A 71,750-nucleotide genomic window follows, 5' to 3' on the forward strand; every position below is an offset into this window, starting at 1 on the left:
GGTAGCTAGGAGGGCAGTTACTGCTGCTGCTGATACTGCTAAGTCGCTTCAGTCGTGTCCGACTCTGTGCGACCCCAGAGATGGCAGCCCACCAGGCTCCCCCATCCCTGGGATTCTCCAGGCAAGAACACTGGAGTGGGTTGCCATTTCCTTCTCCAATGCATGAAAGTGAAAAGTGAAAGTGAAGTCACTCAGTCGTGTCTGACTCCTAGCGACCTCATGGACTGCAGCCTACCAGGCTCCTCCATCCATGGGATTTTCCAGGCAAGAGTACTGGGGTGGGGTGCCATTTCCTTCCAGGGAAGATACTGGTCAATGACAAAAATTCTAAGAACTTTGAGTTGTATCCAACTGGGAAAGGGTCTACCTCAAGCACATTCTATGTTACATCCTGTGGTGTGACTGCTACATGATTGTCCTTGCTAGGCAACATTTAAATTCACTGTGATTTTTCTTTGTCTTGGAGTTTGGTTAATGTGCTGGAGTTCAGGAGGCTAGTGAAACAGCATGTGAAAAAATTGACCAGCTTAAACTGCTTTTGCCTCCTCAAAAAGATTGTTGATTAATCACACCTTGAGTCATTTTACAAGAAAGGACTGCATGTGTCCAGGAAGGAACGCATGACCTCAGCATGACCCCGGAGCCAAGATCCTCAATCTGGGGAACTCAGAGAATACAAATGTTGCCCCAAGGGCCATTGCAAAATGAGAAGTCCTTCAATAAGGAAAGCCTGGCTTCCTGTAACCTGAGTAGCTGAAATGGACTAATTGAAGACTAGCCAATTAGCTTCCAAGTTAGAAATTTCCGTGATCCCTTAGATTTCACCCAAGCTGCTGGATTGAAGAGAGATTTGATACCTTGCCTCCTGCCTTGGTCGGCCTTGCAGTAAAGCTCTTTTCTCAAAAGCTCTTGCCATAAGTATTGGCTTCTGTGCGCATCTGTCAGTGAGCCCATGTTCAGTGAGTTTGGGCAGCCTAGTTGAAATTTAGGACTTGTGACCATCTGGTTGATGCACTGTAGCCCCTGGTGGTTCTCAACACCAACTCTGAGTGGCCACCTCGACTGAGTTTGTCTAGAAAGTCGGCTCTCAGGTTCCTGTTTCCTAGCCATGGCACTCTGGGCTCCTTGGGCTTCTTTGGCTCCTTTCACTTTTAAGAAAAGGAATAGCTCCTGGATCATATATCTTTGGGGTGAGTAACCTCATTATAATGTTCCTATAGCTAAATGTGCTATATGTAGTTAGAATGTGCCTGTAGTCTAATAATCGCATCAGCACTGTGGGTTAGAGAGGACTGGACTGTTGGATGGCATCGCCGACTCAATGGAAACGAGTTTGAGCAAAGCTCAGGAGATAGTGAAGGACAGGGAAGCCTGGCATGTTATAATCTATGGGGTGGCAAAGAGTCAGACACACCTGAGCAACTGAACAATGACAACAACACTGTGGGTTAGGGTCCCACCTAGTGGAGTTTCTTCCATCTGGATAAAATCCGGAGGCTAAGATGAGAGGTTGGTTAGGGACCCTCCTAAAGGGACAGTGCAAGATGAAAGCTGCTGAGGTATTCAATGATTGGGTTAGAGCCCCAAACACTACGTTAAGGTCCCAGGTCTTTGGATTTATTTGCCTATGTTTAACTATGTCTGACTGTTATATGTGTTGAGATTGGCAAATAGGAATGTGGCTATTGGATGACTGTGACAAAATTTTATTACACCTGATATTAATGAGGGTCCTCTGAATCGGGAGATAAACACCTTGCTCCTGGACTGGAAACCTTGCTTTATGGAGGTGATGGAGTTTTTTACTCATGCCTTTAAAATGATGCTAAAGCTGAAACTCCAGTACTTTGGCCACCTCATGCAAAGAGTTGACTCATTGGAAAAGACTTTGATGTTGGGAGGGATTGGGGGCAGGAGGAGAAGGGGACGACAGAGGATGAGATGGCTGGATGGCATCACTGACTCAATGGACGTGAATCTGAGTGAACTCCGGGAGCTGGTGATGGACAGGGAGGCCTGGCGTGCTGGGATTCATGGGGTCGCTGTTAGGGACCAAACAACGGGCTCTAGGACCTGAGTCATGTTTACCAAAAAGAGACAGGATATGTGCTCATCCTGCCTGGCCAACCATGGGTTCAAAGATACCCTCAGGCCTGGGCTGAAACAGCAGGAATGAGACTGGCCAAACAGAGGCCCCCTATCATTGTCGAACTGAAAGCCAGTGCTTCCCCGGTGAGGGTATGGCAGTATCCCATGAGTCAAGAGGCTCGACAAGGAATTACTCCTCATATACAACGCCTCATAGATGCTGGGGTCCTGAAAAGGTGACGGTCCCCATGAAACACTCCCCTGTTGCCTGTGAAAAAGCCTGGGGGAACTGATTTTAGACCAGTTCAAGATCTACAAAAAGTCAACAAACAGGTGAGTGATATTCATCCTATGCTTCCTAACCCTTATACATTGCTAAGCAACTTGCCTCCAAACTACATTTGGTACACTGTTTTAAATTTAAAAGATGCCTTTTTCAGTTTGCCTCTTGCCCCCGCAAGCCAAGAGATCTTTGCCTTCAAATGGCAGGAAGACGGTGGTCAGACCTCTGTGCAGCTGACATGGACTCGCTTACCACAGGTTTTCAAAAACTCGCCCATGTTATTTAATGAGGCCCTGGACGAAGACCTCCGTGAGTATCGGGTTGAACACCCTACCATTGTTTTATTACAATATGTTGATGACCTCATGCTGGCAGCGGCTACAGAAAAAGAGTGCCAAGAGGCAACAGGTGACCTTCTCCAAACCTTGGGGACTTTAGGATACAGGGCCAGTGCCAAAAAGGCCCAGATTGCCAAGCAAGAGGTTACATACCTCGGTTATAAGATAAAACAGGGCCAGAGGTGGCTAACACAGGCTATGAAAGAAACCATCCTCCAGATCCCTGAGCCGGCTAACCCTAGACAAGTAAAAAAATTTCTGGAAACTGTGAGATATTGCCAGTTATAGATCTTGGGGTTTGCAAAAAAAGGCCAGGCCCCTATATGAAGGGACCAAAAGAAACAAGGACTGGAAATGGACTGAGCCAATAAAAGAGGCCTTCCAAGAGCTCAGGTGAGCCTTGCTAGAAGCTCCTGCCCTTGCCCTCCCTGATCCATCTAAGCCTTTCCAATTATTTGTGGATAAAAAGCGGGAGATAAAAAAAAAAGGGTACTAACACAGAGATGGGGACCATGGAAGCGACCTGTAGCTTACCTTTCCAAGAGACTGGACCCAGTGGCAGCCGGATGGCCACCTTGCCTCCGTATCATCGTGGCCACCGCGCTCTTAGTCCATGATGCTGATAAACTGACTTATGGACAGAGACTCTCGGTCTACACTCCTCATGCCATAGAGAGAGTTTTAAAGCAACCCCCAGGTAAATGGATTTCTAATGCCCGCTTGACGCACTACCAGGCCTTGCTACTTGACACCCCACGGATTCATTTCCAAACGCCCTGCACTCTAAATCCGGCCACTCTTTTGCCCAATCCGGAGAAAAATAGCCCCCTCCATGATTGTGATGAGATACTGGCCGGAGTCACAGCAATGCGAAAGGACTTAACCGATACTCCACTGGATAACAGTGAGCTAAAATGGTTCACAGATGGCAGCAGTTATGTAAAAGATGGACAGAGATGGGCGGGAGCCGCAGTAGTAGATGACTCTGGACAGACGATATGGGCAGAGGCCCTTCCCCCGGATACCTCAGCACAAAAGGCAGAGTTAATTGCCCTGATTCAAGTATTAGAGAGAGGAAAAAAAAAAAAAAAACTATTTTCACTGACAGTCGCTATGCTTTTGGCACGGTACACATCCAGGGCCCGATATATCGGGAATGGGAGTTTTTGACAGCTAAAGAAAAAAAAATTAAAAATTTGCCTGAAATCCATAGACTTTTAGAGGCTGTACAGATGCCTTGGGCTGTGTCAATAGTACATGTACCTGGACATCAGAAGGGTGACAGCCCCACGGCACGAGGGAATCGTGCCGCAGACCTGGCAGCTCGAAAAGTAGCTGATGAAGATTTCATCACCCCTGTGTTGGCGATCGGACTTCCACCTCCAGGTATGGGAACTCTGCCCCCAACCCCTGAGTATTCATCCACAGACCTTGCTTGGATCCAAGAACACACCAACCTTCAAAAAGGTAAAAATAGATGGCACCGAGACTCAGACGGCTACTTGATACTCCCTGCTCAGTTGGGACGGCAACTATGTGAGCATTTACACTTGTCTACTCATCTGGAAAAAAAGAAGACTCTGATGCTCTTTCAAACTGTGTGCCTGCGATTTCCCCGGCACCAGACAACTGTAAAGAACATAGTGCATGCTTGTAAGGCATGTCAACAGATGAGGCCAGAAAAAGGACAACATGCAGGACTGAGGTATCGGAGAAAAGGACCAGGGCAACACTGGGAAATAGATTTCACCGAGGTAAGGCCAGGTCGACGGTATCGGGCCTTGGGTGCATTGCAACCACAAATGCCCAGCTACTTCAGCAGAGCAAAAAGACACTAAAATAAATAAATAAATAAAAAGCATCTCTGCACCCGTCCAACCCCCTGAGGCTGAAGCTCCGGCATCGTCGACAAGACCAAGACAAGTCGTCTGGACCATCTTATGGATGACCATGTTACTCTGCTCCGAAGCTGCCAGCGTGAACCCACACCAACACGTAAAAATCACCTAAAAACTGCAAAATGGACTAACACGTGAGATGCTTAACTCCACCACCACAATACATCCACCAAATACTTGGTGGCCAGACTTATACTTTGACCTTAAGCCGGTGGTAAATGTACCCTGGAAGAGGGGCAAGCTCCGAAATCATGCATTCTGGGCATGTCCAAGTGCGCCCAGACATAACTGAAAGATCTGTGGGGGGATACAGGGGGGACTCTGTGCTGCCCTAAAAAAGAGTGTTGTTTTTATGCTGATCACACAAAAATAGTTAAAAAAATCTATGGCCAAAGTAAGAGAGAGACTAGCCCAACGTAAACAAAAACGTGAGGCTCAACAAAGATGGTTTGAGTCTTGGTTTCAACAATCCCCTTGGTTGACCACCCTAATCTCCACCTTGCTGGGACCCCTGCTAATACTTCTACTGATGCTTACCTTTGGCCCATGTATTATCAATAGACTTGTAGCCTTTGTAAAGGAACACATAAATACAGTGCAGCTGTTTGTGCTTTGGCAACAATATCAAACTGTGTCTCAGGACCGAGAGGAAGATTCCTCTATATGATCTAAGGACGGGGAGGGAATGTTAGGGACCAAACGACGGGCTCTAGGACCTGAGTCGTGTTTACCAAAAAGAGACAGGATATGCGCTCATCCTGCCTGGCCAATCATGTAACGCCAGCTACTCCTCTAACTGAGACAAAGAACTGCCTGTATATAAGCCGCCATACTCCTTTGTTCGGGGCTCTTGTCGGATTCTGCTGTGCCGGATGAGACTTGGGCCCTAGCATGCTAGAGATAAACTCCCTTCTTGCCCTTGCATTACCGTGGTGGACTTGCTCTCTCTCTTGGTCGGTTCGGAGATACGGGCTCAGAGCATAACAGTCACAAAGAGTCAGACATGACTGAGCGACTGAACTGAACTTGCCCCCCTGATGCGAAGAGCTGACTCATTTGAAAAGACCCTGATGCTGGGAAAGATTGAGGGCAGGAGGAGAAGGGGACAACAGAGGATGAGATGGTTGGATGGCATCACCGACTCAACGGACATGGGTTTGGGTGGACTCTGGGAGTTGGTGATGGACAGAGAGGCCTGGCATGCTTCGGTTTACGGGGTCGCAAAGAGTTGGACACAACTGAGTGACTGAACTGAACTGAAGGTGATTGCCTGTAGGTATTGTTACAGATGGATATCCTTTTTCTTAAAAAAAAAAAAAAAACTTTTATTGAGAATTATTGATTTACAATCTTGTATTTCAGGTGCACAGCAAAGTGACTCAGTTACATATATATTCAATCTTTTCCAGATTCTTTCCCATATAGGTTATTACAGAATGTTGAGTAGAGTTGCCTATGCTATATAGGAGGTCCTTTTCGGCTATCTATTTTATATATTGCTGGTTTCTCTATGTTCATCCCAATTTCTAATGTATCCATCCCCCCATGTTTCCCCTTTAGTAATCATAAGTCTGTTTTCAGAATGTGAGAGTCTGTTTCTGTATTTTAAATAAGTACATTTGTGTCATTTTTTAAAATTGATAGTACCTATGAGTGATATAATATGGTATTTGTCTTTGTCTGACTTACTTCATTCATTATGAAAATCTCTTAAGTCCATCCAGTGCTGCAAATGACATTATTTCATTCTTTTCTATGCCTGAGTAGGATTCCATGGTATTTATGTATCACATTTTTATTCATGGACCTGTAGGTGGTTTCCATGTCTTGGCTATTGTAAACAGTGCTGCAGTGACCATGGTTGTGCTTGTACCTAGTCAAATTATGGTTTTCTTCAGATATATGCCCAGATATATGGTTTTCTTCAGATATATGCCAGTCTATTTTTTAAATGTTATTGGAGTACAGTTGATTTACAATGTTGTGTTAATTTCAGGTATATAGCAAAGTGATTCAGTTATATGTACATTCATTAATTTTCAGTTTCTTTTTTCATATAGGTTATCACAGAATATTGATTAGAGTTTCCTGCACTATGTAGGAAGTCCTTGTCGGTCATCAATTTCACATATATAATGGTGTGTGTGTGTTCATCCCAAGCTCCTGATTTCTCCCTCCCTCACTACGTTTCCCCTTTAGTAACCATAAGTTTGTTTTCATCATCTGTCTTTCTGTTTTGTAAATAAGTTCATTTTATCATTTTTAAAAATTAGATTCCACATATGAGAGATATATTTTTATCATTTTTTAAAAATAGATTTCACATATGAGGGATATATTTGTCTTTGTCTGACTTAATTCGCTTAGTGTTACAATCCCTAGGTACACCCATGTTGCTGCAAATGGCATTCTTCCATTCCTTGTTATGGCTGAGTAATACTCCTTTGTGTTTACAGACCACATCTTTATCTACTCCTCTGTTGATGGACATTTAGGTTGCTTCCATGTCACAGGTATTGTAAATAATGCTGCAATGAACATTGGGTGCTGTACCTTTCTCGAATTATGATTTTCTCTGGATATATTCCCAGGAGTGGGATTGCTGGATATTATGGTGGTATTATATTTTTGTCTTATTTTCTTGGAGTATAAGTGATTTACAGTGTTGTGTTAGTTTCAGGTGTATAACAAAGTGACTTAGCTATACATACACATGTATTCCTTCATTTTCAGATTCTTTTCTCATACAGTTTATTACAGAATATTGAGTAGAGTTCTCTCTGCTATATGGTAGGTCCTTTTTGGTTATCTCTATTATATATAGTTGTGTATGTGGACTTCCCAGGTGGTGCAGTGGTAAAGAATCCACCTGCCAATGGAGGAGACACATGAGAAGCAGGTTCAGTCCCTTGATCGGGAAAATCCCCTAGAGTAGGAAATGGAAACGCACTCCAGTGTTCTGGCCTGGAAATTCAATATACAGAGGAGCCTGTTGGACTACAGTCTATGGAGTCACAAAGAGTCCAGCATGACAGTTGTATATGTTTATCTCAAGCTCATCCTCCCTCAACATTTCTCCAGTGCTAACCATAAGCTTGTTTTTGGTATTCAAAAGTTCCTTTCTATGTTCTCAATAGGTTCATTTGAGTCATTTAAAAAAAACTAGATTCCACATATGAGTGTTGTCATAAGATATTTGTGTTTCTGTGTCTTACTTAGTATGATGTTCCCTAGGTCCATCCATGTTGCTGCACATGGCATTATTTCTTTTTTATGGCTGAGTAATATTCCATTGTACCACATCTGCATTATTCATTTCTCTGTAGATGGATATTTAAGTTACTTCCATGTCTTGGCTAATGTAAATAGTGTTATAATGAAGATTGGGTGCATGTGTATTTATGAATCATAGGTTTCTCTGGATATGTGCCAGGAGTGGGATTGCTGGATCATATGGTAACTCTACTTTTAGTTTTTCATGGAACTGCCATAACGTTCTCCATAGTGACTGTGTCAATTTGCATTCCCACCGAGAGTGCCAGAGTGTTCCCTTTTTTCAACACTCCATCATTTATTGTTTGCAGATTTGGGGATGATGGCCATTCTGGCTGGTGTGAGGTGATACCTCATTGTACTTTTCATTTGCATTTCTCTGATAATTAGTGATGTTGAGCATCTTTCCATGTGCTTTTTGGTCATCTGTATGTCTTCTTTGAAGGAATGTTTGTTTATACACTCTGCCAACTTTTTTATGGGATTGTTTATTTGACACAGAGGTGCAAGAGCTATTTTTATATTTTGGAGATTATTCTGCTGTTGTTTGCTTTGTTTGCAAATATTTCCTCTCATTCTGTGAGTTGTCTTGTTTATGGTTTCTTTTGCTGTGTGGAAGCTTTTGACTTCAATTAAATGTCACCTGTTTATTTTTGTTTTAATTTTCATTACTCCAGGAGGTGGGTCAAAAACCATTTTACTAAAAGAAAAAAATACTGCTGCAACTTATGTCAAACAGTGTTCTGCCTAGGTTTTCCTCTGAGGGTTTTATAGAGTCTGGCTTTACATTTCAGTCTTTGATCCATTTTGAGTTTATTTTTGTGTGTGGTGTTAGAGAATGTCTAGTCGAGGTTCAATACATGATACAGGATGCTCGGGGCTGGTGGACTGGGATGACCAGAGGGATGGTATGGAGAGGGAGGTGGGAAGGGTTTCAGGATGGGGAACATGTGTATACCCATGGCAGATTCATCTTGATGTATGGCAAAACCAATACAATAAAGTAATTAGCCTCCAATTAAAATTAATAAATTTATGTTAAAAATAATAAATTCATTATTTTACATGTAACTGTCCAGTTTTCAAGGCACCACTTATTGAAGAGACTGTCTTTTTTGGTTTGCTAGTATTTTGTTCAGGATTTTTCCATCTGTGTTCTTCAGTGATATTGGCCTGTCACTTTCTTTTCTCTTCTTTTTTGTGTGTGCTTCTCTATCTAGTTTTGCTCTCAGGGTGATGGTGGCCTCATAGAATGAGCTTGGGAGTATTCCTTTCTCTGTAATTTTTTTTGGAAGAGGGTGACAGAATCTCTAAGTGTTTGATAGAATTACATGAGAAGCCATCTGGTCCTGGACATTTATTGGAAAAGTTTAAAATCACTGTTTCAGTTTCAGTACTTGTGATCCATCTATTCACATTCTCTATTTCTTCCTTGTTCAGTTTTGGAAGGTTGTACCTCGCTGAGAATCTGTGCATTTCTTCTAGATTGTCCATTTTATTTGCATATAGTTGTTTGTCATAGTTTCTTATGATACTTGGAGTTCCACACGAGTGTATTCTTAATGAAACCAGCCCTGATTACCTTGTTGTGGTGCAAGCATAAATGTAAAATGAGGGAGTATAAAGCAGGAAAAGTCTCCCCCCTCCCCACAGAAGAACGCACCCTAATCTGGGTGAGGAATTTTGTACAATTGGACACATTCTGGCATTTCCTCACTAAAATGTCTAGTCCTATTCTGTGTCACCCAGAATAGCAGGGAGGTAGTACTGAACTACTTTTATATATTTGTGCATGTGTGGTTGGTGTTGGACAGGGAGGCCTGGTGTGCTGAGATTCATGGGGTCACAAAGAGTCGGACACGACTGAGGGACTGAACTGAACTGATGTTAAAAATGAAATTTTACCAGGACAAATAACCATTGGTTCTGGTCTTAAAGGTAATGGGCTACATAGAGGCCTTGGGTTGAATGTGTTTCCCCTGGAAATTGCCCAGACATCTAGATTTGCTTGTCTGTGTGTGATCTCTGCTGGAGTGGTAAAATGTTTCAGTCATCTACCAGAAAGATTAAACCCCAGCATGCTCAGAAAGGAAGTGAGGAAATCAGTGTTTAAACATGTGTGCTCCTGAATTCTTCTCTCAAACTCAGCTCTGGCTGAGTTTAAGACAGCTTCCTCTTTCACTTTCTTCAACATGATGCAATCACTCTTTCACCCTCTGCCTCACTAGGTAAATTTTCAAGGTAGAGGGTGAGACAGAGTCTAAGTGTGCATATGCCCGTCTTCAGTAGACAAGCATGCCCTCAGCACATGGCAGGGTGGAAATATTAGGAGCCTCTGACCAAATGGGCTCCAGTCTTGGAAATAGTGGGACAGATTCCTTGGAAGCTGGGTAGCACACGTGCCTCTCAAGCTACAGTTTGACAGCCACATATAATGGAAAACTTTTCAGGGTTGTTTTAAGTGAACCCTCAGATCCAAGCTGGTCACCTTGAGACTGTCCATTCTTCTCAGTGGTTTCTGCAAGGAACTGATACAGGCAATGCTTTCCAGCAACCAAATGAGGAGATGGAATTGGGTCCTAAATTAAGGGGCAATGCCTCAAGTTTGCCCATTTTCTTCCTAGAAATGAACAAAGCACTCTGAGCCACAGATAGACAAGTCCTGAAGGCTTTCCTACAGCTCCCATGGATGCAAGGGCTTTCCAGGGGAAGCCAACATTTCTACCTCATCCAGAGACCTCAAGTTCCTGATAAGAGTGCTGGTTGAGGTCGACTACAATCCGTGAAGGCTGGGAAGAGGCATCAAGCATTGGTTAAAGACAGTTGGTCCAGGCTCTGTTTGCTGGCCAAAATGTAAACTATTTTGAGCACTACAGTGGAAGAAATTGGTCATTCAACTGCACAGCTCAGTTTGGGCTGATGAGTGGCCAGGAAGAGCCAAGACAGCTGACCCAATAGTAATAAATTCCATCCAGGCACCAAAATGCCAACTTTAAAGCAATAGCCTGTAAAGAGACATGTGAAGGAAACCAAGCCTCTGATGATCACCTTTCTTAAATACCAATTAATCCAAGCTTGCCAATGCTTATATAACACTCCAGTCCTGGTGGTACAGAAATTTGGGACCTGGGATTATCATTTTCTACAGAATCTGAGAATCATTAACCAAATTGAAGAGGATTTCCAACAAGCTTGAAGAATGTACAAAGAGAAATGGGGGGATTGAAACATAAAGCATTGACCAGTTTAAAGTGGTTTTGCCTCCTTAAAACAGGTTGTTGATTAATCAAACCTTGAGTTATTTTTAGAGGCAGCACTATGCATGTGCCAAAAGGAGCCTATGTTTCCAGGATGACTGCAGAACCAAGAGGCTTCCGTCTGTGGAACTCTCAGAGTAGGAATGTTGCCATGGGAGAACTGTATGAAGTCCTTCAATATGGAAAATCTGCCTTCTAGCAGCATGAATAGCTTACATGAACTAATTCAAGACTAGCCAATTAGCTTCCAAATCTGCAGTTCCCCTAAACCCTTTAATTTTACCTCAAACTCTGGATTGAGGAGACAGATTTGAGAGCCCTACTTCCTGTCTTGCCACTCCACCTTGGATTAAAGTTTTTCTCTCAAAAGCCTGTTCCATAGTATTGGCTTCTATGTGCATCAGGCAGCGAGCCCTTGCTGGGGAACACTAGTGACTGATAGGCCTGGAATTAGATTCCTCTCTTAATTCCTCTAGATCCAATGCTGTTATACTCCTCTTGCCCTAAAGCAGAGCTTGTGTTCCTGAACACTCAAAGGTATCTTGGGATAAAAGTGAGGACTCTGGATATATTCCAAGACACTTCTTTAGGCACAAAGCCTTGAAGGCTACATCAATACATGACAGGAATAAAGAAGAGAAACAGATGATAGGGACAGTAAGATCGTCTCTCTGTGCAGTGTCAGATAACCTCAATCAGAATAGCACAAAACCATCTTGGATGGCTTTTTTCCTTTAGAATTGTACTCGTATCTCAGATATGGTGACTTGGGTTCTAGATCACTGCAATAAAGTGAAAATTGCCATAGAGTAAATCATTAGGTATTTGTGGGATTCCCAGTGCTTATAAAAGTTGTTAATCCTATTGTACACTTACCAGAAGATGTCCAAAAATGCACATAGCTTATTTACAAATGTAAGACAGTTATAATAGTAACAAAGACAACTGATCAGAGCACCATAAGAAATAAAATAAGGAAAGAGTTTAAAATATTTAAAGAATTAACAATATGTGGAACAGGGACCCTAAGTGAATACATGATGTTGGGAAAACGTTGCCATAGACATGTTCAGTGCGTGGTTACCGTAAAGTTTCACTTTGTAACGAAACACAGTATTTGTGAAGCCTGATTACTTGCAGTACAATGTTTTAAAAGTATGCCTGTCAGTCAGTTAAAACAAGTCATGAAAAGAGACTGATTCTGGCTTTTGAAAAGGATGGAGCAGCATTTTTCTCTGGGAGTGCACCCCATTCTGCCCCCTGCCTTCTGTGTTATTTCCCCATCTCAGGTTAAGTCTGGGACATGAAACTATAAGGTTTGCATTAGGGACACTGCTCAAGAGTTTGCCAGGATTTGGTTTTCCCCAGGAATCTTTTAATCCAAGAGATAGACAAAATTTGGGCCCCCATAAGTGAGGACTGGAGAGACAACCACCATAAAATCCAGGTCAGTCAGAGACCTGCCCAAACTTGCTCTAAGGTGTAGAATGCCCAGACAAGACATTCCCTCTTAATAGCCTTGTAGTTCTCTGTGAGGTCAAAGTCTCAGTCTAAGAAGAATGGCGTCAGTTCAGCAGAGGGAGAATCTCAAGTTGGCGGGTCAGGTCCCAGGACTGGCCAGGACCATGGTGAGGTCCCTGAGTGAAGAAAGAAGTATCACTAGACCCACAAATGAGGAGGCTTTACACACCCCTGCCCCTATTCTTAACCCCAGAGGCTCCAGGCAGAGTGATAGGGATGAAGCCTCTTCATTTCTGTCTGGTCTCAGCGAGGGAATGGATGGAACCCCAGTTCTTAGGGGGTGACATCTTGGCCATCACCACTGGGAAGATGAGGACCATCAGTGCTGAGAGGGTCTCTCCCACCAAGGAGGAAGGCTCACAGAGTGATGCTCCCCCTCTCAAGGAGAAGTGCTCAGAGAAGCGCCCTGTCTCCCCACTAGGGACTTGGAGGGATGACGCTTGGTTTGGGGGCAGGAGGACTCAAGTCCGTAGTGCGAAGTGTCCAGCCTCTGACAGCCGGCATGGTGAGGACCGAAGGGATGACCAATGGGACCACTGAACACTGAACGACGGGTCCCCACGGAGCCCCGCCCTTTCCATCATCCCTCAGAGATCACGCACAGGGCAGCCGTAGCCGGAAGTGTCTCTGCAAATCTTCCGTGCTGGTGGCGAAGAGCTCGCACTGATGTTCAGCGCATTCATGTGGCTAAGAGTGGATTCCCAGGACTGATCTGCAGGCAAGGTGAGGACCTGAATATGGACTCAAGGGGCCGTTTCCCTGTCCTGCAACAAAGATAACACCAAGTGTCTCATCTCTGTGATCGGCAGGGGTCGGTTCCTACAACTCTCTTAGGCCGATTTCTTCGGTATATCTTGATCTAAGACATTCTGTAAGATACACGATTACTTGATTCTGTAAATGAAGGAAACCTAGGCCCTAACTCCAGTCACCAGGAGAGCGCCGAGTGCTAACGAGGCATGGTAAAGATGGCGAGACAAAGCGGCACCCATGCGCTCAATTCCCGGACTTCTCCCCTGCCGAACTCTAAGAGGTGAAACTTTGTTTGGAGGCTTGTGGGCACAGTTCCGTAAAGGGAGGAGTGTCAGACTCTGATAGATATGAAGATGGGGACTCTGATGAGGACTGTAGAACACCCCGCTAGGCTTCTTCCCCCCCAACCCCACCCCTTCTGTCAGCTATTGGAGATCCTGGGTATCTCAGCTTTGAGAGGTGAGCAAGAGAGGGCCCGAGCCAGCAGATGTCCCAGTGTTCCTCCAGCAGTTCTTCCCACACCCAATGAAGCTGAGCCAAATTCTGTACTTGTGGCTGAAGATAGCATTCAGTGTTCTCTAAGTGGTATAGAACTGGGCATCCCAGAGGGTGCACAGTGTATAATTCCTTGGGGTTTGTGTTCTGTATGAGCCATTTAGAGATAAATCTATTTTTTTTTAAGTTTTCTTGTTACTTTTCAAAGGTTGCTCCTCAATGAAAGCATATAATCTAAGTTTACAAATGACATCAGTCACACTTACTGTTGTTTATCAGTCTTAAGGATAAGAGTGTTTCTGTTGTGTAAAACAAATGGGAAAACTTCCATCTTATTTAGAAAGATAACATGGCATTACAATATGTTATTTCCTTGAATAATGAAAAAATTAAGCAGTGAAATATGTGGGATCAAGAAATAGAAAGTAAGATGGACGGTATTTGGTTTCCTCCTCTTTTGTAGGCTGTGTTTAACAAAATTATAAATGACAGTGTATGCTTTGTTAATTCAAAAATATAAAATTAATTTCTAAGAAATTCATCCTCATGCTCACAGGCTCATTTATTCCCTAAACATTAATTGAGCCTGGGCTCATAGAAGACTCTGTGCTAGTACTTGGAGAGCTGAGAAATAATCTAGCCACTGACCATAAAATTATAGAGTCGAGAGGCAGCTGTCATGTAAAGGAAATGGTGACATGACAGCAGTCAAATGTGAATTCCCTGATGCAAGGTAGCGGTGGGCCTTGGGAAAATGTAAGTCCTTCAGTGGGAAGGAATTATAAGTTGCGTGCATGGCGAGCTAGATGAGGCTGTGGTAATTGAGACAAGGGACCAGGTACTCACGTGGTGGGCCGCATAGTTGAAAGCAAACCTGGGATGGGGAACTGCCCTTAACAGTTAGAGGCACACTTCACTCGGTTGCACTTTGCTTTATTGTATTTCACAGATACTGCTTTTCTTTTCTTTGTTCTTTTTCTTGACCAAATTGAAAGTTTGTGTTAGTCAGCCTTGCTTCCAGCAAGTGTTTCGGCTCCATCTTTCCAACACCGTTTGCTCACTTCATGTCTGTGTCACGTATTGATAGCTTTTGTAATGTTCACACCCTCAGCAGCAAAAATGATGGACTCAGTGAAGGCTCAGATAATGGTTAGCATCTTTTTCCTTTAGCAAAGAGGTGTTTTTATTTAAGATATCTATATTGTCCTTAGGCATAATACTATTGCCCACTTATTAGCCTGTAGTATAGTGTAAACATAAATTTTATGAAAGCACTGGGAAACCAAAAAATTCCTATGACTCAGTTGCGATATGGACTTTCATTTGGGGGTTGAGACCCAAACCTGCAGTGTTTCTGAGTCTGCCTGTGCTTTGGGATTGTGAGTAAATCAGAGAGAAATCATGTGAAGCTGGCATGGAATGTGTCCTGTGCCCATGTTCCAGTATGGGTAAACACTGTGCAGATTAGATGTTTTTTAATGTTGTCTTCTGTCTATGGAGTTTCCCAGAAATCAGGGTGGCACTCCCCTGCGGTGGGATGAAGCCTTGAAGCCACTGGACTGGTGCACTCTGCCCTCGGTGGGGGAGTCAGAGCCCAAGCCACTAAAAAAAAAAAAATAAATAAACAATAATAATAATTCAAATCAAGATATCTTTACTGTATTTTAACAAACAATAAGGAAGGAATAGACACTTGTGGGTGGTTAAATGAATGAACGTGGGAATGGTTTATAAAAAAGGGCAAGTGAGAGATAGGTAAGTTTGGGGTCCTTGAAACATTTTGGAGCTTTGTGTTACATCCACTGAGGATGTCTACCTCATGGTGACCTTCAGTGACATACTGTTAACTGGGATATGCTAGTTTTCGTTGCTAACCAGGAATTTTCTCATAGAGTGTTCTTTGCCCTAAACCCCTGCTTATTCTTTGACATCTCCTGGGTTGAAAATTGAATCACAGTGTAGTGGGATGAATACCCGGGGACAGATTGATCACAGTAAGGACTGGCATCCTTGAGAATCTCAGGACAGGTCAGGCAACGGGCCAGGCATTATTCTCAGTCCCAAGATAGACCTTCTCAAACCCATTTCACACATGAAGAAATTGAGGCTCGCAGAGTTTGGTAAGGTATTCAGTTTCACACATTTCTTAAATGATGGGGTTGGAAGTAGACTCCTGGCCTAAATAAGTCTGATGCCCACACTGTGCCATTCCTCCTAGCCTGAGGCCAACTTTCTGTTCCTTCATTTGCCTTATGTCTGATCGACTGGTCCAACATGTATGTCAGGTGATAAAAAGGAGAACTCTGTGCCCAAAACACTGGATGGAAATATGTAACCACAGCAATAAGTATATCAAAATAATTGAGAAGTCTGAATAAAGCAGAGAAAGGTAATATTTAGTGACAATATAATCATCTACATATCCAAAGTCAGAGAACCCAAATGATCAGGGGCCCAGAAAATCATGCTGGACAGCCCCTTACATTTGGAAGTTAAAACTTTTCAAAGAGAAGTCACATAAAATTTGAAGTGTGGCTAGTAAAGAGAAGGGGTAGATGAAGGTGTTTTATCCTTTGTCAAGACATCCATCCTGCCTTGCCTTACAACTTCCCTGTTTCACATCACTCCTGGGACAGGAACCCAGTCTCTGAAGGGTTTTCAATAGGCTAATGGGTCAAGAGGTTGCCAGGATGTGGCCTTGCCCAGGAAGACTTTTAATAAAGAAACAGGAGCCAGGAGGAAGAGACCCTTACAGGAGAGCTGGGGAGGGCAACATGCCCCAGGCCAAGTTCTCAGCCTGAGCAATTGCTCACTTAACGTTCAGGGTTCTCGGGGACTTGTGACTCCCACCTAGGAGGGTGCCCAGGTCAACAGACCTTTATCTGAGGTTGGCCGGCTCAGGTCAGTAGAGAGAAATATTTCTAAGGTGTGCCCAGAGGAAGGAGAGCAGCCCTGCCAAGCCCATATCAGCAGAGACCTCACCGAATCCTCCCTGTTGCCATGGAGATCCTTGTAAATGTCAGAAAGAGATGGCCTCATGTCCTTCTCAGGGGTAACAGAAAAGTGATGAGCTTGATTTGAGGCGGAGGTCTCAGGTCAGCAGAGGGGGAACTCTTAGGCCTTCACCCGAGTCAGATTTAGGGTATGGAGTCAGCACCCCCAGTGGGATCACCATCATATGCTTTCTCAACCTGCCTGATGCAGTTGTCACTCATGGCATGGCAGGTGTGGTCAAGGGATGCCACCCTCACATCCTTTTGGATCTCAGGAAATGTTCTCAGACCCTAAAAGAGGGAAGCCTCAGGCCCTGCCAGCATCCAAATCAAGCAAACTGAATGAGGGTTGAGGGGCCCACCCCCTTTTGGATAGAGGGGTAAGAGGGCCTGGCCCTGCACTCACGACTGCAATCCCCAGGGAAGGGTATGGGGCTGAGCCACCACCCCAGCCCCATTAGTTTTTTTAAGTTTACTTTTTTAAGCTGTCTTAGAGTGACAGCAAAATGGAGCAGAAAGTATGGAGAGTTCCCATATATCTTCCTCCTGGACACAAGCACAGCCTCCCCTACTGTCAATGTCCCCAGCAGAGTAGGCCGTTTGGTACAGTCTAGGAAGCTACATTGATATATCATTAGCACACTTACTTACATTAGCTTCTTTATTTGGTATTGTACCCTCTGTGAGTATAGACAAATGGATGGTGACTTGCATCCAGCCTTATGGGCTTCCTTGGTGGATCTGTGGTAAAGAATCCACCTGCCCATGCAAGAGACATGGGTTCAATCCCTGGATGGGAAGATCCCCTGGAGAAGACAAAGGCATCTCACCGAGTATTCTTGCCTGAGAAATCCCATAAACAGAGGAGTCTGGTGGGGTACAGTCCACGAGGTCGCAAAGAGTCGGGCACAACTGAGTGACTAACAACAGCACCCACCCCTGTAGGGTCACACAGAGCAGTTTCACGACAGTGAAAAGCTCTCTATCCTCTGTTCATCCCTCCTTCCCTGCCCCCGAACCCCTGGAAACCACTGGTCTTTCTACTGTTTCTATAATTCTGCTTTTTTCCAAGAGTCAAGTAGTTGGAATCATGCAGTGTGTAGCTTTTTGAGATTATTATTTTTTTTTTTAGTAATACACATCTAAGATTCCTCCATGTCTTTTCATGGTTTGAAAACTTATTCATTTTTAGCATTGAACAGTATTCTGTTACTTATCCCATTACCTGCTGAAGGACACTGATGTTGCTTTTTAAGTTTTGGAAAATATGAGATAAGCTGCTATAAACAACTGCATGCAGGTTTTTGTGTTGATGTAAGTCTCCAGCTCATCTGGCTAAACACCAAGGAACGTAACCACTAGATCATAGGGTAAGAGTATATTTACTGTTTAGTCACTCAGTTGGGTCCAACTCTTTGCCACCTCATGGAATATGGCCCATCAGGCTCCTCTGTCCATGGGATTTCCCAGACAAAATACTGCAGTGGGTTACCATTTCCTCTTCTAGAGAGTCTTCCCAACTCAAGGATCAAACCCATGAGTCTCCTGCATTGTAGTTGGATTCTTTACCACTAGCCCAAGAGTATATTTCAGTTTAGTTCAGTCACTCAGTCGTGTGCAACTCTTTGCAACCCCATAGACTGCAGCATGCCAGGCCTCCCTGTCCATCACCAACTCCTGAAGTTTACTCAAACTCATGTCCATTGAGTCGGTGATGCCATCCAACCATCTCATCCTCTGTCGTCCCCTTCTCCTCCTGCCCCCAGTCCCTCCCAGCATCAGGGACTTTTCAAATGAGTCAGTTCTTCGCATCAGGTGGCCAAAGTATTGGAGTTTCTGCTTCAGCATCAGTCCTTCCAATGAATATTCAAGACTGATTTCCTTGAGGATGGACTGGTTGGATCTCCTTGCAGTCCATGGGAGTCTCAAGAGTCTTCTCTGACATGACAGTTGAAAAGCATCAAATCTTTGATGCTCAGCTTTCTTTATAGTCCAACTCTCACATCCATACATGACTACTGGAAAAAGCATAGCCTTGACTAGCGGATCTTTATTGGCAAAGTAATGTCTCTGCTTTTTTATATGCTGTCTAGGTTAGTCATAACTTTTCTTCCAAAGAGCATGCATCTTTTATTTGTGTGACTGCAGTCACCATCTGCAGTGATTTTGGAGCCCCCAAAATGAAGTCTGTCACTATTTCCATTGCTTCCTCATCTATTTAGTTGGTTTAAAAAAATGACAGTTTATTAAGGTATGATTGACATACAAAAACCTATACATATTTAATTTATTGATGAGTTTGGAGATAAGTCTACTCCTGTGAAATGACCACCACAGTTTGTGCCATAAGCATATCCATTACCTCCAAAATGTCTCTCTCTTCCTTTTCAAAGTTTATTTTTAATCGGAGTATATTTGCTTTACAATATTGTGTTGGTTTCTGCCATACATCAACATGAATCCGCCATAGGTATACATATGTCCCCTCCCCCTCGAACATCCCCCCACTTGTCACTCCTTCCCACCCCTCTAGGTTATCACAGAGCACCAGTTTGAGCTCCCTGCATCACACAGCAAATCCCCATTGGCTGTTGATGTTCCATATGGTAATGTGTATGTTTCAGGATTACTCTCAGTTTGTCCCTCCCTCTCCTCAACCCCTGTGTCACCAAGTCTGTCCTCTATGCCTGCATCTCCATCCTGGCCTGCAAATACATTCATCAGTGCTGTCTCCTAGATTTCATGTGTATGTGTCAGTATATGATGTTTATATTTTTCTTTCTGACTTTCTTCACTCTGTATAATAGGCCCTAGGTTCACCCACTACATTGGAACTCACTCAAATATGGTCTTTGTTATGGCTGAGTAGTATTTCATTGTATACATGTACCAAAGCTTCTTCATCCATTCATCGATGGACATCTAGGTTGCTTCTGTGGCCTATCTGTTGTAAATAGTACTGCAATGAACATTGGAGTATATGTGTCTTATTCAGTTATGGTTTCCTAATGGTTTATGCCCAGTAGTGGGATGGTTGGGTCATATGGTGGTTTTATTCCTAATTTTTAAGGAAACTTCATACTCTTCTCCATAGAAAGAAGGAAAGTGAAGTCGCTCAGTCATATCTGATTCTTGCGATCCCATGGACTGTAGTCTGCCAGGCTTCTCTGCGCATGGGATTTTCCAGGCAAGAGTACTGGAATGGGTTGCCATTTCCTTCTCCAGGGGATCTTCCAGACCGAGGGATTGAACCCAGGTCTCCTGAATTGCAGGCAGATGCTTTACTCTCTGAGCCAGCCATAGAGGCTCTATCAATTTACATTCGCATCAACAATGTAAGAGAGTTCCCTTTTCTCCATACCCTCTCCAGCGTTTATTGTTTATAGATTTTTTGATGATGGCCATTTTGAAAGATGCCTTCTCACCCTTTATGTTCTGTATCTGTGATAAGGACACTTACCTTAAGATTTGACCTCTTAGAGAGTGTACAATATAGTATTCCTAACTATAAGCTCTATATTATATAGTAGATCCTGAGAACTTACTCATTTTGTATAATTAAACTTTGTAACTTTTGATTAATACTGAGAATTGGAATACTGCCTGCTGTATCAGTGAATAAACATTGTCAGTTATCAACAGTTGCAGCCACCATGGATGGTGAACCCTGAGGGAACACAGGATGTAAAAATACAGGATACAGGCCCCAGATTTCTAAAGTTCATATCAAAGGAATGATTTCAGTGAGCTCTGATTCTTGCATCTTTCCATATATGGAAAAGTGCTAAATTCCTTAACCTGGATTATCTGGTTTTCCTTCATTTATCACAATCTTTTGATATTCAGACTACCTGCCCTTTGCTGCAAAACTTCTATGTAACCTGGCTCCTCCCCTCCCTTCCTTGGAGCAGTTCTCTCAGGGTTACTTGAGATGCTGCCTCCTGGGTTGAAGTCCTAAAGGTTTGTACCAAAGTGAACGTACCTGTCAACTTTTAGGTTGTGAATGTTTTTTTCGTTTATATATTTTAATTGGAGGCTAATTACCTTACAATATTGTAGTGGCTTTTGCCATACATTGACATAAATCAGCCATGGGTGTACATTGTTCCCTTTCATGAAGCCCCCTGCCACCTCCCTCCTGATCCCATCTCTCAGGGTCATCCCAGTGCACCAGCCCTGAGCACCCTGTCTCATACATAGGTTGTGAATGTTTTTTAAGTCTACAATTCCTTCTCATTCATCCTCCCATAGACCATGACAACCACCACTCTACTCTCTTTTTTTTTGACTTTGACCATTATAAATTCTTCATATAAATGACACGCAGTATTTGTCCTTCTGTGTCTGGCTTATTTCACTGTAGCAGAAGGTCCTCTAGGTTTATCCACACTTTCATAACTGGAGAGGTTAGCTTCTTTTTAAGGCTGAATGATATTCCATTGTGTGTTTATTTTGCATCTTCTTTATCCATTCATCTGTCACTGGACACCTAGGCTGCTTCCCTTTCTTGGCTATTGTGAGTAGTGCTGCAGTGAACATGGGAGTGCAGAGCTCTCTTTGCGGTCCTGATTTCAATTCCTTTGGATAGTAGTGGAATTGCAGAAAGTATTATGTGTTATTTTTGATTTTTTGAGGAACTGCTACACTGTTTTCCCTGTAAATTGGCTGTACCAATTTACATTCCTACCAGCAATGTTGAATATGCATAGTTTACTAAGAAACCTGCAACTGTCTTCCAAAGTGGCTCTACAATTTTCCATCACCACCACCAAGGAATGAGAGTTCTTGTTGATTCACATCCTTACCAGCATTTGGTGTTGTCAGTCCTTTGAATGCTGGCCATTCTGAAAGGCATGTCATGGTATCTGCTTTTTTTTTTTTTTTAATTTGCAGTTCCCTAATGGTATATGATGTGGAGCATCTTTTCATATGCTTGTTTGCCATCTGTGTATCTTCCTTGGTGAGGTATCTATTCATATTTTTTGTCCATTTTTTATTAGAAGTTAGTTTTCTTCTTGTTAATATTAAGAGTTCTTTGTATATTTTAGATTAGAACCTTCATCAGATATGTCTTTTGCAAATATTTTCTCCCAGACTATGGCTCATCTTCTTGTTCTCTTGGTGTATTTTCATACAGCAGAAGTTTAAAGGGAATGAAATCTAGATTGTCAATTATTTCTTTAATGGAGCCCCATCACTTTTTTCTGTGATGATATTTTGTTGATTGGTTTGCTATGTGCCACATGGGATCTTAATTCCCCAACCAGGGTTTGAACTCACACCCCTTGCACTGGAGGCATGGTTTTTGTAAAATTTTAGCTTTTTTATTTTGTTTTGGGATATAGCAAATTAACAATATTGTGACAGTTTTCAGGTGAACAGTGAAGGGGCTCAGCCATACATATACACGTATCCACTCTCCCCCAAACCTCCATCAATACTGCCACATAATACTAAGCAGAGTTCCCTGTGTGATACAGTACATCCTTGTTGCTTAACCATTTTAAATATAGCAGTGTGTACATGTCCATCCCAAATCCCCTAACTATCCCTGTCCCACATCCTTCCCCAGCGGCAACCATAAACTTCTTCTCTGAGACTGAAAGTCTTTCTATTTTGTAGTTAAATTCATTTGTATCATCTCTTTTTAAATTATACATATAAGATATGTCATATAATATTTCTCCTTCTCTGTCTGAATCACCTCAATCAGTATGATAATCTCTAGGTCATTCATGTTGCAGATTGGCGGTTGCCACAAGAAGGGGTTGCAGGATGGATGAAACGGGTGTAAGTGACCAAATGGCATAAAGATTCACAACTTTCACTTACAAAATAAAGAAGCCCTAGGGATATAATATACAGCATGGTGACTGCAGTTAATCATTGTTGTTAAGTCGCCAAGTCGTTTCCTGCTCTCTGCAACCCCCTGGATTGTAGCTTGCCAGCCTCCTCTGTCTTTGGAATTTTCCATGCAAGGATACTGGATTGAGTTGCCATGTCCTCCTCCAGGGGATCTTCCCAACCCAGGAATTGAACCTGTATCTCCCACATCAACAGGCAGATTCTTTACCACTGAGCCACCAGGGAAGCCCATAGTTAATAATACTGTATTGGACATAGACTGGCGATTCGTTTCTTACATGATAGTACAATGTATGGCAAAACCAATACAGTATTGTAAACTAAAATAAAGTAAAAATTAAAATTAAAAAAAATACTGTATTCTATATGTGAAAGTTCCTGAGAGAATATTATTTCCTCCTGAGAGAATATATTCTCCTGAGAGAACATATTTTTATTTTTTTGTTTTAATTTAAATTTATTTATTTTAATTGGAGGCTAATTACTTTAAAATATTGTATCGGTTTTGCCATACATCAGCATGATCCACCATGGGTGTACATCTGTTCCCCATCCTGAACACCCCTCCTACCTCCCTCCCCGTACAATCCCTCTGGGTCATCCCAGTGCACCAGCCCCAAGAATCCTGTATCATGCATTAAACCTGGACTGGCGATTAATTTCATATATGATATTATACATGTTTCAATGCCATTCTCCCAAATCATCCAACCCTCTCCCTCTCCCACAGAGTCCAAAAGACTGTTCTATACATCTGTGTCATTTTGCTGTCTCGCATACAGGGTTATCATTACCATCTTTCTAAATTCCATATATATGCGTTAGTAAACTGTATTGGTGTTTTTCTTTCTGGCTTACTTCACTCTGTATAATAGGCTCCAGTTTCATCCACCTCATTAGAACCAATTCAAATGTATTTTTTTTACTGGCTGAGGAATACTCCATTGTGTATATATACCACAGCTTTCTTATCCATTTATCTGCTGATGGACATCTAGGTAGCCTCCATGTCCTGGCTATTATAAACAGTGCTGCGATGAACATTGGGGTACATGTGTCTCTTTCAATTCTGGTTTCCTCGGTGTGTATGCCCATCAGTAGGATTGCTGGGTCAGGAAGAGGAACCAGAGATCAAATTGCCAACATCTGCTGGATCATGGAAAAAGCAAGAGAGTTCCAGAAAAACATCTATTTCTGCTTTATTGGCTATGCCAAAGCCTTTGACTGTGTGGATCACAATAAACTGTGGGAAATTCTGAAAGAGATGGGAATGCCAGACCACCTGACCTGTCTCTTGAGAAATCTGTATGCATGTCAGGAAGCAACAGTTAGAACTGGACATGGAACAACAGACTGGTTCCAAATAAGAAAAGGAGTACGTCAGGGCTGTATATTGTCACCCTGCTTATTTCACTTATATGCAGAGTACATCATGAGAAACGCTGGACTGGAAGAAACACAAGCTGGAATCAAGATTGCCGGGAGAAATCTCAATAACCTCAGATATGCAGATGACACCACCCTTATGGCAGAAAGTGAACAGGAGCTAAAAAGCCTTTTGATGAAAGTGAACTTGGAGAGTGGAAAAGTTGGCTTAAAGCTCAACACTCAGAAAACAAAGATCATGGCATCCAGCCCCATCACTTCATGGGAAATAGATGGGGAAACAGTGGAAACAGTGTCAGACTTTATTTTGGGGGGCTCCAGAATCACTGCAGATGGTGATTTCAGCCATGAAATTAAAAGACGCTTACTCCTTGGAAGAAAAGTTATGAGCAACCTAGATAGCATATTCAAAAGCAGAGACATTACTTTGCCGACTAAGGTCCATCTCGTCAAGGCTATGGTTTTTCCTGTGGTCATATATGGATGTGAGAGTTGGACTGTGAAGAAGGCTGAGCGCCAAAGAATTGATGGTTTTGAACTGTGGTGTTGGAGAAGACTCTTGAGAGTCCCTTGGACTGCAAGGAGATCCAACCAGTCCATTCTGAAGGAGATGAGCCCTGGGATTTCTTTGGAAGGAATGATGCTGGAGCTGAAACTCCAGTACTTTGGCCACCTCATGTGAAGAGTTGACTCACTGGAAAAGACTTTGATTCTGGGAGGGATTGGGGGCAGGAGGAGAAGGGGATGACCGAGGATGAGATGGCTGGATGGCATCACTGACTCAATGGACGTGAGTCTGAGTGAACTCCGGGAGTTGGTGATGGACAGGGAGGCCTGGCGTGTTGCGATTCATGGGGTCACAAAGAGTCGGACATGGCTGAGCAACTGAACTGAACTGAAGGCAGTTCTATTTCCAGTTTTTTAAGGAATTGACACACTGTTCTCCATAGTGTCTGTACTAGTTTGTATTCCCACCAACAGTGTAAGGGGGTTTCCTTTCTCTACCCCCTCTCCAGCATTTATTGCTTGTAGACTTTTGGATTGCAGCCATTCTGACTGGTGAAATGGTACCTCATTGTGGTCTTGATTTGCATTTCTCTGATAACGAGTGATGTTGAGCATCTTTGCATGTGTTTGTTAGCCATCTGTATGTCTTCTTTGGAGAAATGTCTATTTAGTTCTTTGGCCTATTTTTTTACTGGGTCATTTATTTTTCTGGAATTGAGCTGCATAAGTTGCTTGTATATTTTTGAGATAAGTTGTTTGTCAGTTGCTTTATTTGCTATTATTTTCTCCCATTCTGAAGGCTGTCTTTTCACCTTGCTTATAGTTTCCTTCATTGTGCAGAAGCTTTTAAGTTTATTTAGTTACCATTCATTTATTTTTGCTTTTATTTCCAATACTCTAGGAGGTGGGTCATAGAGGATCCTGCTGTGATTTATGTCAGAGAGTCTTTTGCCTATGTTCTCCTCTAGGAGTTTCATAGTTTCTGGTCTTACATTTAGATCTTTAATCCATTTTGAGTTTATTTTTGTGTGCGGTGTTAGAAAGTGACCTAGTTTCATTCTTTTACAAGTGGTTGACCAGTTTTCCCAGCACCACTTGTTAAAGAGATTGTCTTTTCTCCATTGTATATTCTTGCCTCCTTTGTCAAAGATAAGGTGTCCATAGGTGCATGGATTTACTTCTGGGCTTTCTGTTTTGTTCCATTGATCTACATTTCTGTCTTTGTGCCAGTACCATACTGCCTTCATGATTGTGGCTTTGTAGTAGAGTTTGAAGTCAGGCCGGTTGAATCCTCCAGTTCCATTCTTCTTTCTCAAGATTGCTTTGGTTATTCAAGGTTTTTTGTATTTCCATACAAATTGTGAAATTATTTGTTCTAATTCTGTGAAAAATACAGTTGGTAGCTTGATAGGGATTGCATTGCATCTATAGACTCCTTTGGGTAGTATAATCATCGTCACTATATTGATTCTTCCAATCCATGAACATGGTATATTTCTCTATCTGTGCATGTCTTGTTTGATTTCTTTCACCAGCGTTTTATAGTTTTCTATCTATAGGTCTTTTGTTTCTTTAGGTAGATATATTCCTAAGTATTTTATTCTTTTCATTGCAATGGTGAATGGAATTGTTTCTTTAATTTCTCTTTCTGTTTTCTCATTGTTAATGTATAGGAATGCAAGGGATTTCTGTGTGTTGATTTTATATCCTGCAACTTTACACTATTCATTGATTAGCTCTAGTAATTTTCTGGTGGAGTCTTTAGGGTTATCTATGTAGAGGATCATGTCATCCGCAAACAGTGAAAGTTTTATTCTTTTCCAATCTGGATTCCTTTTATTTCTTTTTCTGCTCTGATTGCTCCAGCCAAAACTTCCAAAACTATGTCGAATAGTAGTGGTGAGAGTGGGCACCCTTGTCTTGTTCCTGACTTTAGGGGAAATGCTTTCAAGTTTTTGCCATTGAGGATAATGTTTGCTGTGGGTTTGTCATATATAGCTTTTATTATGTTGAGGTATGTTCCTTCTATTCCTCCTTTCTGGAGAGTTTTTATCATAAATGGATGTTGAATTTTGTCCAAAGGCTTTCTCTGCATCTATTGAGATAATCATATGGCTTTTATTTTTCAATTTGTTAATATGGGGTATTACATTGATTGATTTGCATATATTGAAGAATCCTCACATCCCTGGGATAAAGCCCACTTGGTCATGGTCTATGATCTTTTTAATGTGTTGTTGGATTCTGATTGCTAGAATTTTGTTAAGGATTTTTGCATCATGCTCATCAGTGATATTGGCCTATAGTTTTCTTTTTTTGTGGCATCTTTGTCTGGTTTTGGTATTAGGGTGATGGTAGCCTCATAGAATGAGTTTGGAAGTTTACCTTCCTCTGCAATATTCTGGAAGAGTTTGAGTAGGATAGGTGTTAGCTCTTCTCTAAATTTTTGGTAGAATTCAGCTGTGAAGCCGTCTGGGCCTGGGCTTTTGTTTGCTGGAAGATTTCTGATTACAGTTTCAATTTCCGTGCTTGTGATGGGTCTGTTAAGATTTTCTATTTCTTTCTGGTTCAGTTTTGGAAAGTTATACTTTTCTAAGTGCCGGATTCCAGCCCCAGTGGATCCAGGGTAATTCGAAGGGGAGACAGAATCAGCATCCTAGGAAATCACATATTTAATTACAGATATATAGAGAGATTAGAAACGGATAGTGTAGTAGGAAATATTAGTGGAGAAAAAGAGGCTGAATAACTTGGTTTACGTGGGATACCAATAAAATTCCAAGACAAGGAATTTGTGCCATCTACGTTGGGCCACCGGCACCACTTGAATATCAGAAGGTGCCCCTCCTTGGGCTCCTTCTCACGTGGAACTTAAAAGCCGGGGCGAGTAAGTAGACGTGGCGAGCACCCACGCTCCAGATGAGAATTCAGCCAGAAAAACGGGGAGTAAGAAAGAACGACATGGGGGAATCACTCTTTCCAGAAACTGATCCCATCTCTTTATTTTTTAGGTTTGCTTATATACCTTTTGTTACACATAGAGACACATGGAAATTTTAAAGTCATGCGGGGGTCAGCAGTCCTGACCTTTATCAAAATCAGGTGCTTCACATAAATGTATTAAAAAAGGTCTTAGGGGTTTTACATCATCTTCTGGCCATGAGGCCTGCTGACATTTTACAGCCCTTTCTTTCTGATAATGGTCAGTTAACCAGAAAACTTATTTTTTCCAAGGGTGTTTTTTCTTAAACCAGGCACCACCCTCTGAAGGTAGCAGATAAAGTTGCATTCCTATAGGGTGAGGGTGTAGTGGGTTACAACTAAGAAAGGAATTTATTTAACCTAAGGTTAACATGATTAATCTTAAAGGTTAATACTTATTTCTCCTATATGCTAGTTTTATTCATTGTAAGGGCAGGGAATATGGAGATTTAACAGCAAACATCAGCCCAACAAATGAAAACCCTTCACCAATGTTCCCCTTAAGATCTGTTTAGTCTTAAAATACTGATAAAGTTACATTTCTACATAGCAAGAACGCAGTGATTTATAACAAAGGACTTAATTTTTTTTAATTAAAAAAAAAGAAAGATCATAAAAATAGTAAAATTATATCTAGGACTTTGGTGGTGTTGTGGGTAGTGTGGGGTCAGTTCATTTTCGGATAGTTCCTTGGTCCGGCTTATATTTCTCAAGATCTATAGGCCCCTTCCTATGTAGTCAGTACTAACGACAGGGTTTTAATCTATTGCATCTGTCACTTCCAAGGCGGTTCCCTCTGTTTTAGCTTCTTCTGTTTGCTGGTCTCTTCGGTGTCTAATTTCCACCCTGACACAAGGGGGCGGTGGTGGACACTTTTTTAGGCTCACTTGTTCAGTCTCACTGTGGGGAGGGAGGGATGCTGCAAACAAATAACACTGGCATGTGCTTGCAGTGTCTCAGCCACACTGGGCCTGTCCCCACTCACAGCACGTGTGCCCTCCCTGCCCACACTGCTCAGGCTCTAGGTTGCTCCGCCGGGAACCATCCAAGGCCGGCCCTGGGTGGCATGCACCTCCCAGGTCTAAGTGGCTCAGGTTCAGGCACTCGGGTCGTCCTCAGAGATGCAGACTCAGTTGGGCCTGCATTTTGTGCCCTTCCCAGGTCTGAGCAGCTCAGGTGATGAGGTGTTCGGTGAGTACAGTCACTGCAACTTATCTCCTCCCCCATCCCTGCTGCTCGATTTTCTGGGTGTACAACCGGCGCACCTTTGCAGATAGATGTCCAGAACCCCAAGAAGTCTTAGTTAGCAAAGAAGCCTGCTTGAGGTTTGGTAGATAATGTCTCTCTGGGACTGCGATTGCCCCCTTCCAGCTCTGGCTGCCTGTCACCAGAGGGGGATGGTCTGCAGCCGGCTAGTTCTGTTCAGTCCTTTGTTCTGTGCATGGGCCTGGTGGTGTCTTAGGGCTGGTGGTGTCTTAGGGCTGGTAGATATCCCACAGTCTGGTTTGCTAGTCCAAGTTACTTTCCTCAGATTGCCCTCAGGGCATTCAGGCCAGATCCTTACTCTAAGCAATACAGCCCTCACCTCCCTGCCCAGCCCCCGCTTACTAGTGCCAGGTGCAGGCGTCTGTGCTGCTTCTCCACTGGGGGAGTTACCGTTGGGCTTGTAATCTGTGGGTTTTAATTATTTATTTATTTTTCTTCCTTGTTATGTTGCCCTCTGTGCTTCAAGGCTCGCCACAGACTCGGCAGTGAAAGTGTTTCCTGGTGTTTGGAAACTTCTCTTTTTAAGACTCCCTTTCTGGGATGGAGTTCTGTCCCTACCTCTTTTGTCTCTTTTTTCATCTTTTATATTTTTTCCTACCTCCTTTCAAAGACAATGGGCTGCTTTTCTGGGTGCCTGATGTCCTCTGCTGTCATTCAGGAGTTGTTTTGTGGAATTTACTCAGTGTCATTCAGAAGTTGTTTTGTGGAATTTACTCAGTGTTTAAATGTTCTTTTGATGAATTTGTGGGGGAGAAAGTGGTCTCCCTGTCCTATTCCTCTGCCATCTTAGGACCGCCCCAGAATACATATTTTTAAAGCGAAGTATAGTTGTTATGGTCTTCCCTGGTGGCTCAGATGGCAAAGAATCTGCCTGCAATGTAGGAGACCTGGGTTTGATCACTTAGTCAGGAAGATCCCCTGGAGAAGGGAATGGTTACCCACTCCAGTGGGTAATTCGTACTTGGAGAATTCCATCAATAGAGGAGCCTGGCAGACTACCGTCCTTAGGGTCAAAAAGAGTTGAACAAGACTGAGCAACTAACACTTTCACTTAATTTTCATAGTTGATGTACAATATTTTATGTTTCAGGTACATGACAAAGTGATTCACAGTTTATAAACGTTATGTTCCATTTATAGTTATTATAAAATATTGGGTATATCCCCTTTATTGCAATATATCCTTGTAGCTTATCTATTTTTTACATATTAGTTTGCACCTCTTAATCTTCTATCCCTGCCCTTACCCTCCCCCTTGCTGCTCTCCACTGGTAACCACTACTAGCTTGTTCTCTGTATCTGTGAGTCTGCTTCATCTCCTTAGTCTGTTTTATTTTTTAATTCTCCATATAAATGATATTATACAGCATTTGTCTTCCTCTATCTCACATATTTCAGTTAACATAATACCTTCCAATCAATCCATGTACTTGAAAAGGGCAAAAGTTCATTCTTTTTTATGACTGAGTAATATTCCATTGTCTGGATCTTTTCGAATTAGTGGGTCTTTTTTTTCATTTTTAGCAGTAATTTAAAGTTTATTCAAGCTTTAATGCAGGTTATTCTGACTTTAAGGTAGCATCACATGGCATACTTCTGAGTACATTCCTGAAAAATTCTTTTTACTTATTTCTGTTTTATAGATCTATGCAACCTCTGGTACTGGGGAGGCTATCATCTGGGTTCTGATCGCATATCAGGGAACAAATGGACACCAGAACTCTAGAAATCATGAAAGCAAGAGACCACAGTGATCTTAGAGTAGCGAGCCGAGTGCTGCCATTAGTGTTCATGTCTGGATGATAAATTCTGTTGCAAATGCACCCTTAGGTAGTATGAACGGGTAGTCTTTACGGAAATGAATAGTCAAAGAGAATACACTGCCTTGATATGGGCTGCCATTCTTTTTCATAATTGTGATTTGCCAATGAAATGTATCATCCCCAACTGGACCTGAAGAATATTGTGCTGGAGGGTCACTGGCCACATCACTAAGTTCCTTATTAATCCATTTCAGTGCCACAGTCTGTGCTTTTTGTCTGACTCCTCACTGTCTCAGTGTGTGCTCAAACATCCGGCTAAACCTCCTGATTATCTGGTGGCTGGGAAGGACTATCTCTTCATCTCACACTGTCTCTGCCAGACACAGGTGCCTTCTTAATAACCAGGGAGGTTGGACTGGGGAGGGCTCCCTGGCAGAGAGTAGATGAGGCTGGAGGGGAAGGGGAGACGAGCAGTGGAAACACTTAGACTCAGACAAGCATCGCGTACCTGACAGAGACCATCCAAATTAGCGGGTTACTTTTTTTTCAGATATACACCCAGGAGTGGGATTGCTGGGTCATTTGTTTGGTCTGTTTTTAGATTTTGAGGACCCTCCTTACTGTTATCCATGGTGGCTGCACCAATTAACATTCCCACCAACAGTGTACAGATCTTGTCCACATGTTCACCAGCATTTGTGACTTCTCTTCCTTTGGGATGATAGCCCTTCTGATAGGTATAAGATAATACCTCATTGTGGGTTTAATTTGCATTCATATGATGATTAATGATGTTGAACATCTTTTCATGTGCCTCTTGGCCATTTGTATGTCTTCTTTGAAAAATGTGTATTTAAGTCTTCTGCCCATCTTTTTCTTGATTGTTTTTTTTAAACTGTTATATCAACTGTTTATATATTTTGGATATTAACCCCTTATTGGTGATATCATTGGCAAATATTTTCTCCCATATAGTAGGTTGGCTTTTCATTTTGTTGATGGTTTCCTTTGCTGTGCAAAAGCTTTTAACTTTAATTACCACCCATTTATTTATTTTTGCTTTTATTTCCCTAGTTTTAGGAGACAGATCCAAAAAATATTGTTTTGATTTATGTCAAAGAGTGTTCTGCTCTTTTTATCTTCTAAGTTTTACGGTTTCCCCTCTTATAGCTAGGTCTTTAATCCATTTTCAGTTTACTTTTGTATATGGTGTTAGAGAATATGCTGATCTCATTCTTTGAGAGCTACATGTCAAAGAATGAGATTAGAGCATAAATACAATTTGGTAATGTCAGAAAATTAAATGTGCTTTTACATTTGAGCCAGTAATTCAGTGTTTCCAGAAATTAACTTTGAAGAGACATCCACAACCATAGGAAAATACGTAAATGTCCATGCACATGTTAATTGAGGCAACATGATATATCCACAGAGTGGATTACTACGAAGCTATAAAAAGGAGTGAGTACAATTTTGTGAACTAATAAGGGATGCTTCCGTGATAGAGGTATATAAAAGAATGTGGGAGTTTGGGGCTAATGTCAACGATACCAAGTCCAGTGCCTTCCCGTTCTGGTATGAAGAGGCTTTGAGAGCTGGAAGAGAGAGAGCCAGAGCCAGAGCTGCAGCCAGGCTCCTATGGTGCCAGGGCCAGTGCACTTTCCGGAGCATGTCCAAAGCTCCTCCCACCCCTAGTGAAGTCTGAGCAGATACTTCACATTGCATTTCAAGAAAGCAGGCAATCTTCCCACTAGCAGAGGGCCACGGTGGGGCTCATGGAAATTCAGCATAAAACATAATTGTTTTCCTATACAATATGCGCAAATTGCAGATTTTTCTTTTTTCTGACTTTAAATGTTGTTCCTTTTAATTAAAGATGTGTTTAGATTCAGAGTCCAAGTATACTAATGACACAGCTCCCACATATACTGCAGATTATCAAGTTGAAAAATCAGAATTTTCGTATTACATAGCACAGAATGAAATCCATGAATCATTTCTTGTCATTCAGAATAACACAACATAATATTGGAATATGGATTTTTTTTGGAAAATGGAAATTTTTCCACAGTGAAGTCTGTGTGATTATCAGATATGGAAAAAAATCTTAAGAGGTATTCACATCTTGATTTGTTTTGTTTTAGTCTTTCTTTGTAAAATTGAAGTTTATTTACCTGGATTAGCTTAGCTTATTTAAGAAGGTAGTAGAAGTGAAATCCCAGTAAAATTGCTTTCTTGCAAACGTGCACTATAGTTGTTCAAATATCAACTTAGCATCTGCTCTTTAGAAGGCTTCTGGGTGGTTTTGCCCCACTCCAGTACTCTTGCCTGGAAAATCCCATGGAAGGCTGCAGTTCATGGGGTCGCTGAGGATCAGACACGACTGAGCAACTTCACTTTCACTTTTCACTTTCATGCATTGGAGAAGGAAATGGCAACCCATTCTAGTGTTCTTGCCTGGAGAATCCCAGGGACGGGGGAGCCTGGTGGGCTACCATCTATGGGGTTGCACAGAGTTGGACACGACTAATGTGACTTAGCAGCAGTAGTAGCAGCAAGAAAAATAAACTGAACCCCTTCTTATAGAATTCTAGAGTCTAAGAGCAGCATTCATATAAAGTAGCTGGTGACCTGAGATCTAGCGGCCCAATAAAAATGAGGTGTAAGGAGGTGAGGGGATTGAGGGCTTCCTCATGAGGAGTCTAGTGTAAATACACTGAGGCAAGGTACTTGGAGACTTTAGGGCAATAAAAGTCTGGCAGTGGAAGGTAGTTTTAAGTTAGGCTACATGGCGAGCCCACCAGGGAGGCTGTGGAAACACTGAATAGGGGTCAGACCCTCAGATGCTGGGTCTCAAACTTGAGAGGCTTAAGCCTGGAATGGAAAACTACCCTGAATGAACTACCCTTCATTGTTTTCCATGTAGCTGCCCAATTTTCACAGCACCACTTATTGAAGAGACTGTCATTTTTGGTTTGTGAGTATTCTGTTCAGGATTTGCACCTATGTTCTTCAGTGACATTGGCCTGTAATTTCCTCTTTTGGTGAATCTTTGTCTGATTTTGCTATCAGGGTGATGGTGGCCTCGTAGAATGATCTTGGGAGTGTTTCTTCCTCTGCAATTTTTTGGAAGACTTTGAGATCGATAGGTAATAACTCTTCTCTGTTTGATAGAATTCATCTGTGAAACCATGTGGTCCTGGACTTTTGGGTATTGGAAATTGTTAAATCACTGTTTCAATTTCAGAACTTGTGATTGGTCTGCTTACATTCTCTATTTCTTCCTTGTTCAGTCTTGGAAGGTTGTACCTCTCTAAGAATCTGTCTATTTCTTCTAGGTTATCCATTTTATTTGCATATAGTTGTCTGTAGTAGTCTTTTATGATCCTTTGAATTTCACACAAGTACATTCTTAATGAAATCAGCCCTGATTACCTTGGTGTGGTGAGAGCATAGAGGTAAAATGAGAGAGTGTAAAGCAGGAAAATGTGGCCCCCCTGCCATAAGAACATACCCTGAGCCCTGGTTAAAGGAATTTCATACAATTGGACACATTCTGGTATTTCTTCACTAAAAAGTCTAGTCCTCTTCTGTATGAGCCAGAATAGCTGGGAGGTAGCATTGAACTGCTTATAAATGTGTGTGCGTGATGTTAAAAATGAAATGTTACCAGGAAAAATAACCTTTGGTTCTGGTCTTAAAGGTAATGGGCTACATAGAAGCCTTGGGATTGAATGTATTTCCCCTGAAAATTGCCCAGATATCTAGATTTGCTTGTCTGTGTGTGATCTCTGCTGGAGTGGTAAAATGTTTTGGTCATCTACCAGAAAGATTAAACCCCAGCATGCTCAGAAAGGAAGTGAGGAAATCAGTGTTTAAACACGTGTGCTCCTGAATTCTTCTCTCAAACTCAGCTCTGGCTGAGTTTAAGACAGCTTCCTCTTTCACTTTCTTCAACATGATGCAATCACTCTTTCACCCTCTGCCTCACTAGGTAAGTTTTTCAAGGTAGAGGGTGAGACAGAGTCTAAGTGTGCATATGCCCGTCTTTAGTAGACAAGCATGCCTTCAGCACATGGCAGGGTGGAAATATTAGGAGCCTCTGACCAAATGGGCTCCAGTCTTGAAAATGGTGGGACGGATTCCTTGGAAGCTGGGTAGCACACGTGCCTCTCAAGCTACAGATTGACAACCATATAATGGAAAATTTTTCAGGGTTGTTTTAAGTGAACCCTCAGATCCAAGCTGTTCACCTTGAGACTGTCCATTCTTCTCAGTGGTTTCTCCAGGGAATTCATACAGCCAACTCTTCCCAGAAACCAAACTAGGAGATGGAATTGGGTCCTAAATTAAGGGGTGATGCCTCTAGTTTGCCCATTTTCTCCCTAGAAAGGAGCAAAGCACTCTGAGCCACAGATAGACAAGCCCTGATGGCTTTCCTACAGCTCCCATGAATGCAGGGGTTTTCCAGGGGAAGCCAACATTTCTGCCTCATCCAGAGACCTCAAGCTCCTGATAAGAGTGCTGGTTGAGGTCGACTGCAATCCATGAAGGCTGGGAAGAGGCATCAAGCATTGGTAAGACAGTTGGTCCAGGCTCTGTTTGCTGGCCAAAATGTAAACTATTTTGAGCACTACAGTGGAAGTGCAGTCTATAGGGTTGCAAAGAGTTGAACATGACTGACTGGCTGAACTGAACTGAACTGAACAGTGGAAGAAATTGGTCATTCAACTGCAGAGCTCAGTTTGGGCTGATGAGTGGCCAGGAAGAGCCAGGACAGCTAACCCAACAGTAATATAAGTCCATCCAGGCACCAAAACTCCAAACTTTATAGCATATAAAGAGACATGTGAAGGAAGTTAAATCTCTGATAATTACCTTTCTTAAATACCCATTAATCCAACCTTGTCAGTGCTTATATAATACTCCAGTCTGGTGGGTACAAAGATTTGAGACTTGGGATTATCATTTTGTACAATATTTGAGAATCATTAACCGAATTGAGGATGATTTCCCACAAGATAGAAGAATGTACAAAGAGAGATGGGTGGGGGGATTGAAACATAAAACATCAACCAACTTAAACTTGTTTTGCTTCCTTAAAACAGGTTGCTGGTTAATGAAACCTCGAGTTATTTTTTGAGACAGCACCAGGCATGTGCAAAAGGGAGCCCCTGTTTTCAGGATGACCCCCGAACCAAGAGGGCTCAGTCTGTGAAACTCTGAGAGTAGGAATGTTGCCATGGGAGAACTGTATGACGTTCTTCAGTACAGAAAATCTGGTTTCTAGCAGCATGAATAGCTTACATGAACTAATTCAAGACTAGCCAATTAGCTTCCAAGTTTGCAGTTCCCCTAAACCCTTTAATTTTACCTCAAACTCTGGATTGAGGAGACAGATTTGAGAGCCCTGCGTCGTGTCTTCTTGCTACTCCATGTTGGATTAAAGTTTTTCTCTCAAAAGCCTGTTCCATAGTATTGGCTTCTATGTGCATCAGGCAGCGAGCCCTTGCTGGGGACACTAGTGACTGATAGGCCTGGAGTTAGATTCCTCTCTGAATTCCTCTAGATCCCACACTGTTACACTCCTCTTGACCCTAAGCAGAGCTTGTGTTGTTTAACACTCAAATGTATATTGGGATAAAAGTAAGGACTCTGGATATATTCCAGTACACTTCTTTAGACACAAAGCCTTGAAGGCTACCTCAGTAAATGACAGCAGTGAGGAGGAGAAACAGATGATAGTGACAATAAGATTATCTCTCTATGTGGTGTCAGATAAGCTCAATTAGAATAGCTCAAAGCCATCTTGGAGGGCTCCTTTCCTTTAGAAGTGTGCGTATATCTCAGATATGGTGGGTTGGGTTATAGATCACTGCAATGAAGTGAATATGACCATAAAGTAAATCACAGGAATTTGGGGGATTCCCATGTTTATAAACGTTGTTAATCCTATTGTATACACTTACTAGAAAATCTCTAAAAAATGTATATAGCTTAATTTACATATATAAGAGAGTTACTTAGTAAGAAAGACAACTGATCAGAGCTCCATAAGAAATAAAATAAGGAAAGAGTTTAAAATATTTAAAGAATTAACAATATGTGGAACAGGGACCCCAAGTGAACACTCGGTTTTGGAAAAATGGTGCCGTGGATATGTTCAATGCAGGGTTATGCAAACATTAAGTTTGTAACGAAGCACAATACCGTGAAGCATGATTAAATGAAGTACAATGTTTTAAAAGTATGCCTGTAAATCAATTAAAACAAGTCTCAAAAGAGACTGACTCTGGCTTTTGAAAAGGATGAATTAGCGTTTTTCTCTGGGAGCACACCCTATTCTGCCCCCTGACTTCTGTGTTATTTTCCCAATGTCAGGTCAAGTCAGGGACATGAAACTGTAAAGTCTGCATTAGGGACACTGCTCAAAAGTTTGCTGGGATGTGGTGTTCCCCAAGAATTTTTTAATCCAAGAGGTAGACAAAATGAGGGCCCCCATGAGTGAGGACTGGAGAGACAACAACTCTAAAATACAGGTCATTCAGAGACCTGCCCAAACTTGCTCTAAGGCCTACAATGCCCAGACAGGACATTCCCTCTTATAAGCCTTGTAGTTCTCTGTGAGGTCAAAGTCTCAGTCTAAGAAGAATGGCCTCGGTTCAGTAGAGGGAGAATCTCGGGTTGAGGGTCAGGTCCCAAAACTGGCCAGGACCATGGTGAGGTCCCTGAGTGAAGAAAGAAGTATCACTAGACCCACAAATGAGGAGGCTCTACAGACCCCTGCCCCTATACCTGACTCCAGAGGCTCCAGGCAGAGTTATAGGGATGGGAAGCCTCCTCATTTCTGTCTGGTCTCGGGGCGGGAAGGGCTTCTCTGTCAGGATCAAACTCCAGTTCTGCAGAGGTGGGTGCCTTGGCCATCACCACAGTGAAGGTGAGGACCATCGGTGCTAATGAGAGGGTCTCTCCCACCAAGGAGGAAGGCTCACAGAGTGGTGCCCCTCCTGTCAAGGAGAGATGCTCAGAGACGTGACCTGACTCCCCTCTAGGGATTTGGGGAGGCTAGGGCTTTGAGGGCAAGAGGACTCAAGTCCATAGAGCAAGGGTTCCTGGGCTCTGATAGATGGTACATGGAGGACCCTAAGCGATGACCCACGGACAGCTGAACACTGAACAATGGGGTCCCCACAGAGCCCTGCCCCTGCCATCATCCCTCAGAGATCCTGCACAGGGCAGCCTTAGCTGGAAGTGGCTCCCCCCACAATCCGTGCTGGTGGCGAGGAGCTTGGACTGCTGTTCAGGGTGTTCCTTTGGAAGAGAGTGGATTCCCAGGACTGACCTGTAGGCAAGGTGAGGACCTGAATGTGGAGTCAAGGGACCATTGCCCCTCCTGTAACAAAGCGAAATCCACAAAGTCTCGCCTCTGTGGTTGGCAGGGGACAGTTGCTACAATGCTGTTAGGCTTACTTCTTTGGTAAATCTTGATCTAAGAGATTCTTTAAGACCCTGAAAGAGGATGGAAAACCCCAGTGAGCCCAGGACAGAGTTCCCTAGAGCTGACTGCTGTGGGTGCCCCCTGCCAGGGACACTGGGCTGAGGTACCTCTTCACTTCTTCAGGTATCACAGGAAGATGAGGACCAGGCTCTGGGGTATAAGCTTAGAGCCGCACAGAGGAGGGGGCCCTGTGCCTGCCAAAAGTTGGTGCGATTGTCCTGAATATGAACTGAGAGGACCCCCCACCCTCCAGAATGGAGGGTGCTGTCCAGAAGGACTAGACTGGCCACTGCTCCTCAGCCTCAGGAGGCAGCAGGCAGGGCTGGCAGGCTGAAGCCTGAGTCTCACCTTAATTATTTTGACAGAGTTTTCAGAGGACAGAGCGATCAGAAAAGAAGTCCTCTGGGTTCGCAGAGCAGTGCCCACGTGGAAACCTGCAGAGTGGGCCTTCTTAAAAGTAAATTGGTGCCTCCCTGCCACAGCCGCTCACACCCTTTCACCCTCTCTCCTCTCTGCCCAGATCACGTGCTGTTCTACCTGCACTCCTGCCTGTTGTCCCTGACGACAGTCACCATGCCTCGGGGTAAGAAGAGTAAGCTCCACACCTGTGACAAACGCCGCCAGGCTCAGCATGGCACCCAGGATCTGAGGGGCGCTCAGGTCACTGCCACCACGATGGAAGCACTCTCTTCTTCCTCCAATCCTGGTCCTGGGGTTGATGCTAAGGGAAGGTCCGGTGCTAGGTCTGGTAACCATCTCAAGCGTCCTCGGGGGGCCCTGACCACCACCCCTGTGCCTGCAAGTGTTTCTCCCATAAGTTCATCCAAAAGACCCCTTGGGGAAACTGGGAAAACACACAATTCCTCTCTTGCCCCTGTCTCCAATGTGCAGTCTGGAAAACACTCACTAACCAGGCCGACAAATCTGTTGGTGCAGTTCCTGTTACGCATGTATAAGATGAGAAAGCCCATTAGGAAAGTGAATATGCTGAAGATTATCGATAAAAAGTACCACAGGATCCTCAAAAGAGCTTCTGACAGCATGGAGGTGGTATTTGGTATTGACGTGAAGAAAGACAACACTGCCAAACATTCTTATGTCCTTGTCAGCAAAATGAGTCTCCCCCGCAATGGGATCGTGCACCGTGGCAGGGGTTTTCCCAAGACCGGTCTCCTGATGAATCTCCTGGGTGTGATCTTCATGAAGGGCAACTGTGCCACAGAGGAATACATCTGGGATTTCCTGAGTAAGATGAATATCTATGCTGGGAAGAGGCGCTTCATATTTGGGGAGCCCAAGAAGCTCATCACCCAAGATTTGGTGCAGCTGAAGTATTTGGAATATCGGCAAGTGCCGGGCAGCGATCCAGCATGCTATGAGTTCCTGTGGGGTCCGAGAGCACACGCTGAAACAAGCAAGATGAGAGTCCTGGAGTTCCTGGCCAGGATTAACCATTTGGATCCCAGTGCCTTCCACTTTTGGTATGAAGAGGCCTTGAAAGATGAGGAAGAGAGGGCCCAAGCCAACGGATGTCCCAGTGTTCCTCCAGCAGTTCCTTCCACACCTAGTGAAGCTGAGGCAAATTCTGCACTTTGTGGCTCAAGAGAGTAGTCAGTGTTCCAAGAAGTATAGGACTGGACCTCACCGAGGGTTCACAGTGTAAAATACCTTGGTGTTCCTGTTCTGTATGGGGAATAGAGAGATAAACCTGTGTTTTTATGTTCTTGCTACTTTTCAAATGTTGCTTCTAAATGAAAGCTTATCTAGCATATATGTGTACAAATTCATCAGTCACACTTAACCATTTTTTGTTGGTCTTAAGGATAAGAGTTTTTCTGTTGTGTAAAGCAAATGGGGAAGCCTCCATCTTATTTTGTAAGCCAGTGAAAGATAACATGGCATTGCAATATGTTATTTCCTTGAAAATACAAAAAAGTAGTAAAATATGTGGGATCAAGAACTAGAGGAAAAGGAAGATGGTCAGTATTTGGTTCCCTCATCCCTTGTTCTCTGTGTTTTAGAAAATTATAAGCAACGGTATATGCCTGGTTAATTCAAAGTGTTGAAATAAATTCTAATAATTTCAACCTCATGCTCACAGGCTCATTTATTCCCCAAACATGAACTGAGCCTCGGCTCATAGTATGCTCCGTGCTAGTACTTGGAGAGCTGAGATAAAGATCTAGCCACTGGCCATAAAGTTACAGAGTCGAGAGGCAGCTGTCATGTAGAGGAAATGGTGACATGACAGCAGTCAAATGTGAATTCCCTGATGCAAGGTAGCGGTGGGCCTTGGGAAAATGGAAGTCCTTCAGTGGGAAGGATTATAAGTTGCGTGCATGGCGGGCTGGATGAGGCTGCGGTAATCGTGACCAGGGACCAGGTTCTCATGTGGTGGGCTGCATAGCTTAAAGACAAAACCTGGGATGGGGAACTGCCCTTAACAGTTAGAGGCACACTTCACTCTGTTGCACTTTGATTTATTGCATTCACAGGTACTGCTTTTCTTTTCTTTTTTCTTTTTCTTTACCAAATTGAAAGTTTGTGTTAGTCAACCTTGCTTCCAGCAAGTGTTTCGGCTCCATCTTTCCAATACCATTTGCTCACTTCATGTCTGTGTGTCCATTTTGATAACTCTTGCAATGTTGACACCCTCAGCAGCAAAAAAGATGGACTCACAGAAGTCTCACATAATGATTAGCATTTTTTTCTTAGCAAAGAGGTGTTTTTAATTAAGATATATATATAGTTCTGAGACATAATGCTATGCCCACTTAATAGCCTACAGTATAGTGTAAACATAAATTTTATGAAAACACTGGGAAACCCAAAATTACTTGTGACACAGTTGTGATATTGACTTTCCTTTGGTGTTTGAAACCTAAGTTGCAGTATTTTCTGAGTCTGCCTGTGCATTGGGATTGTGAGTAAATCAGAGAGAAATCATGTGAAGCTGGCATGGAATGTGTCCTATGCCCATGTTCCAGTACAGGTAAACACTGTGCAGATTAGATGTTTTTTAATGTAGTCTTCTGTCTATGGAGTTTCCCAGAAATCAGGGTGGCACACCCCTGTGGTGGGATGATGCCTTGAAGCCACTGGACTGGTGCACTCTGCCCTCGGTAGGGAAACCAGAGCCCACGCCACTAAAAAAACAATAATAATAATTGAAATCAAGTTATATTGACTGTATTTTAGCAAACAATAGGGAAGGAATAGACACTTGTGGGTGGTTAAATGAATGAACGTGGGAATGGTTTATAAAAAAAGGGCAAGTGAGAGATAGGTAAGTTAGGGGCCTTGAAACATTTTGGAGCTTTGTGTTACATCCACTGAGGATGTCTACCTCATGGTAACTTTCAGTGGCATACTGTTAACTGGGATATGCTAGTTTTCCTTGCTAACCAGGAATTTTCTCATAGAGTGTTCTTTGCCCTAGACCCCTGCTTATTCTTTGACATCTCCTGGGTTGAAAATTGAATCACAGTGTAGTGGTTTGAATACCTGGGGACAGATTGATCACAGTAAGGACTGGCATCCTTGACAATCTCAGGAAAGGCCAGGCAATGGGCCAGGCATTTTACAGGCATTAATCTCAGTCCCCAAAACAGACCTTCTGAAACCCATTTCATAGATGAAGAAATTGAGACTCGCAGAGTTTGGTAAGGTATTCAGTTTCACACAGATCTTAAATGACAAGGTTGGAAGTAGACTCCTGGCCTAAATAAGTCTGATGCCCACACTTAGCCATTCCTCCTAGCCTGAGGCCAACTTTCTGTTCCTTCATTTGCCATACTTCTTATTGACTGGTTCAATATGGATGTCAGGTGATAAAAAGAAGATCTCTGTGCCCAAAACACTGGATGGAAATATGTAACCACAGCAATAAGCATATCAAAATAATTAAGAAGTCTGAATAAAGCAGAGAAAGGTAATATTTAGTGACAATATCCAAAGTCAGAGAACCTAAACGATCAGGGGCCCAGGAAATCATGCTGGATAGCCCCTTGCATTTGGAAGTTAAAACTTTTCAAATAGAAGTCACATAAAATTTGAAGTGTGGCTAGTAAAGAGAAGGGGTAGATGAAGGTGTTTTATCCTTTGTCAAGACATCCATCCTGCCTTGCCTTACAACTTCCTTGTTTCACATCACTCCTGGTACGGGAACCCAGTCTCTGAAAGGCTTTCAATAGGCTAATGGGTCAAGAGGTTGCCAGGATGTGGCCTTGCCCAGGAAGACTTTTAATAAAGAAACAGGAGCCAGGAGGAAGAGGCCCTTAGGTGGGCTGAGGGAGGGCAACATGCCCCAGGCAAAGTCCTCAGCCTGAGCAATCGCTCTCTTAATGTTCAAAGTTCTCGGGGAATTGTGACTCCCGCCTTAGAGGGTGCCCAGGTCAGCAGACCTTTAAGCGAGTTTGGCCAGCTCAGGTCAGTAGAGAGAAATATTTCTAAGGTGTGCCCGGAGGAAGGAGAGCAGGCTTGCCAAGCCCATATCAGCAGAGACCTCACCGAATCCTCCCTGTTGCCATGGAAGATCCTTGTAAATGTCAGAAAGAGATGGCCTCATGTCCTTCTCAGGGGTAACAGAAAATTGATGAGCTTGATTTGAGGCGGAGGTCTCAGGTCAGCAGAGGGGGAACTCTTAGGCCTTCACCCGAGTCAGATTTAGGGTATGGAGTCAGCACCCCCAGTGGGATCACCATCATATGCGTTCTCAACCTGCCTGATGCAGTTGTCACTCATGGCATGGCAGGTGTGGTCAAGCGATGCCACCCTCACATCCTTTTGGATCTCAGGAAATGTTCTCAGACCCTAAAAGAGTGGAGCCCTCAGGCCCTGCCAGCATTCAGATCAAGCAAACTGAATGAGGGTTGAGGGGCCCACCCCCTTTTGGATAGAGGGGTAAGAGGGCCTGGCCCTGCACTCAAGACTGCAATCCCCAGCGAAGGGTATGGGGCTGAGCCACCACCCCAGCCCCATTAGATTTTTAAGCTTACTTTTTTAAGCAGTCTTAGAATGACAGCAAAATGGAGCAGAAAGTATGGAGAGTTCCCATGTATCTTCCTCCTGGACACATGCACAGCCTCCCCTACTGTCAATGTCCCCAGCAGAGTAGGCCGTTTGGTACAATCTAGGAAGCTACATTGATATATCATTAGCACACTTACTTACATTAGCTTCTTTATTTGGTATTATACCCTCTGTGAGTATAGACAAATGGATGATGACTTGTATCCAGCCTTATGGGCTTCTCTGGTGAGTCAGTGGTAGAGAATCCATCTGCCCATGCAGGAGACACGGGTTCAATCCCTGGATGGGAAGATCCCCTGGAGAAGACAGAGGAAACTCACCCAAGTGTTCTTGCCTGAGAAATCCCATAAACAGAGGAGTCTGTCAGGCTACAATCTGTGAGGTCACAAAGTATCGGACATGACTGAGCGACTAAACAACAGCACCCACCCCTATAGGGTCAGTTTCACAGCAGCAAAACCTCTCTGTGCTCTGTGCATCCCTCCCTCTGCCCATCCCCACCCAGTCCCAGGCAACCATTGGTCTTTTTACTGTTTCAATAGTTTTGCTTTTTTCCAGGAGTCATGTAGTTGGAATCATGCAGTGTGTAGCCTTTGCACCTTAGTTTCTATCACTTAGTAATACACATCAAACGTTCCTCCATGTCTCTTCAGTGTTTGGAAACTTATTCATTTTTAGCACTGAACAGTATTCCATTACTTATCCGATTACCTGCTAAAGGACACCATTGTTGCTTTTTTTAAGTTTTGGAAAATATGAGTTAAGCTGCTGTAAAGAACTGCATGCAGGTTTTGTGTGGATGTAAGTTTCCAGCTCGTCTGGCTAAACACCGAGGAGCATGACCACTAAATCGTAGGGTAAGAGTATGTTTGTTGTTTAGTTACTCAGTCATGTCTGACTCTTTGCAACCTCATGGACTATAGCCCACCAGGCTCCTCTACCCATGGGATTTCCCAGGCACGAATACTGGAGTGGGTTACCATTTCCTTTTCCAGGGGATCTTCCTAACTCAGGGATCAAACCCATGTCTCCTGCAATGCAGATGGATTCTTTACCATTGAGCCACCTTGGAAGCCCAAGAATTTGTTTGGTTTGTTTAAAAAAAGCAATATATTAAGGTATGATTGACATACAATAACCTGTATATATTTAAAGTATATAAATGGATGAGTTTGGAGTTAAGTCTGCTGTGAAACTGCCACTGCAGTTTATGCCATAAACATATCCATTACCTCCAAAATTACCCTCTCACCCTTGTTAAAGTATATTTTTCATTGCTTTACAATATTGTGTTGGTTTCTGCCATACATCAACACGAATCAACCATAGGTATACATATTTCCCCTTCCACTGGAACCTCCCTCCCACCTCCCACTCCTTCCCACCGCCTTGGTTATCACAGAGCAGTGGTTTGAGCTCTACGTCTGCATCCCCATTCCTGACCTGCAAATACATTCATCAGTACCATCCCTCAAGATTCCATAGGTATGCGTCAGTATACGATATTTACATTTCTCCTTCTGACTTACTTCACTCTGTATAATTGGCTCTAGGTTTATCCAGCACATTAGAACTGACTCAAATGTGTTCCTTTTTATTGCTTAGTAGTTTTCTGTTGTTTATATATGCACCACAGCTTCTTTATCCATTCATCTATCAATGGACATGTAAGTGGCTTCCACGTCCTAGCTGTTGTAAATAGTGCTGCAGTTAACATTGGAGTACATGTGTCTTATTCAGCTATGGCTTCTGAAGGGTATATGCCCAGTAGTGGGATTGTTAGATCATGTGGTAGTTTTATTCCTAATTTTTAAGGAATTTCTATACTGTTCTCCATAGTGGCTGTATCAATTTACATTCCCACCAACAAAGCAAGAATGTTCTCTTTTCTGTACACCTTCTCCAGCATTTATTGTTCATAGATTTTTTGATCGTGGCCATTCTAACGGTTGCCTTCTCACCTTTTATGTGTTCTGTGTGTGATAAGAACACTTACCATAGTATTTGCCCTCTTAGAGAGTGTACAATATAGTATTCTTAAGTATAAGCTCTATATTATATAGTAGTTTCCCAGAACTTACTCATTTTGTATAATAAACTTTGTAACATTTGATTAATACTGAGAATTGGAATACTGCCTGCCATATCAGTGAATAAACATTGTCAGTTTTCAACAGCTGCAGCCCCCACAGATGGTGAGCCTTGAGGGAACACAAGATGTAAAACTACAGGATACAGATAGGTGAGGTGGATATCAAAAAATGATTTCAGTGGCCCAGATTCTTGCATCTTCCCATACAAGCAGAAGCGCTAAACTCCTTAACTTGGGTTATCTGGTTTTCCTTCATTTATGATAATCTTTTGACATTCACACTACCTGCCCTTTGTTGTAAAACTTCTATATGACCTGGTTCCTCCCCTCCCTTCCCCAGAGCAGTTCGAACCCTCAGGGTTACTTGAGATGCTGCCTCCTGGGTAGAAGTCCTAAACGTTTCTACCAAATAGAACAAAACTGTTAACTTTTAGGTTGTGAATGTTTTCTAAGTCTACAGGTCCTTCCCATCCACCCTCCCATAGCCTCCGGCAACCACCACTCTATTCTCTGCTTCTTTGACATTGACCATTATAGATTGCTCCTATAAATGACATGTAGTATTTGTCCTTCTGTGTCTGGCTTATTTCACTGTAGCATAAAGTCCTCTAGTTATATCCATGCTGTCGTAACTGGAGAGGTTAGCTTCTTTTTAAGGCTGAATGATATTCCATTGTATGTATATTTACATCTTTATCCATTCATCTGTCCCTGGACACTTCGGCTACTTCCCTCTCTTAAAGCTATTGTGAGTAGTGCTGCAATGAACATGGGAGTGCAGAGTTCTCTTCAAGGTCCTGATTTCAACTCCTTTGGATAGTAGTGGAATTGCAGAGAATATTATGTGTTATTTTTTATTTTCTGAGGAACCTCAATACTGTTTTCCATAGTGGGTGTACCAGTTTGCTTTCCTACCAGCAGTGTTGAATATGTATAGTTTCCTAAGAAACTTGCAGAATGTCTTCCAAAGTGGTTCTCCCATTTTGCATCACCACCACCAAGGAATGAGAATTCTTGTTGATTCACATCCTTACCACCATTTGGTGTTTCAGTCCTTTGGATGATGGCCATTCTAAAAGGCATATTGTGATATCTGCTTGTTTTTTTTTTTTTTTAATTTGCAGTTCCCTAATGTACTCTGCATATAGTTAAATAAGCAGGGTGACAATATACAGCCTTGACGTACTCCTTTTCCTATTTGAAACCAGTCTGTTGTTCCATGTCCAGTTCTAACTGTTGCTTCCTGGCCTGCATACAGAATTCTCAAGAGGCAGGTCAGGTGGTCTGCTATTCCCATCTCTTTCAGAATTTTCCACAGTTTATTGTGATCCACACAGTAAAGGCTTTGGCATAGTCAATAAAGCAGAAATAGATGTTTTTCTGGAACTCTCTTGCTTTTTCCATGATCCAGCGGATGTTGGCAATTTGATCTCTGGTTCCTCTGCCTTTTCTAAAACAAGCTTGAACATCAGGAAGGTCACGGTTCACGTATTGCTGAAGCCTGGCTTGGAGAATTTTGAGCATTACTTTACTAGCATGTGAGATGAGTGCAATTGTGCGGTAGTTTGAGTATTCTTTGGCATTGCCTTTCTTTGGGATTAGAATGAAAACTGACCTTTTCCAGTCCTGTGGCCACTGCTGAGTTTTCCAAATTTGCTGGCATATTGAGTGCAGCACTTTCACAGCATCATCTTTCAGGATTTGAAATAGCTCTACTGGAATTCCATCACCTCCACTAGCTTTGTTCGTAGTGATGCTTTCTAAGGCCCACTTGACTTCACATTCCAGGATGTCTGGCTCTAGATGAGTGATCACACCATCGTGATTATCCGGGTTGTGAAGATCTTTTTTGTACAGTTCTTCTGTGTATTCTTGCCATCTCTTTTTTAACTTATATGCAGAGTACATCATGAGAAACGCTGGACTGGAAGAAACACAAGCTGGAATCAAGATTGCAGGGAGACATATCAATAACCTCAGATATGCAGATGACACCACCCTTATGGCAGAAAGTGAAGAGGAACTAAAAAGCCTCTTGATGAAAGAGGAGAGTGAAAAAGTTGGCTTAAAGCTCATCATTCAGAAAACGAAGATCATGGCATCTGGTCCCATCACTTCATGGGAAATAGATGGGGAAACAGTGGAAACAGTGGCAGACTTTTTTGGGGGGGGCTCCAAAATCACTGCAGATGGTGATTTCAGCCATGAAATTAAAAGACGCTTACTCCTTGGAAGAAAAGTTATGACCAACCTAGATAGTATATTCAAAAGCAGAGACATTACCTTGCCGACTAAGGTCTGTCTAGTCAAGGCTATGGTTTTTCCTGTGGTTATGTATGGATGTGAGAGTTGGACTGTGAAGAAGGCTGAGCACTGAAGAACTGATGCTTTTGAACTGTGGTGTTGGAGAAGACTCTTGAGAGTCCCTTGGACTGCAAGGAGATCCAACCAGTCCATTCTGAAGGAGATGAGCCCTGGGATTTCTTTGGAAGGAATGATGCTAAAGCTGAAACTCCAGTACTTTGGCCACCTTGTGTGAAGAGTTGACTCATTGGAAAAGACTCTGATGCTGGGAGGGATTGGGGGCAAGAGGAGAAGGGGACGACAGAGTATGAGATGGCTGGATGACATCACTGACTCGATGGACATGAGTCTGAGTGAACTCCAGGAGATGGTGATGGACAGGGAGGCCTGGCATGCTGTGATTCATGCGTCGCAAAGAGTCATACACGGCTGAGTGACTGAACTGACCTGAACTGAATGGTATATGATGTGGAGCATCTTTTCATATGCTTGTTGCCATCTGTGTATCTTCCTTGTGAAGGTATCTATTCATATATTTTGTCCATATTTTATTAGATGTTAGTTTTCTTCTTATTAATTTTAAGAGTTCTTTGTATATTTTAGGTTAGAGTCTTCATCTGATATGTCTTTTGCTAATATTTTCTCCCAGACTATGGCTCATCTTCTTGTTCTCTTGATGGTATATTTTTATAGAGCAGACGTTTAAAAGGAATGAAATCTAAGTCATCAATTATTTTTTTCATGGATCCCCATCACTTTTTCTTATGATGGTATTTTATTGATTGATTGATTGCTATGTGAAACATGGGATCTTTTTTTAATATAAATTTATTCATTTGGCGGCTAGTTACTTTACAATGTTGTAGTGGTTTTGCCAAACATTGACATGAATAAGCCATGGGTGTACATGAGTTCCCAATCCTGAACCCCCCTCCCACCTCCATCCCCATCCCATCCCTCTGGGTCATCCCAGTGCACCAGTCCTGAGCACCCTGTCTCATGCATCGAACCTGGACTGGTGATCTGTTTCACATATGATAATATACAGGTTTCAATGCCATACTCCCAAATCATCCCACCCTCGCCTCTCCCACAGAGTCCAAAAGACTGTTCTGTACATCTGTGTCTCTTTTGCTATCTCACATATAGGGTTACTGTTACCATCTTTCTAAATTCCATATATATGCGTTAGTATACTGTATTGGTGAAGGCAATGGCAACCCACTCCAGTACTCTTGCCTGGAAAATCCCGTGGACGGAGGAGCCTGGTAGGCTGCAGTCCATGGGGTCACTAAGAGTTGGAAACAACTTCACTTTCACTTTTCACTTTCATGCATTGGAGAAGGAAATGGCAACCCACTCCAGTGTTCTTGCCTGGAGAATCCCAGGGGGAGAATGGTGGGCTGCCATCTCTGGGATTGCAGATGAGAGTCCAAAGTGGGAGAGAGCAGTCAAGCCTGTATTCTCTCTCCCAAGTAAAAATGGGTACTGAAGATTGGGTTCTTAAAGGTACAAAATTGATAACAAATACGAAAAAGCAAAGATTAAAAATCTAGAGTAGAAGTTAGAGTCTCAAAAATACAATATTAAAAAAACAAAACAAAGTTACAAAATTTATTATATATATATATGAAGTTTGATTTAAAAAGAGGGTCTTTTTTTGCAAGGTAATAGTAGGTTATAAAAATGAAAATTAAAGGAGTAATAGAGGATTAAAATTTTTAACAAATTAATTGAAAAATTATAATAGTAAAAATATATCTAGGACTTTCTGTGGCGCTGTTATGGACAGTGTGGGGTCAGTTCATTTTCAGATAGTTCCTTGATCCAGCTTATACTTCTCAAGATCTAAAGGCCCCTGCCTATGTAGTCAGTGCTAACTACAGGGTTTTAATCTGTTGCACCTCTCACTTCCAAGGCGATTTCCTCAGTTTATTTTAGCTGCTTCTGTTTGCTGGTCTCTTCAGTGTCTAATTTCCACAAGACACAAGGGGGCGGTGGTGGTCACTTATTTTAGGCTCACTTGTTCAGTCGTGCTGTGGGGAGGGAGGAACACTGCAAGCAGATGTTTGCAGGGAGTGCTCACAGTGTCTCGGCCACACCGGGTTTGCCCCCACTCACAGCGTGTGTGCTTTCCCAGTCTACACTGCTCAGGCTCTAGGTTGCTCTGCTGGGAACTGTCTGAGGTGGGGCCTGGGTTGCGTGCACTTCCCAGGTCTAAGCCTCTCAGGTTCAGGTTCTTGGGTACTCCACAAAGGCGCAGACTTGGTTGGGCCTGCGTTTTGTGCCCGGCCCAGGTCTGAGCAGCTCAGGTGACCAGGTGCTTGGCGAGCACAGTCGCCCTGAGTTGGAGGCTGAATCTTACCGCCTCCCCAGTCCCAGCCGCTCGGTTTTCTGGGTGTACAATGGGCACGTATTCACAGGTGTGCCATGTGTCTCTTCTGGGAAGCTGATCTCTGGCTGTCCTCACCTGTCTGTCTGCAGCAGGGAATGGGCCAGTCCACAGCCAGCTAGCTCTGCTCAGTCTTTTGCTCTGTGAACGGGCCTGGCAGTGTCTTAGGTTAGGGCTTTTCCCAGGATAGCTATCCTACAGTCTGGGTTGCTATCTCAAGTTAGTTCCTTCAGGGCATTCAGGCCCAGGGTCCTTATCCTAAGCAATGCAGCCCACGCCTCCCAGCCTCTGCTTTCTAGTGGCAGATGCAAGTGTCTGGGCTGTTGCTCTGCTGGGAGTTGCCGTTAGGCACTTAATCTGTGGGTTTTCATTATTTATGTATTTATTTATTTTTCCTCCCAGTTATGTTGCCCTGTGAGATTCCTAGGCTCGCCACAGACCCGCCAGTGAGAGTGTTTCCTGGTGTTCAGAAACTTCTCTCTTTTTTAAGACTCCCTTCCTGGGACGGATCTCCGTCCCTACCTCTTTTGTCTCTCTTTTTGTCTTTTATATTCTGTCCTTCCTCCTTTTGCTCAGCATTCAAATGTTCTGTCAATGAATTTGTGGGGGAGAAAGTGGTCTCCTCGTCCTATTCCTCCGCAGTCTTAGGAACGCCCCTTGAAACATGGGATCTTAATTGCACAGCCAGGGATTGAACTCATACCCCTTGCACTGGAAGCACAGTTTTGTCTTTTATAATTTGAACTTTTATTTTTTGCTTGGGGGTAACCGATTAACAATATTGTGACAGTTTCAGATGAACAGGGAAGGGATTCACCCTTACATATACATGTATCCACTCTCCTCCAAAACTCTCTTACCATCAATATTGCCACATAACACATAACCAAAATAATTATAGAGAAAAAGGAGAGAAATAGATAATGCTCTGTAACCATATGGTCATCTGTAGGTGCAAATTCAGACACCCTCAAGTCATCAAGGGCTTACAAGATTATCAGGTGCTATCCTATGTAGAAAGTAAATGCTTAATTTTTTAATTAAAAGTATTTATTTTTGGCTGCTCTGAGTCTTAGCTGTGCCACTCAGGATCTTTGTTGCCACACGCAGGCTCTTTAGTTGTGGCATGTGAAAGTGTTAGTTGTGGCACATGAACTCTTAGTTCTGGTATGTGGGATCCAGTTACCTGACCAGGGATCGAACCTGGGCCCCCTGCATTGGGAGTACAGAGTCTTAACCACTCGACCAACAGGAGGGTCCTGAAAGTAAAGATTTTAGAACTACCCTAAACCTGGTGGCTCAGAAAGTAAAGAATCACCAGCAATGTGGGAGTCCTGGGTTTGATTCCTGGGTTTGGTACATCCCCTGGAGGGGAGCAACTCACTCCAGGATTCTTGCCTGGAGAATTCCCATGGACAGAGGAGCCTGTCAGGCTACAGTCCATGGGGTTGTAGAGAGTAGGACATGACTAAGCAACTAAGCACACACCCAAAATCTAGCTGAAGAGAAGGAATATATGAGTTCTTTTTGTCTGACAGCATAACATCTGTCCTGAGTTCCTTGATTTCTGCTGCATTTTCCTAATCTTACATCACTTTAGGGACTGAGACCCATTTTCTCCAAGATTTGCTAGAGGATAACTGCTCAAGTGTTTGTAGGAATACGCATTTCCCAGGAAGCCTTTAATCAAGTGACAGAAGCTGATATCGGAACTCCACGAAAGGGGGCTGCAGAGACAGGGACTCCTGATTATAGTGGTCACCCAAAGAGGTATCTTACGTCAGTAGAAGGAGCAGTCCCAGGCTGTGGTAGATGTAGTGAGGATGCTGAGCAAGAGGAATCCAGAAGGACTCGAGTTGCATCCCCACTGCCTGTTTTCGGAGGCCCTTATAGACTACGATCACGAGGGTCACCCTGACTTCCAACTTGGAATTCTCAAGGAGACTAGGACCTTGATGTAAGACAAGCTGCTCCATAAAGCAGAGAGTGGAGTTACAGGGTTCGTCACATGTCAATGTGAGGACGTGAAAGTGGACTCACAGTAGCACACACTGCATCAAAGGAGGCCCTGGAAAATCTGTCGCTGTGGTCCCCAGGAAGCTCAGGGCACAGATGGCAGGTTGATTTCAGTCTGGAAATTCTCATTGAGGTGAGGCCTCTGTCTAATAGGATCAGCCTAGTTTTGTGGGTGGATGAACCTGAGCCCAAGCAGGACCTCAGATGACAATGCTGAGTGTTAGAAGGGACCCCTGGAGAGGGAGCCAAACAGCATTCTGTAAATTCTTAGCTCTGAGAGACCTAGAGGACCTACTTCTGAGTGGTCCCCTCATTCCACCTGTGTGGTCTCAGGGAGGGCATGGCCTTCTCTAGCGGGATAGGGCCCCAGATCTGCAGAGGGGTGTCATCTTGACCATAACTGGACTTAAGGTGAGGAGGATCAGTGCTAATGAGAGGATCTCTCCCCAGAGAGGGAGGCTTACAGAGTGGCTCCCCTCCTGACAAGCAGAGATTCTCAGAGCAGTGCCCTGATTCCCTCTACTAGGGACTTGGGAAGGCGAGGGCTTTGTTTGGGGGTGTAGGACTTGGGTTCTTAGATGGAGGCGTTCAGGGCTCTGATAAACTGCACCCGGAGGACCCTGAGAGAGAATCCAGGGACGGATGAATATTGAGCTACCGGGGTTCCCGTAGCACGCTGCCCTTGCCGTCGTCCCTGTGCGACCTCACGTAGGACCTTACGCAGCTCCCCTCCACTTCCGCTTCGAAGGCGAGAAGCTCGACGGGTAGCCGCAGCGACCGTTTGGCGGAGACTTAGTGTCCAGGACTCGTCCGGAACCAAGGTGAGGACCTAAATGGAGCTGAAGGGACTTCCCAACCCTCCCAGTAATAAAAGTGACCCATCCACATCCCACCCCTGTGATATGGCTCTTGTGGGCCCCTCAGTGCTATCGGCTGAATGTGGTCTATAGAGTGTCTCAGGCTAAGGCGTTGGTCTGTGGGGGTAGGCCCGGATTCTACCCCGGAGGAGGTCTAGGACCTAGATAACGGCCCTGAGGGCTGATGAGCAGACTTCGACACCGCAAGGGGGCCACACAGTGACTCCCCTGTACTGGGCGCTAGGAGGCCCGGGGTAGAGCTGGCCAGCTGTGGAGCCCCCTGGTGTCCACTGGAGCTGGTTTGGGGGAGTGAGAGCCTTGCTCTAACAGAATAAAACCAGTTCAACAAAGGGAGCTAGTCCCCAACATGATTCATGGTTGTGACGCTGAGCGAGGATGGGGGCCAGTTCCGTAAGAAACGGGGCCGCATAAAGCGCCAGCCCTGTTTTCAGGCCTGGGAGAATCGGGCGTTTGACATGACACTTCCCGGGACATCTCAGGGAAGTGAGCAACCAAGTCAAAGAGGGCAGCCTCAGGTTGCAATTCAGATTTGCAAGGAGTCATGGTGAGAACCTCGGGGGCTGTGGGGATGTTCCACATCACATCATTCAGACCAAATCCTCCCTGTCGTCATCTGTGGCAGACCTCAAGAATACATGTCGGTCCCCACTGTGGGCTAAGGAGTTGTCAGCAGAGGGAGAACTCTTAGACCCTGTCATCAATCAAATGTAGACCTTGGTTACTTCCATGTCCTGGGTATTGTAAATAGTGCTGCAGTGAACATTTGAGTCCAAGTGTTTTTTTTCAGGTAGGTTCCTCAGGATATATGCCCTGTATTTGTACTGTTGGCTCATGTGGTAATTTTATTCCTAGTTTTTTTATGCACAGTGAATTAAGTCAGAAAGAGGAAAGCCAATATCATATATTAATGCATTTATATGGAATCCAGAAAGATGGTACTGTTGAACCTATTTGCAGGGCAGCCTGGAGATGCAGACATAGAGAACACACTCGTGGACACAGTGGGGGAAGGAGAGGGAGGGGCAGATTGAGAGAGTAACATTGAAAACGTACATATTACCATATGGAAAACAGATAACCATTGGGAATTAGTTTTATTACTCAGGGAGCTCTAAGCCAGTGCTCTGACAGCTTAAGAAGGGTGGAATGGGGTGGGAGGTGGGAGAGAGTTTCAAGAGGGAGGGGACATATAGTATACCTATGGCTGATTCATATTAATGTGGGGCATAAGACAACACAATATTGTAAAGATATTATACTTCCATTAAAAATAAATGTATTTTAAAAAAAGACTTAGAGAAGAAGCGAAGCTAAAAAAATTTTAACTTTGAATTGGGATCTTGGATGGGACCACAGGGACATCAACCTGCCTGCAACAGCTTCCATTCTTAGGAGACCATGTTTGGTAAGATGAGGTCATCTTCACTTCCTCCTGTTGGGACACAAGGTGATTGGCTTTTACTATCAGACAGGTATCAGTTCAGGAGAAAGAGGAGGTTCTCTACCAGGAGCTCAGTTGAGGAACCTGAGTGAGGACTCAGAGCGTCCATCCCAACCCTTGGATTTCAACCCAGGAAATCTCAGGGATGGGCTGTGAGTTTGAATATGTCCTTTACTGTTTTATGCCAAGTCTAGGGGAGGGGAAATGTCTAGTCTAAAGGTGCAGCCACCAGTCAGCAAATGGAGAATAGTGCCCAACGTGTTAAGGAACCAAAGTAAGGACCATGAATGATGATCCCAGTGAAATCAGGATAGAAAAGACCCTACTGAGCTCTCCGCACTGAGTATCCCCTGGGAGGGAGGTGGACTGAGGCAGCCCTTCACTTGCTTCTGAATCATGTGGAGGTCTAAAGTGTCTTCATCAGAGTATCAGAGGGAAGGGTGCCCAGGCTCCGCCAGGACTTGATGTGATAATACTGAAGATGAGCTGAGAGGACCCCACTGCCAGCACCTGCTGTCACCTCAGTAAATCCAAAGCAGGGCTGAGAGGATGCAGAGGAAAAGTAAGTCCTCTGTTCTTCCTCTGAGATTCTCAGGAGACAGGCTGACCAGGAAACAGGAGCCTTGTTGGTTCCTAGGGCAGTGTCCTCAAGGACACCTGCAGAGGCGGACTTTGATTAAACCAAGGTGGAAACTCCCTGTTTTAAGGTGCTCATATCATCTCATTCTCCATCCTCCAGGTGCCCCAACCTCCTGTCTATTGGCCCAGACTCCTGCCTGCGGTCCCTGACCACAGCCATCATGCCTCGTGGGCAGAAGAGTAAGCACCGTGCTCGTGAGAAACGTCGCCAGGCCCGGGCTGAGACCCAGGGTCTTCATGATCAGGCTACCACATCTGGGGAGGAAGAGACCACCTCCTCCTCCCCTCCTGATTCAGAGAGCAGTCCCTCAAGCTCGTCTGCTGCTGGCACCTCCAAGGGGCCTCAGGGAGCCCAAGGCACCACCAGTGCTGCTGCAGGTGCTGTACGCAAAAGATCTGGTGTCGGGCGCGCAGCACGCTCAAGATCTGGTGTAGGTGCCGCAGCACGCTCAAGATCTGGTGTAGGTGCCGAGGGCCAGGTTCAGGAAGGGGAAAATTCCTCCCAGGCCTCAGCTGCTGCTGAGAGCTCTCACACAGATCTTCTGACCTGGAAGGCAGAGATGTTGGTGCAGTACATGCTATTTAAGTATAATACGAGGGAGCTCATTAAGAGGTCAGAAATGCTGAAAGTTGTCCACAGAAGGTACAGGGAGCAATTCCCTGAGATCCTCAGCAGGGCCTCTGAGCACATGGAGATGGTGTTTGGCATGGTGCTGAAGGAAGTCAGGCCCAACAGTCACTGCTATACCCTGGTGAGCAACCTAGATCTCAGCGACAGTGAGTCTATGAGAGGTGACTGGGGGCTGCCGAAGAATGGTCTTCTGATGCCTCTGCTGGGTGTCATCTACCTGAATGGCCATCGCACCTCTGAGGAGGAGATCTGGAAGTTCCTGAATATTCTGGGCATCTTTGATGGAAGAAGTCACTTCATCTTTGGAGACACCAGGAAGCTCATCACAGAAGATCTGGTGCGGGAAGAGTATCTGGAATACAACCTGGTGCCCGGCAGCGATCCCCCTCGCTATGAGTTCCTGTGGGGTCCTAAAGCTCTCACAGAAACCTGCAAGACGAAAGTCCTGCAGTTTTTGACCAAGGTCAACGATTTGGTCCCTGATGCCTTACTGCCGCATTATTTGGAGGTTTCGAGAGAGGAGGTAGAGAACACTGGAGCTGGAGCTGCAGCCGGTACCGGCCCTTCTGCCTCAGCCAGCGCTGGCCTTTCTGCATCAGCCAGCTCTGGCCCTTCTGCCTCAGCCAGTGCTGGCCCTTCTGCCTTGTCCAGAGTTTGCACTTATGTTGCAGCCAGGGCTGGCACTTCAGCCTCAGCCGGGGCTGACATGTCTGCCTCGGCCAATGCTGGCCCTTCGGCCTCGGCCAGGGCTGGCACCTCAGCCTCAGCCAGGGCTGACATGTCTGCCTCGGCCAGTGCTGGCCCTTCGGCCTCGGCCAGGGCTGGCACCTCGGCTGCAGCCAGGGCTGACATGTCTGCCTCGGCCAATGCTGGCCCTTCGGCCTCGGCCAGGGCTGACATGTCTGCCTCGGCCAGTGCTGGCCCTTCGGCCTCAGCCAGGGCTGGCACCTCGGCTGCAGCCAGAGCTGACATGTCTGCCTCGGCCAGTGCTGGCCCTTCTTCCTCGGCAAGAGCTGGCCCTTCTGCCTCAGCCAGGGCTGGCACTTCTGCCTCAGCCAGGGCTGGCACTTCTGCCTCAGCCAATGCCCGCTCTAGGGCCACATCCAGCCGCTCATCTCGCCCCTAGTGTCATCTGAAGCCTGTTCTTCACCTTGTGGTTTGAGAAGCCTGTCAACCTATGTTCCTAATATGCATCAATAACTTGTTGACTTTTTATTCCTCAATTTTCAACTGTTAATTTTTTCAACAAAGTTTATTTTAGGTTCATGATAGAAGTATAGGAATTACATGGGTCTCATGCAGTTTGCTGTTTGTCAGATTTAGGATTAAGAGTTTTGTTTTTTGAAATACATATTGGAAATCCTCAAATTGCTTTTGTGATCCAGGATGAGAATAACTACACTTTAGGATAAGAATATCCTTAGAAATGTGCAAGACACCACACTAAGAAAGGCTCAGAACATAGATGCATAGAGAGAAAGCTGAAAGTTCGTCAATTTTTGGTTTGTTTTACTCTCTTGTTAGTTTCCCTTTATGTAAATGTAAAAGATATATGCTTTGATCGGATTATATTTTTTAAGAATGTTTGAGAATATAAATTATAGCAAGTGATTTATACGTGGTTCTTCTTTCACACAAACAGTAATTGAGCATCTGCTGTTAAGAAAACTTCATGCTTGTACTGGCAATATTTAGTCAAAAAAAAAAAAAAAGCATTGCATGCCTCTGCCCATGCAGTTATAGTTTCTCAGAGAAGCTGTCATTATTTGGAAGAGGCTGAGTTACTCTCTAAATCAGGAAGAACAAGAAAGAAGCAAGGTAAAGAGGGGGTGGCGAGAACATATTTGGTTTCATTGCTAAGCAGAAGTTTGACTGATTGGGGAGGTAGATCTTTATTTATTTTTTTTCAGTTAGAACACTGCATAGTCCCTGACATCTCTTAGATGCCAAAAAAAAAAAAGCCCAGCTGATGTAACATCTGAGGTCAAGATAATCATAGTAATAACTGCCATTGCCCCTAATGTCTCAATAGAGACAAGCGCCGTGCCCAGTACTTTCCATAAATACATATATTTCAACAGTCCTACCAGACAGAGCTTATCAAACTCACTTCACAGTGGAGAGCCCGAGGTTTAGAGAGAGAGTTTGGTTTTGTGCCGAAATACTTAAGGCTGGTAAATGACAGAGCTGGGGCTAGACTCCTGCCCTAAACTACTTTAGCTCTCATACTATTCTTCTCTCCCCACCCTGAGACATACCCTTGTCTTTTTTTCAAACAAGTACTTTGACATTTGATTTCCTTTTCCTTATTTATTTACTTTTTATTTATTCATTTGGCTGTGCTGAATCTTAATTGTGGCACGTGGGGTTTACTTCCCTAACAAGGGATCGAACCTGGGCCCCCTGCATTGGGAGCCTGGGGTACTAGCCGCTGGATCACCAGGAAAGTCCCCACCCTGTATCTTTTATTTCAGTGTTTTTCTCAGTACTTCAAAATTTGTCCTAGGTGATAAAAAAAAAATGCCCTTGTGCTCAAGCTCCTGGATTGGAATGTGTAGCCAGAGCAGTAAGAATACCAAATCTATTTAACAAAAAATAGGTATGCCTTATTCATTACTCACAGATAAAGAGACAATATTCCGTGCCAGTATAAGCATGTACATTGGCCATATTAGATAACCTCTGAAGACCAAGGGCTCTCCAGTATCATGCTTACAGTCTCTTGCCTGTAGAAAGTAAATCTATCAGAATAGAAATGACATGAAAACTTTCACCTGGCTGATGAGATAGATTGATGTACCTATTTTTTTTTCTCCCTTCTCCCTGATGGGCTACCACCTCTCCTGGGATTCCTTGAGCTTGTCCATCTCCCAACACTCCTGGGACAGGGACCCATTCATTCTCTGTAGCACTGCAGATCAAACATGGCTCAAGAGTTTGCAGAGATGTGGAATTTCCCGAGAAGTCTTTAATCCAAGACACAGCAAGATGAGGACCCCATGTAGGAGGACTGAGGAGAGCAACACCCCAGAATATGGGGTGGGGGTCACTGGGACAGCACTCTCGTCTGCTTTCAGACCCAGAGGATCTCAGAACTGTTAGGCTAAGCATGCCTCACTTATTTTTCAGGCTTCTCAGAAACTTGGTCTTGGGGCAGAGTTCTGAGGTTGGATAGGAGAGAGGGTCAGTCTCAGAAATGATGGTGATAAACCTGAATGAGGGTGATAGAAAGACCCAGCCACAACAGTAGCAACCCATAAAGACCCGTCCTTATTGGCAAAACCATGAAGTCCAGAGCAATCCAGGCTGCTGTGGCTGACATTTTCAACTCAGGTCCCAGGAAGGTGGGGACATTGGGAATCAGCAGAGTCCTCAGCCTCAGATCAGCAGAGAATAGAGCCCCAGAAAGGGTGCAGAGTCAAATTGAAGACCCAGGGTGTGGATATGGAGGCCCCGCAACCCCAGCCGACAGGGCTACACTTGGTCCCTCCTCTCCAGTTAGCCCTGGGAAGCATAGGCAAGTGCTGGCCAGCTCAAGGGCCCCCTGACTTCTGCCTGGAGGCTGTCAAGGAGATGTGGACCTTGGTTTATAGGCTGGCTCTTCATCAGAGAGTGGAAATCCCAGGCATGATATTTGCACAGTCCTGTATGTATGAGGGGTATGGCAGCCAACTACCCCATTACAGATAAATTCTTAGAAAGCCCTGCAAATGTAATGGGCCCTGGGAGGGAACAGGCAGGGCCTTCAGAGTAAGTGTATCCCTTATTTCCTGAAGGAGAATGGCTTCAGGGCATTAAAGTCCTTGGACTAATGGAGGAAGCCTCTATCAGCTGAGGAAGGGTACCCAGTTCCTAACAGGAGTCAACTGACGATACTGACCAACAGTGAGGGATCCCTCCCAGAAAGAAGGGGGCTACAAAGGGCAGTGTCCCTGTTAGGCCTTAGACTGTGCCCCTTAGGCCTGGTGACATGGTGAGTCCTACTCACTTCCTTCCAGAACATCTCATGGAGGTAAGGAACCTCATCCTGATCAAAGGGAGCAGCCACAGCTCAACAGAAGTATGGTTTCCAGATTGTGCCAGAAGCCAAGGTAAGGACCCTGATGACTGAAAAGACCACCCACCTCAAAACAATGGGGCAGGACATATTCCTTCCACTACTGTTTGCCTCAGTAGTGGAAGACCACAGGCTGTGGTGGCCCGATGAGGCAAATTCCACCTCTTCCTTGAGGGTCTCAGGGAATTGGGGGCTTGAGGGGAAAAGCCTTAAGGTAAGCCAGTGAATATTTCCAGGTTGTAAATATTTCAAGGTTATTTGTAAGTCAGGGTGAGGATGGTAAAGAATGCGGGAACACACATACCAGGATGGCCACATAGAATCGTCCCTACTATCAGGCTAGAAGGTCCCAGGCAGAGTTGTCAGCCCAAGGGACCCTTCAGTTCTGACCAAGGAGTAGCAGGAAAGTTAGGGTTTTGGTCTGATGGTGGTGGTCCCATGTCAACAGAGAGGGGGGGATCTTGGGCTTGGCTGAGAGTCAAATTTGGGACCCCGATTTGGAACGCTGATTTGGGGCCCTGAGAGGAAGTGTCTTTCATCCTCAACCAGCTTCCAGAGCTTTCATCCTTGTTAGACTATGGGCAGGGGTAGCTAGATAAGGCCACCCTTATTTCTTCCTCCAGGCTCACAGGGAGGTATGAGTCTTACTATGAGGAGATAAGCCTCAGGTCCAGAAGGAGGGGATTCCCCAGGCCCCACCAGAAGTCAAATTGTGGAGCCCGAGTGGAGACTGAGGGGTCTACCCATCCCTGAATAGAGACAAAGCGTGTCATGCCATAGCCTTTGATACCAGTTCTAGAAAGCTCAGGGGAGGGCTGTCAGGCAAGGCTCTCCCTCACTTGTTTATATCAGGCCTTCTTTTTGTCATTGTTGAGTCACTAAGTCGTGCCTGACTCCTTTTTGATTCATGGACTGTAGCCCCCCAGGCTCCTCTGTCCATGAGATTCTTCAGGGAAAAACTGGAGTGGGTTGCCGTTTCCTCCTCCAGGGAATCTTCCCAACCCAGGGACTGATTTAGGTCTCCTGCAGCTCCTGTATGTACCACAGGCAGATCCTTCACTGCTGAGCCACTAGAGTGGCCCTATTTCAGGCCTAAGGGAGGTCAGGTCTTTGCTGGAAAGTGCAGCCACCAGTCATGAGAAAGGAGGGATATGGTGCCTTCCAGGCACTGTGGCAGATGCTTTACAATTACCACCACATGGCACCAGTCCCTCCAGACAGGGCTGGTCAAACTCCCTTCACAGATAAAGAGCCTGAGGCGCTCTCAGAGAGTTTAATGACCTGACACACTTCCCATGGCTGGTAAGTGACAAGGATGGTCGTAGGCCCTTGAGTTGAGTTAGTCTAAAGCTCACCCTCTCACTCCTGCAAGCCTGAGCTGACCTTGTGCCCTTAATTCCCTTTTTATTTTCATTACTGAGAAATGTATCAGAAGCAATACGAAGAAGGACTCTCAGGTCAAACTGTTATATTGTAATACATAGCTAGAGCAATAATAATAATAAAACTAAAATAAATGTGCCGTATGAAGAGAAGAAACAAAGCAATAATGTTTGCTGACCATAGGACCATCTGTCCATATGTATGAGGTCTCGGATAAACTTAAAAGTTCTGAAAGCTTTAAAGTTACACATAAGCTCAAAAGATCAGGATTCGAAAACAAGTCATCTCAGAGTCATTTCTTTGTATAAAGAAATATCTATTGGACATAAAATACAAAGTTTCTTTATTCGAACATAAGTTTCCTGAGAAGTCTGGCTGAAGGAGAGAAGGGACAACTTACCATGTTTGTTTCTCTCATAGGTCTCTACCTGGGCCCCCTTACTTATGCCATGGATTTCCCATCTCTCATCCCTCCTAGGACAGGGACTCCGTCTCTGCAACACCTGCAGTAGGGAAACTGCTTGGGGCTTTTCAGGGATGTGACATTTCCCAAGAAGCCATTTATCAAAGGGGCAAGGGCCTATAGGAAGATAGCCATGCATCTGGACTGAGGAAAGCAATACCCCCAGAATATTAGGTATAAGAAGGCTCCAGGCAGAGCTCTCAAGCTGAACATCTCGCTCACAGTACAGTTGTCAGGGGCTTGAGACCTTTGGTCTAAGGAGGGCAATCTCAGGTCAGAGAAGGAATTGTCAGATATATATGTAAAGCCCCTTAAAGAGAAGTGAAAGAAATAGCCAACCAGAACCACTGGGGTTCTGTAGTGTCCACTTTCCGCTGTCAGCCCTGGGAGGTCCTGAATTCCATCATAGAATGAGGAAGAGAGAGGCCTTGAGAGCTGAGAGAGACAGAGCGCTACTGCCATGGGCAGGGCATGTTCCAGAACCAAGTCCTCCAGCTCCTCCTACATAGTGACATCCACAGCAGATCCTTCATCTTGAGGTTGAAAAGAGAAGTAAGTATTCCAAGTAACTGAGTGCCAAGATGGACCTGAAGGGAACATATTTCATGTCTTTGTTTGTTCTTGCTTGACCTCAGTAACTGGGAGATGTATCTTTTTCTGCTTAGAGCTTTCTTTTTCTTTTTTGGTACTCTTAAAATACTCTTCCTTGTAATTGAAAGTTTATTTGACTTCCGTACCTGTGTTTATGAACAAACTATATCCCATTTCTTGCTGTATTTCAGTGTAAGTATAAACGTTTTGGTATTTTGTATAATGAATCAAATCCTTGAATCTCCTTCTGTGGTTCAGAACAAGATAACATGTCAAGAGAACTGGCATTTGCTTGCCAAAGTGAATGAACACAGAAAAATTGTTGGTATCAGGAAATAAAGAAAACGGTCCTGATTGAGTGGCATCTGTAATACAGTGGAATGGGAATTCCCAGCCCCTGTATCCCCTCAGCAGCCCAGATTTTAACATTGTATAAGTAACAAAATACCTTTATAGAAGGTCCAGAATGCAATTAAGAAATTGCAGTACCACGGGTAAGCATATAGCTTAGATCAGCTGTACTTGAAGTGGGTAAGAACAGCAATTTGACTTTATTGGCATCAGCCCTTGTCTCAGGCTGGCACAGTTCAGTGCCAAGAGAGATTGTGACCTTTCTTGGTGGGGAAAAGTGAGAGTGGGGTGAATGTTCCGGGTGTCCAGGAAAATGTTAGAACTCTGAAATGAATTCAAGAAAGCTGCAGGACACAAAATAACAGACAAAAATGAGTAATGTTTGTAAACATTAACAACAAACTATCTGAAAAAGAAATTAAGAAAACAGTTCTATTTCAAAAACATCAAAAGAATAAAATACATAGAAATAAATTTAACCGAGGAAGTAAAAGATCTACACACTGAAAACAAGGAGACATTGATTGAAGAAAGTGGAAAAGATCAAATAAAATGATGTCCCAAGTATATGGATTGGAAGAATTCACATTGTTAAAATATTCATACTACCCAAAGTGATCTACAGATTTAATGTAATGTGTGTCATAATTCCAGTAGAATTTTCCAGAGTAATAGAAAGGCTAAAATCATATGACATCACAAAAGACCTTGAATAGATAAAGTAATCTTGACAAAGAGGAGCAAAGGTGTAAGTACGGTGCCTCTTGATTTTGAACTATAGTACAAGACAGTGTGATACCAGCATAAACATAGACACACAGACCAACGGAACAGAATAGAGCCATGTATAAACCCACGCATATATAGGCAAGTAATTCTTAACAAAGGCACGAAAAATACAAAGGGAAAAAAAAAAGTATCCTCAATGAACAAATAGTGTTGAAAAAACTGAAAATCTGCCTGCAAAGAGTAAAACTAGAGTCTTATCGTACATCATACTAAAAAAAATGGATTTAAGACTTTAAAATGAGGCCAGAAATCATAAAATTCTTGGAAGAAAACATAGGGGAAAGCTCCTTGTCATTGGTAATGGCAATGTTTTGTGTTTTTTTTGTTTCTAATTTGACAAGAGAAACACAGACAAGAAAAAGAAAAATCAATGGGGCTACATCAAATTAAAAAGATTCTGTAGAGCAGTGGAAACAATCAACAAAATGGAAAGGTGAAATAGAAAAAGTTTGTAAGCCATATAGGTGATAAGTTAATATCTAAATTATAAAAGGAACTCATACAACTCAATTACAGACTAGTTAATCAAAAATAACTAAAAAATGAGCAAAGAACCTAAATATTTCTAAGGAAGACATAGAAATGGCCAAAAGCTATGTGAAAAGGGGCTCAGCATCACTAATCATCAGTGAGATGGTAATCCAGACCACAGTCACAGATCACCTCATACCTGTTGGGAGAACTATTATCAAAAAGCCAAGTGCTAAGAAGTGTTGGCAAGGGTGTTGAGAAAAGGGAACCTTTGCCCACAGTTGCTGGGAATATAAATTGGCACAGCCACTATGGAAAACAGTGTGGAGGCTCCTCAGAACATCACAACTGTAGCTATTATGCGACACAGCATCGCCACTTCCTTGTGTGCAGTCGACCCTTGAACAACACAAGACTGAAAGTGCAGAGCCACTTATAGATGAATTTTTTTCAATAAATACATGGGAAAACTATTCCGAGATTTGCGTTAACCAGGAAAAACTCACAGGTGACTCGCATAGCCTAGAAATATCAAAAATTAAGGAAAAAGTGTCATGAATGCATAAAATTTATATAGATACTAGTCTATTTTATCACTTACTGCCATAAAATATGCACAAATATGAAAAGGTTAAATTTATCAAAAGTTGTGCACACAAACACAGACACACACACACACTTATGGACCATGAATAGCACTATTCATCTCTGATGAGCATTTTCTGTAGTAAACTGTGATCTCAAAATAAATGATCACCAATAGTTCTCAGGTATTTCTCACTGGGTTTAGTACGATACTGTAAACCTTGAATAACACCATTGAACTCATATGAAGTGCCGCTAGTGGTGCTGGAAGTGCTCTCAAGAAACAGAAGTCATGACATTATATGAAAAAGTTGAATTACTTGTTGTGTACCACACTTTGGGTCTGCAGTCATGGCTGCCACCATTCCAAGATGACATACTCCTTTCCCTATTTGGAACCAGTCTGTTGTTCCATGTCCAGTTCTAACGGTTGCTTCCTGACCTGCATACAGATTTCTCAAGAGGCAGGTCAGGAGGTCTGGTATTCCCATCTCTTTCAGAATTTTCCACAGTTTGTGGTGATTCACACAGTCAAAGGCTTTGGCATAGTCAATAAAGCAGAAATAGATGTTTTTCTGGAACTCTCTTGCTTTTTTGATAATCCAATGGATGCTGGCCATTTGATCTCTGGTTCCTCTGACTTTTCTAAAACCAGCTTGAACATCTGGAAGTTCATGGTTCCCATATTGTTGAAGCCTGGCTTGGATACTTTTGAGCATTACTTTACTAGTGTGTGAGATGAGTGCAATTGTGCAGTAGTTTGAGCATTCTTTGGCATTGCCTTTGTTTGGGATTTGGAATGAAAACTGACCTTTATAGTCCTGTGGCTGTCTAGGTTGATTAAAGCTTTTCTTCCAAGGAGCAAGCATCTTTTAATTTCATGGCTGCAGTCATCATCTGCAGTGATTTTGGAGGCCCCCCAAAATAAAGTCTCTCACTGTTTCCATCATTTCCCCATCCATTTGTCACGATGTGATAGTACCATGTCACCTGCAAACAGTGCGAGTTTTACTTCTTTTTCAACTTGGATTCCTTTTATATCTCCTCTACTCTGGTTGCCACAGCTAGGGCTTCTAAAATCATGTTGAGTGAAAGTGGAGACAATGGACATCGTTGAGATTTTCATATTAAGTGAAGTTAGACAAAGACAAATATCACTCATATGTGGAATACAATTTTAAAAATGATACAAAGGAACTTATTTAAAAAATAGAAACAGACTGAACAGGTATAAAAGATGAACTTATGGTTACCAAAGAGCAAATGGGGCAGGGAGGGAGCAATAAATCCGAAGCTTGAGATGAACATATACACATACTCTATATAAGGTAGATGGCCAACAAGTATCTACTCTGTAGAGCAGGAAACTCAATATTCTGTGATAACTTATATGACAAAAGATTCTTTAAAAGAATGGATATATGTATATATATCACTGAATCACTTTGCAGTACACCTGCAAGTAACACAACATTGTAAATCAACTGTACACCAAGAAAATTTAGAAAAGAAAATCACTGAGTAAACAGATCTGTCTGGACAGGTTTTAATGCAGATGAAAGTGTCCTATTCTGGGGGAAAATGCCACAAAGTACATGCATTGGTAAGGAAGGGAAGTGAACTCCAGGATTTGAGACAGACTGAGATAGGCTAATTCTATGATTTTGTGCAAATGCCATCAGGTTTTTGTGCAAATGATCAGGACTCCCCTTGCCTATAGAGCTGCTAACCCTGAGCCTTCAAGGGAAACGATAAACACCATCTGTCAGTCTTTTGGTTGTACAACGAGAAGGCCGGACAGCAGGAACCTTTGGGGGGATTGGTGTCATCAGTGCTTCATCCCTGAATTCAGGAAGTACCTTTCCGGTTACTGACTGCCTTTTAAAATTCTTTTGATATTGGACAATGCCTTGGCCACCCAGAACCCCGTGAGGTCAACACTGAAGGTGTCAAAGTGTCTCCTTTCCCCTAAACACATCTCTAAGTCAGCCTATAGGTCAGAGGGTCAAAGGGACCTTTAAGGGTCATTGCAACGTGGTACTCTATGGAAATGATTGTCAATGCTATGGAAGCGAACCCTGATAGAACATCATGAAGTCTGGAAGGATTACACGACTGAGGATGCAACTGTTGTCTCACACACACACACACACACACACACACACACACACACACACACACACAAAGCCCATGAAAGCCCGAACAATAAATTCCTGTGTGTGAGTGTCTTAGTGCTAAGAGCTAATAACTGCAGGCAAGGATTGTATGAGATGTTTCTGTGTCACCATCTTCATCATCACCACCAGCTAAGTATTCATCATGTAGAACATTGCGTGCAAGACTTGTATTGAAATGGATAGCCTACCATTGCATAGGCAGAAGGTGAGTGACATTTAATATAAAGTTAGTAATGTTTCATTTTATTATTGCTTTATAACTTTAGTTTCAAAGAATTGTATTATTGCACACTGTCCCATCTCTCTCTTGTCAATGGATAAACTGCCTATCAGCCTGTCCTTACAGGTAAGTGTTTTCCCTTAAAGTAGCAAGGTTTTCAGTAGTGTATTGTAAGTATTACCATAATAGTGTATGCTATAAAAATTTTTAGCTATTCATTCATTACTGTATATGCTCGGCTACCATGAAGCAATCCTATCGATTACACTAGGCTACTATAAAGCAGTCATATTGCTGCTTCCTCAATATCAAAGCTTGAATCATTATACCTGTAAATAAATATGAATTTATTTTCATATTATTTTTTCATGGTTGATGTTTAGTGTCTTGTATGTGTAGTCCTTTGTGTCATATAAGACGATATAGATGTCGGTAATTACAGCCAATTTTTCTTATAAATGGATGCTGTAAACTTACAATGTTGATAAATACAGTACTGTGAATATATTTTCTCGTATAATTTTCTCAATAACATTTTTTCTCTAGCTTACTTTATTGTAAGAATACAGAAGAAAATACTTATAGCATACAAAATATGCATTGACTGTTTATCAGTAAAGCTTCCAGTCAACAGTAGGTTATTATTAGTTAAGTTTGGGCAGAGTCAAAATTATACGGGGATTTTGACTGCATGGGAGTTGGTGCTTCTAAACTCCACACGGTTCAAGGGTCAATTGTACATCCAAAGGAAGTGAAGTCAGTATCTCAAAGAGACATCTTCACTCCTGTGTTCATGCACCATTATTTACAATAGCCAAGATACGGTAACAACGCAAGATCTACCAACAGATAAATGGATAAAGAACATGTGGTAGACAGAGAAAATGGGGAATAATTTCATCTTAAAAAGTAAAGAAATCTTGTTATATGGGACAACATGGAGAGACCACAGGGATATTCTAATGAAATAAGCCAGTCTCAGAAGGACAAATGCTGCATGGTTTCACTTATATGAGGTATCTAAAGGTTTTTCCAGTAGTCATGTATGGATGTGAGAGTTGGACTGTGAAGAAGGCTGAGCGCTGAAGAATGGATGCTTTTGAACTGTGGTGTTGGAGAAGACTCTTGAGAGTCCCTTGGACTGCAAGGAGATCCAACCAGTCCATTCTGAAGGAGATGAGCCCTGGGATTTCTTTGGAAGGAATGATGCTGGAGCTGAAACTCCAGTACTTTGGCCACCTCGTGCGAAGAGTTACTCATTGGAAAAGACTCTGATGCTGGGAGGGATTAGGGGCAGAAGGAGAAGGGGACGACAGAGGATGAGATGGCTGGATGGCATCACTGACTCGATGGACGTGAATCTGGGTGAACTCCGGGAGTTGGTGATGGACAGGGAGGCCTGGCGTGCTGCGATTCATGGGGTCGCAAAGAGTCGGACACGACTGAGCGACTGAACTGAACTGAAAGGTTTTAAACACATAGAAACGCAGAAGGCCACGGGAGGGAGAAATGGGCAGTTGCTTTTCACTTGATATAATGTTTCAGTTATTCATTGAATAAATTCCAGAAATCTGCTGTGCAACATTGTGCCTGTATTTAACAGTACTGTATTGTGTGCCTAAAATTCTGAGAGTAGATTTGATGTTAAATGTTTTTACCACAACAATAATTTGACAAGTTGATTGTTTTGCTCTCTCTCCAGTAGAGAGTAAGCTGAGTAAGTACAAGCATTTAGAAAACAGAACTCTTTTATACAGTTAATGAGAATGTTAATGGGTGAAACCACTGTGGAAAACAGTATTGAGGTTTCTCAAAAACTTAAAAATCGAATTATGATATGATTCAGCAAATCCACTTCTGGGTATCTATCCAAAGGAGTTAAAATTAGACTCTCCAAGAGGTATCAGCATTCCCATGTTCGTTGCAGCATTATTCACAATAATCAATACAGGGAAAGAGCCTAAATGTCCTTTGATGAATGAATGGATTAATATAGGCTATATATATTTATTATTTACTATATATATATATATATATATATATATATATATAAAATGGAGTGTTGTGTGTGTGTGTCCTCAGTCACTCAGTTGTGTCTGACTCTTTTTCGACCCCATGGAATGTAGCCTGCCAAGCACCTCTGACCATGGGATTTTCCAGGCAAGAATACTAGAATGGGTTGCTATTTCCTCCTCCAGGAGATCTTCCCAATCTAGGGATTGAACCTGAGTCTCCTGTGTGTCCTGCATTGGCAGGTGGATTATTTACCTGGGAAGCTTATAATGGAGTATTACTCAACCTTAAAAAGAAGGAAACTTTTTCACTTGCAATAACAGAGATGACCTAGAAGACATTGTGCTAAGTCAAATAAGCCAGACACAGAATGACAAATACATGATGCCACTTAAATGAGGAATCTAAAACAGGCAAACTGATAGAAGCAGGGTAGGATAGTGATTGCCAGGGCCTGGGAGGGGGCATAATGAGGAAGTGATTGTCAAAGGACACAGATTTTCAGTTATACAAGATGAATAATTTCTAGAAATGTAATGTGTAGCATAGAGCCTATAGTTAACAATTCCACATTGGATACTTAAAGTTTTGCTAAAAGGATAGATGTTATGTTAATTTTCCTTGCTCCTCCTCACCTCCACAAAAATAAATGAATAAATCAATAAAGAGTGTAGGAGGAAACTTGGAGGTAATGGACTCGTTTATGGCATAGATTGTAGCGGTGTTTCAGAAGTGTATATTTATTTCCAAACATCGAGTTGTATACATTAAATGAGTACAGCTTTTTTATATGATAATCATATCTCAATAAAGTGTTTTTTTTTTAAAAAGAGCAGATATTTGGTCTGATTTGGGGTTGTAGTCTGAGCATAATGCAAAGTGTACAGTAGGCACTTTATATTTAATCAATAAAGGCTGAAAGAAAGAGTATAAATAATGAAAAGATTGTTAATTTTTTGGTTTACCTAACTCCTTCTTGTACTTTTTCTTCTAAAATTAAAGTTATATGCCTGTATTTGCTTATATTATTTAGGAATGTAAGATAAATTCTAATGGATTAGGCCACATGCTTATTCTCTTGTTTATTTCCCAATTATTATTTGAGAAGGAGCTCTTTTTTTTTCTCTTGGCTGTGAAGCATGCTGGACCATCCCCAACCAGGGACCAAACCCACCCATGCCCCCTGCATTGGGAGCAGGGAGTCTTAAACACTGGACCAACAGGGAAGTTCTGAGAATGAGCTTTTTGATAGGCTTACTGTGGACGCTTTTTAAAAAACTGGCACAACAGCAACCTCCAAAACCAGATCTAGCCCCTGTCCATTGAATTTTAGAGTCTAGGAGGTACTATATGAAAAGATGGTGAGATACTCTCTATGAGCAAAAGCAGGGTCTCCAAACTTCAGGCCTCCAACCAATACCTCCTGTGAAATCAGCAGCGACATTTATATTAGAAATAAAATTCACAATAAATGTAATGTGCTTGAATTATCCCAAAACCATCCCCCATTCCCAGTCTGTGGAAAAATTGTCTTCTACAAAACCAGTCCCTGGTGCCAAAAAGGTTGGGGACTGCTGAAAGAACAAGTCAAAAGCAGGGGTAAGGAGGGCAAGCACTTGGAGTTGAAAGCAAGTGTAAATGGCCTGCAGTGAGGCAATTTGGAGCCTTGTTGTTGTTCAGTTATTAAGTCATGTCCCACTCTTTGTGACCCCATGGACTGCAGCTCACCAGGCCTCCCTGCCCTTCACTATCTCCCGGGGTTTTCTGAAACTCACGTGCATTGTCAGTGATGCCACTGAACCATCTTGTCCTCTGCTGTCCCCTTCTCCTCCTACCCTAAATCTTTCTTTCCCAGCATCAGGGTCTTTTCCAATGAGTTGGCTCTTTGCATCAGGTGGCCAAAGTATTGGAGCTTCAACTTCCACATCAGTCCTTCCAATGAATATTCAGGATTGATTCCTTGAGGATGGTCCAAGGGATTCTCAAGAGTCTTCTCCAAGACCACAGTTAGAAAGCATCAATTCTTTGACACAGCTTTCTTTATAGTCCAACTCTCACATTTGTACATGACTACTGGAAAAACCATAGATTTGACTATAGGGACCTTTGTCAGCAAAATTATATCTCTTTTTTAATACAATGGCTTGGTTTGGAGCCTTAGGAAAGTGCAGAGCCTTCAGTGAGCAGTCATTTTAATTGAAGTTGTCTTGTGGGCTAGAGATACAGTGGGAGTGGTGGGCATGGCCAGATTCTCAGATGGAGGGCCTCAGAGAGTCCAAAGACTCCTGCACTGGTGACCTTTACCCTGGGTTGAGGGAGCCAGAGACCAATTAAAATAAATAAATTTTAAAAAAAATAAAAGAAAAAAGAAAGTACTTAATTATTTTTATCTTGTGTGTAACTGGGCAAATTCTAGGCAAGTTCTAGATTTTTTGTTGGTAATTAATACATGGAAATATTGGTTATTTAGATGAAAAGGTAGCTAGGAGGGCAGTTACTGCTGCTGCTGATACTGCTAAGTCACTTCAGTCGTGTCCGACTCTGTGCGACCCCAGAGATGGCAGCCCACCAGGCTCCCCCGTCCCTGGGATTCTCCAGGCAAGAACACTGGAGTGGGTTGCCATTTCCTTCTCCAATGCATGAAAGTGAAAAGTGAAAGTGAAGTCACTCAGTCGTGTCTGACTCCTAGCGACCTCATGGACTGCAGCCTACCAGGCTCCTCCATCCATGGGATTTTCCAGGCAAGAGTACTGGGGTGGGGTGCCATTTCCTTCCAGGGAAGATACTGGTCAATGACAAAAATTCTAAGAACTTTGAGTTGTATCCAACTGGGAAAGGGTCTACCTCAAGCACATTCTATGTTACATCCTGTGGTGTGACTGCTACATGATTGTCCTTGCTAGGCAACATTTAAATTCACTGTGATTTTTCTTTGTCTTGGAGTTTGGTTAATGTGCTGGAGTTCAGGAGGCTAGTGAAACAGCATGTGAAAAAATTGACCAGCTTAAACTGCTTTTGCCTCCTCAAAAAGATTGTTGATTAATCACACCTTGAGTCATT

The 71,750-nt window shown here is 43.3% G+C and overlaps 2 protein-coding genes, 1 non-coding gene and 1 pseudogene across 5 annotated transcripts; 2 read left to right on the forward strand and 2 right to left on the reverse strand.

Annotated features, from left to right (window-relative positions):
* Positions 1-827: 827 nt before the first annotated feature.
* Positions 828-40,253, forward strand: LOC138930955 (melanoma-associated antigen B3-like). 3 transcript variants are annotated; one of them, XM_070291469.1, is made up of 2 exons: positions 828-1,190; positions 38,687-40,253. In XM_070291469.1, the coding sequence occupies exons 1-2, from the start codon at positions 1,109-1,111 to the stop codon at positions 39,775-39,777; spliced, it is 1,173 nt and encodes a 390-aa protein (XP_070147570.1). In that variant the 5' UTR covers positions 828-1,108; the 3' UTR covers positions 39,778-40,253. The 3 variants fall into 3 exon arrangements, with proteins under 3 accessions (XP_070147570.1, XP_070147572.1, XP_070147571.1); XM_070291471.1 differs by lacking the exon at positions 828-1,190 and adding an exon at positions 2,189-2,421; XM_070291470.1 differs by lacking the exon at positions 828-1,190 and adding an exon at positions 28,598-28,830.
* LOC138930071 (ubiquitin-conjugating enzyme E2 D3 pseudogene) lies at positions 30,487-32,339 on the reverse strand (annotated as a pseudogene).
* A 10,914-nt stretch (positions 40,254-51,167) lies between the features above and the next one.
* On the reverse strand, positions 51,168-51,239 carry TRNAG-CCC (transfer RNA glycine (anticodon CCC)). The gene has a single exon. It is a non-coding gene; the product is annotated as a tRNA-Gly (tRNA).
* A 3,881-nt stretch (positions 51,240-55,120) lies between these two features.
* LOC138929882 (melanoma-associated antigen B2-like) lies at positions 55,121-56,716 on the forward strand. Its single transcript, XM_070289573.1, has 3 exons — positions 55,121-55,394; positions 55,425-56,235; positions 56,554-56,716. The coding sequence occupies exons 1-3, from the start codon at positions 55,121-55,123 to the stop codon at positions 56,714-56,716; spliced, it is 1,248 nt and encodes a 415-aa protein (XP_070145674.1).
* Positions 56,717-71,750: the final 15,034 nt, after the last annotated feature.

This window comes from Ovis canadensis, chromosome X (assembly GCF_042477335.2).
Source record: "Ovis canadensis isolate MfBH-ARS-UI-01 breed Bighorn chromosome X, ARS-UI_OviCan_v2, whole genome shotgun sequence".
NCBI lineage: Eukaryota > Metazoa > Chordata > Mammalia > Artiodactyla > Bovidae > Ovis > Ovis canadensis.

Coding starts and splice junctions, on each gene's coding strand:
- LOC138929882 (XM_070289573.1), top strand. CDS start 55,121: ATGCCTCGTGGGCAGAAGAGTAAGCACCGTGCTCGTGAGAAACGTCGC. Junction 55,395..55,424: donor ACGCTCAAGATCTGGTGTAG/GTGCCGCAGCAC, acceptor GATCTGGTGTAG/GTGCCGAGGGCCAGGTTCAG. Junction 56,236..56,553: donor AGTGCTGGCCCTTCTGCCTT/GTCCAGAGTTTG, acceptor GGCTGCAGCCAG/AGCTGACATGTCTGCCTCGG.
- LOC138930955 (XM_070291469.1), top strand. CDS start 1,109: ATGGCACTCTGGGCTCCTTGGGCTTCTTTGGCTCCTTTCACTTTTAAG. Junction 1,191..38,686: donor CTGGATCATATATCTTTGGG/GTGAGTAACCTC, acceptor CTCTCTGCCCAG/ATCACGTGCTGTTCTACCTG.